Consider the following 56,054-nt stretch of genomic DNA (forward strand, 5'->3'; position numbering starts at 1 on the left):
TCCTTCCCGATTTATGTATATCCTTTCCCCATCCTTTTTGTTTTTTGAAACCCCAAGCTTGACAAAATTGCAATAAAAATTACTGATGTTAAACAATAATAACAGTATGAAAAACAATCAATAAGAAAAAATACCACACCCCTTTAAGAAAGCAAATTATTTAATGAATGCATCCAACAACCGTTCTTACCAATTATGTAACTAAGCATAACGTTGCAATTATTCTAGTCACTTTTATTTTGCATAAAAAGAAAATGCCTAAAAAATATGTGTGACACTGAAAAAAGGAAATTTTTTTTAGCTTTTTTATACAAGTGATATGTAGTTAATGTTAAAAAATAAATATTTAATTTTGTTCATTCTTATTTATCAAGACTGCATCTTAATTTTCAAGTTTAAGCATTTGTGATATTTTTGGCCTCCTTTTTCACATTATGTGTGTCTTGTGTGAGATGACGGCACTTATGCACGGGGAGATTGAGTCTGCATAATGGGTAGATTGGGGGTAGGGGTGTGGCTCTAACTATGCAGTAGGCCAGTGATGACTAACCTGTGATACTCCAGGTGTTGTGAATCCACAAGCCCCAGCATGCTTTGCCAGTAGATAACGAGCTGATAGCTGGCAAAGCATGCTGGGGCTTGTAGTTTCTCAACACCTGGACTGTCACAGGTTAGTCATCACTGCAGTAGGCACTAGCACAGCTCATAAAAAGACTGGTCGATTTGTAAGCTTGATATTTCAATTATGAAAAATTTCAGTTGACCTTGTGCGTGGTGGTGCAGGAAGACTTTTTTTTACCACCTATGGAGTGGAGCACCATTAGTAAATGGTCACTATCTGGTGATTCTTTATGGATCTTGTAGCTTCTATTTAATAAAAGAACGCATTTGTGTCACTCATTTACATTTTTTTTTCTCTGTCTCCATGCTCTAGTAATCACACATATGCATATATCATCTTCTATAGAACTGATCGTATATTATACACATAAAACTGTTCATCCCAGTCCAGTGTAATGTAGATTTCCTATTCTCTACAGAGAAGCAGATGGCAAAATAAATAGAAATGCAAATTAAATGGCTGTTGTCTATATCACACACATAGAAACACAGAGAGCTCTCTAATGTAATAGCCTGTGACTTCTTGTGTACAGGCAGCAGTCAGTTCCTTATCCATTAGCAAGAAAACCTGGCATGAAAGGTACATTGACCTTATGTCCTGTACACTGTGGGCCTGATTTATCATGGAACGTAAATGCCGATATTGTGCGTATAATCCGCAAATTTGTTTCTTCGGGGAAGTCCCTGGGGCAGGTGGGGGTGAGGCTCCGAAATTTGCATCATTTGGCACTGCCCCTAAGCTGTCATAATCAGTTTGGAATATACCAGCACGCGTGAGTCGCGTCACTAAGCCCCGCCCCTCTATTCAACTTATTTAACTGGCTGGGATCTGGGAGGTTGCCCTGCTCTCCCGGGAGTCTCCCGGATATTCCGGGAGAGTAGGCAACTATGATATCTTTTACTCCAACTATAGGACTAGTCTAAGTCCTGATTACTAGTGACGACAGTCGTGTATGCATGCTATAAAATGTCTTTGCAATCAGGAATAACTGTAAAACAGTATTTTCTGTTCAGTAGATATTAACATCCTATTAAATGTATTTCATGGGAAAAAATATATGTAAAAAAACAACACTTTTTTTTTTGTTTTATCACTAATGCCTATATTATTAACAGGCGACAGTAGTTTTTTTTTCTGTTCGTTCTTATGCAAATTTATATTACACATAGGTTTTGGACGTATCCTGCAGTGTCTTGTGTAGTAGAGCTGAACAGGCCTACACTCAAATTCATCAGTGTACGAATCTTCAGATTCGCTCCTTGTTGAATTCGGATGTACGTATGCCCAAATTCTATGTGTTTTTAAAACAAATGCAGGTTGCGCTCAGTAAATTTTTTTTTTTTTTTTTGAACGCAAGGAAAATATTGACTGCTTCTTCATGTAGCACACAAATACTTCATAGCTTTATTTTACAGTGAAATTTAAAGTTGATCTAGGACTTGCTCTATCCCAACTACAAATCTGTCCTCACATTTTAAATTTTCCTCCCCCCCCAATGCAACATGGTTTTGCAAAGGTGCTCTTTCTTTATGCTTTGCTCCCAACTCATTAGGCCCTATACGTGCCACACAAAAAGTCTCTGTTTTGCGCTAGTGAAGCTAGTTTATCTACTATCCATTCTTGGGAGACCAGTCGGCTTACAGGGCAAATATGGCTAAACATTACCCCTGTATCCTCACAACACCTGCATAAAATAGTAGTGCACCAAGGTGTGCACTGTGTGAAAATGTAACCATCAAAGATCCAATGTCATACCACATTAGAAACATCTTTTGATTAGATTGCAATTTTAATTTTTTTGTCCTAAAAGCTAGGTGCATCATTGCATATACGCTGTACTTTGCACGAACGCCCTTTGGCCCATGCAAAATTCTATTCCTCTGTCAGGGGAGGGCTGGGCCGCGGGGCAGGGGGGGCATATGACCCCGGACCGGACAATTGAAATCTATTCTGGGCCATCTGGCGGTGAGTGCGGTGCAGGCCGGACATAAACTACAAGCTGTAGTACAATATTCTATTAATGGAAGATTCGGCCATATTGAGTAATATGCAGTATTATGCACCTGACTGCATAGGCTGCCTGCACCACACCGATAACAATGCTAGGGCTCCTCTCCTAGACTATTGAAGCCCTGTAGCATCAAATTACAGTGCCTCATTCCCTCCTCCTTCCTCACTGTCGGGCTTGATGTCATCATCACGTCCCGATACTGTCAGTGAGGAGCTGCGTTAAGTGGAGCCACCGAAAACAAAAAAAAAAACACAGCAGAAAAGAAGACTATAAGATGGTAAGTAGAATAGAATTGTGTGATGCAGGGGCACAGTGTGATGCATGGGGACAGTGTGATAAAGGGACACAGTGTGATGAAGGAGGAGCTGTGATGAAGGGGGAACAGTGTGATGAACTGGGAACAGTGTGATAAGGGACACATTGTGTTGCAGGGGGATAGTGTAATGTCCCCCTGAAACACAATGTAGTGTGTTGCAAGGGGACATTACACCCCCATTATAATCAGTCAGGTATGTAAAAAAGGCACTGTAGGGAGAAGATATAAAAAATAAAATACAATATAAAGTGAGGTTTGTTTTTTCTTGCATTATTTATTGTTATTGTTTAAGATTTAGTAATTTTTTATAATAATAAAGTATAATGGGGTAAAGCAACACCTCTTTTATATTGATAAATATATATTGTACTGAAAACCACCCTTTAAGGATGGGACGCTACTTATGGGCCAGTGCTATGTGCTTTCCCCCAGGGATAAAGTCTGCCAGCCAGACCCTCTCCTCTGCAAACACTGCCACTTGCTGTAAAAACTAGTGCACTTGGGCAGAAATCACACTTTGGTACACTTGTACAGATCAAGGTTTACAGCACTACCTGCAAGGGTTTTGTGCTGTGTGGCCGGCTGTTTTTTTGCTTTGTAAATGCGGTCAAGTAATGCAAAAGACTGGATAATTTTTAAAATGCAATCTAGTATATTTTTTTGTTTCATTTGTACTCAGTGGTGGATCCAGGGGGGGGGGGGGGGGGGGGCGATCGGGGCGATCACCCCCCCCTAGCAGGGGCTTACTGCCGGCGGCTGCACACTGTGCAGGTCCGTTCAGCAGTGACAGTGTGCTGCCCGGCTGCTCTGATTGTGTTTTAAACACAATCAGAGCAGCGGGGCAGCACACTGTCACTGCCGAGCGGACCTGCACATACTGTGCAGCCGCCGGCAGCCTTAGAAATAAGAAAGGGGGCAGGGCCTAAATCGCCCCCCTCTAAAATCGCCCGGGGTATAGCAATAGTCTGGATCCGCCCCTGTTTGTACTATTATTACATTTGCAAATGTAAGATATCTTCATATACATTTGAATGTATATGAGAGCAAAATGCTGATTTTAAAATATGTTTGATATACTCTAACAATTACTCTAAATATAACAATAGTAATAATAATAAAAATACATACTGCATTTAACCTGCAGTGCATTAGTGACTAAGACATACCTCTAAAATACTTTACAGTCTTTAGTACTGGAGTTAATGCAGTTAAGTACGTGCAAAGCACACTCCATAATATTTCACAGTTGAGTATCCATCAGGTTCGATTGAGTCCCTTGGAGAACTCTCACTCTCACTAATGAGTTCTGTCTCTGTGAGTCTTAAAATGGGTCTGTTTTATAGTTGTGCTTTCAGAGTTAGTGCATGCTTTCTGTTCATATAAATCTAATACATGGAAGCACAAATTGGATCTTGATTACATTAGGTGGGTTTTCTCCTGCTGCCGCCCTTGTGAGATTTCATTATTGGGCCCTGCTAATGGGAAATATATGTACTTGTAAATGTAAAGTGATCTTATCAGTGTTATGACCTATAATATATTCAAAATATGTATGTACATATGTGTAGTTGTACATGTATAATATACATTAAGTTTACATAAGTAATATGGGAGAACACAGTCTACACATCACTATGGGTACCAGGGCTTACTGACATACAGAACAAAAAACATTTTGGTGAAAATAAAACACATACATTATCACCAAGTATCTCCTCCTACAGTCACTGTGAGGAGCACTGTTAAACGAGTTAATGAGAAGGATAATGCCAGGTGCAGTGTGAGGAAAGACGAGAGTATTTTATAAATGTAATTTAGTATAATCCATAATGCTCCAAATTAGGCTGGGTACACATTATAGAAATGTTCTCCCAGTGTGTTATCTATAACAATTTTACCAATGACTGATTAAAAAAAAGTCCCAATCAGCATGCAGATTCATGTGTACACACTATACAGGTTTTACAGGATTTACCTTCAGATTTGTGCTCTTCATCTGTCACAACCGCCGCCTGAAAAGATTGTGGCTCTAAACTCTATGGAGATCCTGATCGTGAGTACATACACAGTGCAGGTTTGGAACGACATCTTCATCATCATCACCATTTATTTATATAGCGCCACTGATTCCGCAGCGCTGTACAGAGAACTTATTCACATCAGTCCCTGCCCCATTGGTGCTTACAATCTAAATCTCCTAACATACACACACAGACACATTGTTCCATTGCTGAACGAGATTTTCAGTTCAATTTGAAAATGAAATGAAACAATACCGTGAGCTTTGAAACGACAATTGCTCATCATTGCAGTGTACACACTAATGCAGTATTGGACAGAACAATCATTTGTTGGGCGATTGGCCTGGTAAATGGCTGAAAACCCTGTAGTGTGTACCCAGCCTTACATAAAAAGCCATTTACAGAAAATCCTGATAAGCTTCTTTGAAAAGAGATTTCATGTCTGTATTTAAATTATTTTACATTATACATTTCCTGTTAATTTATAATGCATTGGGTGCCTTGAATTACAAAAGGAACCTAACACTGCTATGAATACACAATACAATATGACTATACAATACAATATGACTATACAATACAATTTGGATAATATATGCTTCACTTCCTTTTTGCTTATTTTTTATGTATTGTCAGGATCAGTATGTCAATACTGAATGATTGCAGGGAATCAATAGTCTCCTCCTTCTCATGGGAGGAGCTGGGTGTACATGCCTAACGGAGGCGATATGGCAGAGATCTCCTCCGCTTAGGCTAATACCGTGCAGCATCACAGTCCCCATAGATTAATATGGGGACTGCGATATTCTACAATGCATGAAGCTTTGATAAGCTTTAATTGTGAAAACAGGTAACGCCCATTCTCTTCTCCGAAATCGTAGCCTGTAGTAAGGATACTTTGATCTCGAAGTTGGAGCTCATACACTTGCATTCTTTGGTGTATTGTTCCTTTCTGGGCATGCGCAGTGCCATTTAACGGAAAAAATGACTAGTATTGGCATTTACGATCCTTAATGAATCTGGCCCTTAGAATGTTGTTGATGGTTTACTGAGTGTCCAATTAGATTTTTAAACGTCCACAGATATGCCAGACTGAGGCCATTACTATCAACATACAGATACACATTACATGGGAATGTACATAAGTGCACAAATACCAATTTAATTAATAAATGTACAATAGTGACACGAAAATAATATCCCAATGTTCCATTAATCTCATTATTTTAGTTTTAAATAAGGCTTTATTTAACAATATTTTTAAAGATAATGAAAAAAGTTGATAAAAGAAAACCTGTCCCCTCTTTGACAGATTATTTTTTGTTATATACATACTACTCAAAACCTTTTTCATAAAAAAAAGTCCTCTCCCCCACTCCTTTTTCCCTCAGAGAAGACAGATCAGAAGCTTACTCAGTATGCCAAGCAGAAATTTATCCACACCCGCCAGCTCCCTGCTTCTCATTAGTTTAAAAGTGGAGACCTGGAATGAAGGGACAACAGTGGTTGTGGGTAATATTTGGGCCAGGTTATTTAGCATGTTATACAGGTCAATTAGAGGGGTAAAATGCTTGATTAGCATGCTAATCACCGGGCCATGGAACCTCTCCTGGTCCAACAGGGGAAGGAGGGTGGTATATATTATTATTACTTTTATTATTAATAATAATCTTTATTTAGAGGGCACCACATGAGGTCCACAGTGCTGTACAGAGGGCAAACAACAAGACAGCACATAGTATAACAGTACAATACAGTAAGCAAATTACACTACAACTCTCAGCACAGCTACTGGAGGGCAAGGGGTATATTCAGCACAGGCTGAAACCTGTAACCATTAGTGTGACCGCAACTAACAGATTTAGATTCACTGAAAGAGGTGCAAAGACAATGGAGGAGTGAATTCTACGGGCAGAGAGCAAAAGAAGGAGGTGCACCGTGTAGCTGGTTAGCAAAGGTTATAGGAAAGGATAACAGGAAAGAAGAGGGCCCTGCTCACTAGAGCTTATAATCTAAAGGGAAAGGGGTTAGACAAACGGTTGACATATGTGGGTGAGCCAATGTAAAGGGATCCGAGGTCAAGAAACAAGAGTGAGAGAGATGGAGGATGAAAGAGGGTGAGGCATACTATATGGTAAAATGGTTAAGTGGAGGGCTGGTAGGATTTTCTAAACAGGTGGGTTTTCAATCACCATTTCAAGCTATACAGGCTAGGGCATAGTCTGATAGAACGAGGGAGAACTTCCAGTGATGTGGACTGCACAGGAGAAATCTTGGATAAGGGAGTGAGATATGGTTACTTGATTAGAGGAAGGAGAGAGGGTTGGAAGGAATATGTATGGAGCTATACGGAGCAGTGGAGTTGGAGAGGGCCTTGTATGGGAAGGAGAGCCAGTGTAAGGTTTGGGAGAATAGGGAGGCAGATGTGTAGCGATGAGAGAGGAATCTAAGTCTAGCTGCAGCATTAAGTATAGATCAAAGAAGAGCGAGATGGGAGCAGGGGAGCCAGTATGGAGAAGGTTGCAGTAGTCGAGACAAGAAATGATCAGTGAGTGGATAAGCATTTTGGTGGTATCCTGGGAGAGGAAGGGTGAGATGCAGGCGGTGTTGCAGAGCTGGAACCGACAGGATTGGGCAAGAGATTGAATGTGAACAGTTAGGGAACAGAGGAGATAGTGGTGTTGTCAACTGTGATAGAGAGGTTGGAAGGGGAGGGGAGGAGACTCTTGATGGACGGAAGACAATGAGTTGAGTTTTGGCCATCTTAAGTTTGAGAAGGCATAAGGACATCCAGGAGGAGTTGGCTGAGAGGCAACTGGACACCTGAGAGATGAGGGAAGGGGAAAGATCTGGAGATGAGAGGTAAAGTCGAGTTTCGTCTGCATAGAGGTGGTACTGGAGGCAAAAGGAACTGATGAGTTTATCCAGACAGGAGGTGTACAGAGAAAAAAAGCAGAGGACCAAGGACAGAACCCTGTCGGACTCCTACGGGAAGGATGGATGGGGGGGGGCAGAGGTAGATACAAAGAAGGAGCGGTTGGCATGGTAGGAGGTGAACCATGAAAGGATGGTGTGAGAAAGGCCATTGGTGTTAAGGGTGTGAAGTAGGAGATGGTGTCAAAAGCCTCAGAGACGTACAGGAGCGTAAGCAGGGTGAAATAGCTCCTGGATTTGGCTGAGAGAAGATCATTAGTTACTTTGGTCAAGGCAGCTTCTGTGGAAAGTATTTAAAGCCTGTATTTAATAAAAGAGGACCTGTTTGTCACAAACTGAAGCTTTGCTAGTGCTTAACACCTTATTAAGGAGCATGTGAGCTATAGTATCAAGGCCAGCTTCTTCAAACACCTGGCCAGTACATATGGTTCATATATATTTCAGGTGCTGGCCTCCAGACTGAGGTGCAGGGGGTTTGGTGTCACAGACAGGTTGCAGGACACAGATAAAGAACTTTTATTGACTAATGTATTGCGTGATCACTGGCACAGGGTTGCCAGATTATTGTGTCTCTGCACCAATGTCTTGCTCTTTACTGCACTCCTGACATCCAACTGTGTTCCGAACCTTTGGCTAGTTTCTGACCACGATTCCTGCTGCTCCCTAGTCTCTGCATGTATTTATTCCAGGGAGTACCTTACTGTACCAATTAACACATCTTGGCCATTCCTGTACACTGAATACCTACCTGGCTTTTACCCTACCTATTCCTGTTAACCATTCTCATGCTATTCTGTGTACTAAACAATTGGATTTGACTCTGACCACGGCTGCCAGTATCCCAGGACATCTGTAGTAACTGTAGGTTCTTGCCAGCTCTTAATAAACATCAGATTCTGGACAGTGATCCTGATTTTGTATCCTGACCTGCTATCATTGCCCAAAGTATGGGATACAACTATTGATATTCTCTAGGGTCTTGTATGCTCAATATTTCTATCTATAAAGTTGGACTTTTTCGTATTCAAGACTAGTTTTTACTGTCATGTGGCTAGCAGGCATTGGGGTCCATTACCAAATATACAAACTGCACAAGTAAGTTGCACATATCATTACACTGTCATTAACTGGGTGGCCCAAAATTGAGAGCAAGATAGACATTGAAGTGAAACTTTTACCTTTGCCAGCATTACCCCTATCCTGACCCAAAACCATTCAAATGGTCATGAAAAGCATCGGCATGAAGACACTTCCAAAATGTGTAAAAGGAGCCTGTACCTGTTTGTGTCTGCACTGGTCCAGCAGTCACATTTGTGCAAAAGTATGTGATGTGCATCTGCATATGTTCCGGTTCAGAGTTGACACTATATTATTACATCATTATTGAACATCTCAGTAACTAATTGGGATATCTGAGACATTGTCCTTTTTTTATATTAAATGTCTTGCAGTAAAACATCCATACCTATATAACATTTTGTTAATTAATTAAATATATTGAATTTGTAAAAACCATTCTATGACTTCAAAAATATATTTCCTTTCAAATAGGAAAAAACAGTTCTGTATTCACTCTTCCTTATTAATGTACTACCTTTCTATTGTACATCAGTCAATCAAAGGTTTCAATTAATTACATATAACTAAGATTAGAGTGCAGTTTCCTGTTAGTAAGAAATTACTAACACATGCAAAAATAACCCACAAGTGTTACTTTTCCACATATAATCTACATCAATACAGTGGCGCATGCAGGGGGGGTTTCTGAGTCTCCAGAACCCCCCCCTGCGCTAACTCAGTGCCCACCATAGCGGCACTGTCCTATACAGCAGCCGCGGCGCTGTCAAAGAAGCGTCCATGGCGGTGCTGTATTGTATTGGAAAAATTAGCCCACTTAAGGTCACGCCCTTAGGGTGACCCCTAATGATTACAAATAAAGAGAGAAGCTCCTAACCTATTGATCCAACTATGGGTGTGATTCTTTGGAATTCCATTCGTATTTATGGGATTAAGTGATTTGTGCAGATGGGTCAGACTATAAAAGTCATAAAATGAATTCAGAAGCATTACACTTTACAAATAACACATTTCATTTGTATGTTTATATAGTCAAATAAATCTTCTATATACCAATTCACTGTATATTTATGGGATATTTCACATAAATGTACAGAAACTAAAAATCACAGCAAATAAAAGAACTTTCCCCCCTTTTTCACTGTTATTGAAGAAAAGCGCTTGTCTGAAAGCAAATCTTTTTTTTTCTGGAAAGAGCATAGATACAAGAATCCTACTGCTAACAGGCTAAAGGCTAAGGGCTCGTTCAGACACGTGCTTTTTGCATGAACTCTGTTATTGTAGCACTTTTATATATGCATTTATAAATACATACAAAACCCCATTACTTTTTTCAAGGGACCAGGAAAAACTGGTGTAATCCAAGAAAGAGTAGAATGATAGAAAAGTATAAAGACACTGCAAAAAAAATTAGTTTTGTAACCCTAAATATGAACCTTTAATATGAAACATAAAACTAGATAAAGGGACATATATTTGAACTATGTTTTATTTTGAAAACATTTCAGATATGTCTTATTGTTGAGTAAAATGAAAGTGCCCATATGACTCACTATTGCTTAGTAAGGTTATGCAGGTATTTTACTTTTAGTCCATATTAATTTAGCCACTGGCTGACCCTATTTTATTGAAGTTAAACCATTTACATCTTTATAGATCAGAAGAAAAAAAAATATGCCAGTGATCTCCCATTCATAATTATAAATGTAGTTTTGCAGATAAATGAAGAATAACATCTGTCAATGGTTGAACATTGATAGAGAAATCTATCTTACTGTGAGCACAAAGCCTCTAGAGGAAATACATCCACTTAGTCTACATCATGGTACAGGAACTTTACCACCTATTGCTTCCAACTTCAGCACTGAACCTCTGCAACAATGAAGTACCGTTTTAATGGAAGCAACAACAAGAAGAGTATATAAGTTGCTTATTTACCAACTGTTTCTAATTTAAGGTATAGTTAAGGGAAGTTTTCAATATGTATCACTGCAATTTAATATTGTCCTTGAAATTATCCATTATTTTAAAAATGATCAATATGGACACTTGTTTTATATACTAGATGCAATTCTAAGGAGGAGATTAAATTTAGATCAATGTGCTGCAGAACATCCCCGCAATGCACAGTGTCACCTATTACAGTAAGGAATCTCACCTCATCTTTCTGTGCTCTTCTAGGGAGAGCGAGGAGATTCCTTGCTGGACACCACGTTGATGCATCTCTGCCGACTCCTCCGGTGGACCATCACACTGAACTGAACCTTCCCCTAAGTATCTGTTCTTATTCTGTACAGCATGTTTAGGGAACTTGTGGTGCACCAGTTACTGTGGAACTAGAAGCTAAAGGTTAACAGGGCCTGCTGGGACTTGTAGTTCCAGAACAGTAAGTGAGCCACACGTTTCCTGACACTGCATCAAGATAAACATGGAGGCTACATGCTTGTGTGCAAACCACATCTTTGGACCCCTGTTTTTAATGACAACTTGTGGGTTCAGTGATGGGGTCTGGACCTATTTTATTTGGTTCCTATCACCATAATTGTTGTAAGCAGCATTCATAGTCAGCAAGTCCTTATTTTTAAGGTCAGTTTCTGCTATATTATCATATTATGTCACTATGGGCTTTCTCAGAGGAAACTAGATCCATGTAGCTGCAATAGAGAACTAAATCAGACCCTCCCTTCAGGGCATTGCTAATAGATATATGATGATGCATCTAATACTCACTGCTATATTAGTTAGTATTAGATCAACTTCAGCATGCTTCTATCAGTGATGGAAGTACAGGGGGTAGTAGTCCAATTAAGTCATCGCTGGCTCATCAAGATCTCATTTGCTTATAATAAAGCTTGTAATATTTAAATAATAAGACAATGTTTATTTATGTATTACTATGTGTATAGTGATTATATAAGATAACCACAATATACATATTTCTGGCTCTAAAAATGCCAAAGTGCTTGAGTACAGTGCACATATTTTGTAATACTATACAAAGAACTAGGTGATTGCATGTTACATACAACATGCATAGTAGCCTATATTGCCTTTTTCAGTCCTATGGGGGTAAAATGAGCACCCCCAATCATTTTAAAAGGTTGGCTCCTATGACTACATGGGGTAATTTTCTGGGGCTGCACTAATTGTGTGAAAATAAATATGACAACAAAATAAAGCTTTTTGCTGTGGAAAAAAAAATATTACTTGCTTGAGTGGAGTAATAAAAAAGGTATTACTGGTGAAGCCAATTCATCATGAAAATGTACTAGTTGCAGTTATCTTATTATATCCAATAATAATGTTTAAAAACTGCACTATGATTATTGACTATAGATTGATCTACCTGTCTCTAGGCTAATTGTATTATAAAGTTGTCAGCTATGCAGTTCTGACCACCTTTATAAAAGATGCACATTACTAACCCGGAATAATTAGGATCACATGGTTTACTGCTACTGATGTGCAAGAAGGTGTGTGTAGGATTTAAAAACTATTATAAGTATACTACTAAATTGTTCCGCCACATATATTATACATTCCAAATCCCGGGAGTTGGATATATCCAAAGATACTGTATGAAATCATCTGCTACATTTCTAGACCTCTTTTCTATCTTTTGGTATATGTAATAAACACATTCTTTGGTATATTCACTCTGAATAGTACAGATATTCCCTTTGAACTCTCGTTTGTCCAGTCCTACTCTGCAGGCGCCTACAATACCTCTCCACTCGGACATTTCATTCCTCATCCAGAGTGCTGCAGTCACACGACTTATCCTACTTACCTCTCTACTGTTATACTCTGCGGAACGACTTACCTGGTACTGGACCACATACACCCTCCTCCCAGCCTTCCCCTTCCAGCTGCTGAATACCACATTATCACGCAAAGTTTAGCAGATATTGTGCGTTATCTACATTTACACCCTGTGTTCATCCCACCGCATCCAGCACAGTGCCCATCCATCACCTAGTGCTCCTTCATCCACCTGCGTCTTACCTGCTCTATAACCAGGGAAAACTTCCCTGCTCTTCCTCCTCACTCCTCCAGTACATCCATCACCCGAACGCCCCACAGCCAGACTATAGGACGCATCAGCAGCTGTCTGTACCATGGGGGATCTGACCTCCCTGCTTCTCCTGTCCGTGTTCATCCTGGCCGACTGTGAGTAACGCTTTTCCCATCAAACTTCATGCTCTATGAATATTATTTATTTTCATTAACGTCTTGATCAATGTGCAGAGATCAGTCGTAGAAGATATGCTGGAATGTAGCCTTCCCAGGCTGTAGACACACATACACCATCTCTGCCTATACAGCATACCCTTTATATTCTGTCCTCAACCTCTGTTCCTTTGTTATTATTTTATTAATACATTCAACATATGTGTTTTAACAAGGAGGAATATTTGTTTACTATTTAGGCACAGTTAGAAATATAAACACACTGAAATGCTGCATTTAAATAATTGTTTTCATGAAATATAAAAATAGGAGATTGACTGAAGTTCACTCATGCAGAAAATACATCCCAGGGCTGGTCTATGCTGCATTTATAGTTAGTAAGGATATGCCAGTACAGTGTGCCTTGTTAAAATAATTCAAAATGTCTAAAGTACATTACATTGTGCACTTACTCTGTGTATATTTAACTATAATAATTTACAACTGAAATGCACAATGAAACTAATAACTATAAATTGATTATAGGAAATTCACACTGTACATTTATGATTAGTATTTCTGTCCACCAATAGTGAAAATGATATACCATTAAGTTAATCTTTATCCATAAATCACACTGCTGTGGGACAAATGACTTTCAGACTGTGCAGCAATAAGTTAAAAGTTTAGATTTGCAGGATAGACTTCTCAAGTGAAATAATCTGTATATATATATGATGTCCTAAACTATATTAATTCCCACTACAAATATGAATATACATAATATTCAACCATCATTGTGTATAGAACAGTAGAATATTTCACTCTATATTTACATGATGTAGTTTCCCTATATACATTATATTGAAGCAGGTATCGTCTTATAGAAACTATTTGCTAAAATGTAAATACACAGACATTATACACTATACCAGCTATATGTATTGTACAGCAAATGTGTATTTACTGTGTATATCATTCCATTTTTGCCATTAACACATATGTACTATACATATATAATATTGAAGTATGTTCTATGTACAAGCTTATCTATTAATAGCATAAATACATTTATTTGAATGAATTATATATTCAACATATGTATACTGCAAAAAGAAATACATCTGAAGTGTATCATTATAGCAACATACAAAAAGGATAAGTTCATATACTTTTTATTGTACAATGTAGACAGGTCTAATAAAGTGGGTCATCATTGGAAATGTTTGTCAAGATGTCCTAACTTTAATTTCAAAACCACATGTATAGCCAATCCATGTCATGACTTCAATTACTCCTGTAAAAAACTTTACTAAGCAGTTAAACTAAGTAAAACCATTTTAGGAAGTTACCACAGTACAGTTTTGATGCTACTAATATGATACTGTGCAAAGGTAAATAATATAAAAGCATTATAATAAAATTCAGAAAATAAATGTGCAGATATTTAAACATGATTATGTAAACAAAGTTAAAATTCTGCATGAAATGTTTTTTTCTGAAATGATTTCAACTTTAAATACTAAGTGAATGCTATGAATATTTTGATTGTGAAGATCAGGTCACTGTAGACACAAGGAGATGTCTGACTCCTTGTATGATATCACAAGTGAGAAATCATTGACAACAGATGTGAATGTACAAAATCTGCCATGCTTTCAAAGATGGAAAATATATGCAGCTAAAAGGCAGCAACTAGTATCATTAATGTTATGTCTGAGAAAACAATGTATTTTTAACTTAATGGGTCTGGCCTTATCTGTGTGGGGTTTGTATGTTCTCCCCGTGTTTGCGTGGGTTTCCTCTGGGTGTTCCGTTTTCCTCCCACACTCCAAAAACATACTAGTAGGTTAATTGGCTACTATCAAAATTGACCCTAGTATCTCTCTCCCTCTGTGTGTCTGTGTGTGTGTGTTAGGGAATTTAGACTGTAAGCCCCAATGGGGCAGGGACTGATGTGAGTGAGTTCTCTGTACAGCGCTGCGGAATCAGTGGCACTATATAAATAAATGGTGAAGATGATGATGATGATGATTCATTAAGGAACTTAGGCAAGAAATTTAGTAAGTCTTCTTACTTACGTTTTCTGGACAAAACCATGTTGCAATGCAAGGGGTGTAAATTAATTTATTATTTTGCACATAAGTTAAATACTTTATGGTTTTTTTATGTGGCACACACATCCTCTAGCACATGCCTATAGAATACTCGCCTCAAAAACAATAGAAATATATATAACTGTAACACCCCTTGAGGCATGTGTGAGCGAATGTAAGGCACCTTGTAAAATGAGAGGTGTGTCCCAGCTTATGGGAAGGATTGAGGGTGGTTATGAGCCCCTTGTGTTTAAAAAGTGTGAAGTTAGGTAGCAAGAGAGCTAAGTTTTCTGAGTTTCGAATTTCGGTTTTAAAATTGAAATCAAAGCTGTAAACTTTCGGCTCTCATCTGACACAATACATTTAATAAAAGAAAGCGACACCTATCTGTAATAGCATAACAGCAAGCATTTTAAACAAGTGTTACAAGTTATAAGAAAATAATCTAATAATAAAGCAGGAAGGAGCTGGAGGTGGGATATTGAGGCTTGGGGGACGCCTCTTGTCCATCACTATGCTAGAGAGTCTCTGAGTTCTAAGAGGGAGGTTCCAAATTGGCATAGAGGCCTATGATGTTGCGGAAGTCCGAGAGTGATAAGACCAAGTGTACAGTCAAAGCAGAATGCTGCTCACCTGTCCTGCTGTCGAGTGGAGTGAACATGAGTGCTTGCTCTGAGAGACTCTAGCAGGCTGCAGACTGTATTTGGTAATACCCCAAATGTAGGCAAGGATGGAGTGAATAGAAACCAGTAGATAGAAGCATGTATTCTGGTATGACTGCACCTGCTTAGTGGCAGGGTAATGAGAGAGAAAAAGCAGCTAGCCACTATGCAAGTGCAACTCTTATGCCAACTAAAGCTGGGTACACACAGATGCAATTATCGTGCAGATCACACGATTCGCAAGCATTTGTTCAGATATTACAAGTGTGTGTACGCTCCCACGATCATTATGGTACCAAAGCACATCGTATCTCTTAGTTTGGTTTTTGAAACTTCCTAAAAATCACGATCAACGATGGATCAATGTCGGGCAAATGTGGAAAGACTGTCCATGACTTATGAACAGCAATGTAGGCTGATATCTGTAGAGGTTGTTCAGAATCACAATCTTTTCAGCAGATGGTTATGATAGATGAAAAGCACAGATATGCAGGTAAATTGTGTAGGTGTGTACACCTGAATCTTCATTATCATCAGGACTTTCAATCGTTGGTGAATTCATTACAGAAATTGCATCTGATGTAAGATTGCATAGTTGTGTACCCAGATTTAGATAACTGCCTATGTAAAATTGGAAGATATAAATGAAGATCTACTTTGGTTATTTTCATCAAATAACATGTCCTGGTGCCAGTTTATTTCAACACTAGTAACTGTACACTGCTGCTGTATCTGCCCTTTACATGCTTTACTGCAATTAAGCCTACATGTACAAGGACACCTGTTTGCTCTTTAGCCACAGGAGCCTAAGTTACAGTTGGGTGGTTAAACCAAGTGTACTGCAGAGTTATGTGCAATAGACAGATACACCACTGCTACCTACCAAACAAGGGCAAACAAGGGTTACACATACAATTCAAATATAACTGAAATCTTTTTAATTCAGCACAATTCCATAAGGCAATTATAATCTGCGTAGGGTTATAAAACAAGTGCAATGCTTTACTTACTTTTTATAGTTTGCTCATCATTATTTTCCTTCTCCCAGTATTGGATGAAGATATACTTTATAAAGGATGTTGAAGTATTGCAGCAATAGTGAGTGATACAGTATACATTACAGTTGTACAGCTCAATTTAAAAAAAATTGAAAAGTGAAATGTTAACTAAAATGCATAACAAGTGGTTTTGACTGGTTAGTAAATATTGAGTTTAAAAGCACATTTAAACAATGCTGACATCTAGTGGTATGTGAAATTAAATCAAAATATACAGTAACTAGTTAGTAAACTTAAAACAAAAATTGGCTTACACATACCTCCCAATAGTCCCAATTTCAGCCAAATTCAGTGCCCTGTCCCACCTGAGGACATATTTGTCCCACGGGTGGGAATGTTGGGGGAATGGAGATAGCAGATAATGGGCGGCCTAGTGCAATAAGCCCATCGGGGCGTAGCCACGCTCCCATCATGTTGTGGTCAAATTCCCTGTCCCACTGCTGGGGACTTGAATGTTGGGAGTATGCTTGCATAAATAAGAAAAATATCCATCCACAGTCACAACTGTATCTCAAATAGCTTTAGTTCTGTTAAGCCACTTTAACATTTGCATATACCGTATTTCCCCATGTATAAGGCGCTCCCATGTATAAGACGCACCTTACTTTTGGCCCCGAAATTTGGAAAAAAAATATTACGGTAGCAGTCCTTGCCTGCTGGATCCCCGCTGACACTCTGCCTTCTGCATCCCCGCTGCCTGTCCCCGCCTGCTGGATCGCGCTGACACTCTGCCTCCTTCTGCATCCCCGCTGCCTGTCCCCGCCTGCTGGATCGCGCTGACACTCTGCCTCCTTCTGCATCCCCGCTGACTGTCCCCACCTGCTGGATCGCGCTGACACTCTGCCTCCTTCTGCATCCCCGCTGCCTGTCCCCCGCCTACTGGATCGCGCTGACACTCTGCCTCCTTCTGCATCCCCGCTGCCTGTCCCCGCCTGCTGGATCGCGCTGACACTCTGCCTTCTGCATCCCCGCTGACTGTCCCCGCCTGCTGGATCGCGCTGACACGCTGCCTGTCCCCCTCCTACTGGATCACCTCCCCCCCCTCCGCTGAGCCTGTATCGCTACCCCTGTATAAGACGCACCCAGGTTTTGGACCCAAAATTTTTGGGAAAAAGGTGCGTCTTATACATGGGGAAATACGGTATACTTATATATATACTTTGTAGTTCTATTATACATACCAACTTGTGTTTGAGGTCAAATATGTAGAATGCCTGGACTGCTTTTAGGCAAACGATGACATAGGCATATTCCACTTGATATCCACTATTTCACCCCTGGCCCATCTGGGATGACAGCGAGCTCCAGGGTGCAGCTTTCTGTCATTTGCAAACTAAAATGTTTTTTTCCAAACCTTACCATAACCTTAAGTGAAGTTCTAACTACTATTTTATTTTTTTTATTTTTTTTAAAAACAGTTTGTTTACCATATATGCCTAAAAACAGTCCAGATATTCTATAAATTGTCTGCATTTTACAAATACTCATGGGCTGATATTGGAGCCTATTTATGACAGGGAGAAAACACATTTCTCAGACAAAAACAGGTGTTCTCCCTGTCTTTCAAGGGGGTTACCGCCAGTTATAGCTGATGAACACTTTCGCTAGGCTTCTGCAAAGCATGGGAAGCCTATTTAGGAAGGATCAAGGTGGTATGTGTACCCCCAAACTCTTATATCGCTATCACTATCTCAACCATAGAAAAATATATTTTCTAATAGAATCTACATTCTTAGTTTTATTTCTTTTTTTTTAAACATTTTTAAACACTTTTTTTCTCCATGAATGTGGAACTAAAAGCCCAAATCATCCCCTGTGCATGTTGGAACTGGCAAGGACTCCTCTTACTGCTGCCAGCCAGTATTGCAGGGGAGCTGAGTATCACTCTTGTGCTCTGGCAACACTTTATTGGTGAATTGTGGCGATACAATATTTTCTATGGCTGTGATAAGTGGTGATAGAAAGCCTTAGTTATTGCCACTTTATAGTAAATAGGGACCATAGTCCTAAACTAAATAAGAAAACTGAGATAATTTTGTGTCCTGCAAAAAAACACATTTTTAAAATATGTGTTATGGCATTGTGGGAGAATGCCATGTGTGTATGAAGGGTTTAGTTGTCCAGAAGCAGGAGACAGATTTCCCATCCTTACACTGGGCAGGATTATGCCCTTCATAAGGAAAAGCAAGCACAGTATGAGGGAGACTACCAAGGAGTGTAGTATATTAGCTCACTACCTGGTACTCTCTACCAGAGTAAATAGTTTTTCTTTTGTATGTAGCCCTTCACTTACATTCTTTACTCTTCTCAGTCTTTTCCTGAGTTGTTGTGTTTCTATACTTTGGTCAATAAAGCTTTTGTTGAATTTCATGCCTGTTTCTGGAGTCTGGGCTGAAGTCCTGTCCTTCACAAGTTGGTGTAAGAAGTGGTACTGAGCCAAGTCTTGACCTTTAGGACTCAAAAGAACCATCATGGAGGCCCCTGTCCAAAGGTTTCTTTTGTTCAGGAAAGAGTTACAAAATCAGAGTTTGTGACAACAGCAGGATATTCAGCAGGCACAGATGGAGGTCATGATCAAACAGATCGGGATCTGTGAACAATGTTTCAGCAGAAGAGGGCTGCTCATAGGGATAATGGGAAAAAGGAGATGTTTCTGGCAATCCTATCTTCCTGTCACGATATGGGAATCCGGCTACCTGTGGATATTGACACTGCAACACTAGGAGGCGCGGAGTCTAACACGCCGCTGGTCATCACCAGGGACTCCCGCAAGGGAGTTTGGATTTTTGCGGCAAACGATGTGCAGGTCGCGGCCCTCCCAGGAAGCTATCCACAAGGTGGCGATGAGAATTGTGGTCATACAGGCTGAGGTCAGGAACCGTACAGGCAAATAAGGTACAGAATCAGAAACCAAAGAGTAGTCAGCAAGCCAAGGGCCAATCCAGAGAGTGCGGTACAAGTCACAAGGAAACTTCAATACAAGGTCAATGGGAGCCGGGTCGGTACACAGGGAATCAGACAAAGTATTAGAGAACATAGGGAACGCTGGAGGCTAGATTAACTAGTTGCTCTGGCACCCTAATGGTGTCAGAGCTAGCTTAATATAGGAGGAGGAAGCAGCTCATTGGTGGGCAGTGGGGAGTGCCTCCTGTTGCCGTGGCAACGGGCGCGCATGCGCCTTGTGAGAGCCGGAAGAAGCATCCCAGTTGCCTAGCAACGGGGCACTTGACAAGTGGAAGATGTCCGTTCCCGGCCAGCGAGGAGGCGCGGGGACGGCTTTGACAATTCCTAGATGCCAGTGATAGCACTAATCCCAAAGAGAAAAGACTGATATAATCCTGAGGCCTGAGAGTGTGGCCTCGGTCCAGGCATGGCCTGAGAATTCCGGGGCAATCTTTCTTGCACCACTGTTAATAAGGGAAGCACACGTGACATGTGCGGCCTTCATGGCTGAAGGACTATCAAAATGTTAAAGAAGCTATTTTTTACCACCTCTCATCCTGGAAATCTATCAGTGATGGTTTAGAGCTCAATTCTTTTTGATACTGCCTGAGGCTTCGGGCCCTTGCAAAATATTTGTGCAATTATGCTAAAAGGGAGATACTGCCAGGGACTGACACCACCAGCCAGGTGGTAAAAAGAGTGGCACTGGGACAGTTTATTAATGAATTTCCTCAGTGCCTAGCTCAATGGTTTCTCTTCCATCAGGATTTGACCCTGTTATCCATCTGGTTGCGAATGCCCTAGCTGTAGATGGGATAGGGTGCAATCCCCAACTCCAGAATCCCGTATGGACTTGTTATGGTCCAGCTTAGAGAAAATTGCAATAGAAAGGAAGCAGAAAATAGGTCAGCTATCTGCTACTATGGCCCAAAACATATCTACAAGACCTAAGAGCCATGCCATTTCCTCAAACTTACCGGCCTGAAATGCACCACCGAGGAACAAGGCCCAAGGTTTTTTCCTTGCATTCCTGGCTCAACGGGAAGATTTTGGCTAAAATTGAAAATGGGGTTGTAGTGAATGTTCAATCAGATGTAGAAGAACCCAGGTATCTGTGCTTTGTTTTGCTAAATATTTTCTATAGAAGGACCAACATAAACAATGGGGGAATTCTCAGTAACTGGTCGTCCCTTACACTTAATACTTACATGCTTACCAGTACATTTGTCTGGTGTTGTTGGTTCATTATCTCAAACTTTTACATTATTATTTTAGGAAGAATATATAGATCCTATTAATTGTTAAGACGTTTTACTCATCTTTCTGTTTTTAACTTAATGGAAGGTTGTTTTATAATTTAGATATTGTGTGACACTCCAATGTATTATGTTATTTTATTGCAATGTATTAATTTATATAAACATTTAAATTTTGATAATTTATAGCATGCTACTAAATGTAAAGCGATTCTTATAATCTTTTAATATTTTTATATATTTTTTTATATACAAGCACTCGGGATATTAATTATATATATTAGCTTGGGAAATGATGTATACACATAATAAACAAAAACGAGTGTCTTATTATGGGAATATGAATTGAAATAATAAATAGCTGAAGCATAACATCAAAACAAACAATTCTATCCTTCCCAGTGAGAGAGTAGATTATTTTAATTACATTAACTGATCATATAGATCTATAAACCTCTGCATACATAAACTTTGAAAGACCATTTTATACCTCTATCTATAAATATAAATGACCCCCCCCCCCAACAGATGATTTGTTTATGATAGTCACATCATATTATATCATAATTTCAATACTTCAAAATGTAGACGTCAGGCTGAAGTATTTAAAAACAGTCCATTATTGAATAATCCGTAAAGTGGGATATAAAAGCACTGACCACTTTTCTATGTTTCAGACTGATTAGCTCTTAATCGTATAATTTATCAACTATGATAAAATGTAACATAATTTACAAATCAAATTTTGGATAATTAGAATTGTTATGCTCCAATATCTCCTGCTACTTGAAACAGGACTTCTGCACTAATTTGATAGGAGGTTTAGATATCAGATAAAAGAAACATATCGTGTGCACTAATCACATGAAAATATTTGTTTGCATTTAAAAAGAGATGATGCTCGTGGAATTCTCTGGGGGTGATGTTGGATCACTCTGGCCATTAAATAATTACCCAGATTGGACTTTTAAGAGTAGTTGGTGTGTACAGTGTACTAGTATGTGATGCTAATAATTGTTGATTTAGCGATCACATGAAATAATAAAAATTAATAATTTGAATTATAATGGAAATAGAAAAAGAAAATATGGTAAAATATCTCAAAAAGGAGATCAGGTAATAAATAAGTCCAGTATTGAATAGTCTCTAGTGGAGCAGTACATTATTAAAGTCTGGTGATTTAGTCAGGCTGATTGTTGATGTTATATCCTTGCAGATGTTCTAGATGCTTCATATGTGGGGGTCCTCTCTGTGGTTAGCCTGATTCTTTGGGGAGTGGACCCTGGATGTTTCTAAAGGGGAGAAGTAATTGTGTTAGGGGGAGATCTTAATAAATATTTATACTTACAGTACTTGGCTTTTTAAATACATATTTAGTACATAAGTACATTGTGTAGCTAGCGAAGCTCAACCACCTCACCAAGGATCCCCACATTTCTGGTGAGTCCCTGATCTCACACTAACACATATTTGCCTACTCTCCTGGAATGTCTAGGAGACTGTCGAATTCCGGGTATGTCTCCCAGACTCCCAGGAGAGCAGGTAAGTCTCCCGAATCCTCTCCCCCACGGGCTTCAATGATGCAATTTATGGCAAATCGCGTCATTTTGGCCCCACCAGCTTTTTGTCACAGGGGCAGAGCCAAAATGACGCGACTCGCCATTGCCCCGCGACCTTCCACCTTGCCACCTCACCCCTCTTCAGTAGGCAAAGTAGTATGTACTAACTTAGTACAAAAGTCAAGAATGCAGCTAAAATGACATAATGCGTTACTATAGTGATAAATATAATCCTTAATAGGAGAGACCAATGTACAGATATAAACACTGACATGCAACTATATTGAGGTGTTATATGTGCACATATTGTAGAACCCTCCCCCAGTTTTGAATGCACAAATAGCACAGATAAACTTATCATGAATTATGTGCTATTATTTTTCTTCAAGTAACTAATGTTTGTGGTGTGTCTTCCCATTATTATCTAGATAGCAAAGCAGCGGATTCAGAAGAGAGACTAATGGACACTCTTTTGAAGAAAGATAGATATAATAAACTCATTCGTCCAGCTTATAACAATACACAGCTGGTGTCCATCCAGCTCCAGTTGTCTCTGGCTCAACTCATCAGTGTGGTAAGATTATTTAGAACTGTTTTATTACTAGTCCATAAAGTTGCCAACATTTTGGTTCACCAATGATCAGATCAACCAATTTAGCTTTACATCTGTTTGCAAATTTGTAAGCCATATACGTACATACTTCAGGTACGTGGCCCAGTTCCTCACAGACATTCTGTTAGCAAAAGTAAAAACTTCACCTCAAACTGCCTATTATATTATTTTAAACAGACCCTTTATTACAACTTTGAATTTATTATGCTAAAATACTGTTCAATGGAGCCTCATTTATGCTGTAATTAAGCCATTGTAATGTGAGTTAACAATTTGTGAAGGCAGTAGGAAATGACATGATAGCACAGAAGAGAGTCATCACACAAAGGACGGGGTTGTTTAGAAGATTTATTTATCCCCTGCGATGTTTGCACTTTATACATATAAGATGCAAATAATAATACTAAGGGGCGTATTCAATTGTCGGCGGAAACGCAGAAAATCCCGCGATCCGCACACTATTACCGTTATTACGATAATAGTGCTCGGAAAAACCATTAATACGGTAATTTTCTTGCTGGATTTCAGCTCGCAGCTCCCTGAGCCGCGAGCTGAAATCCAGCCAATCCAGCCAACTGCTACCGTAATAACGGTAGTAGTTTTAACGCCGCAGGACTTTCGAACAATTGAATATGCCCCTAACAATAATAATGTGACACTTGTAACTTGTGATACTGAAAGTATTGTTACCTGGGAATGCTCATGAAGTGTATGATCTGATTTTGAGATGCTTTGGTAATAATGGCTTCTGGTACTGTTCCTCTCTGTGACAGATTAGATCTGTCTGCTGTCATATTTTGTGTTCTGTTGAACTTTGCCGTCCAACTGTCAGTGTTTATTTAATTATTGTCTCTGCTGGTTTTAAGGATCATTTGAGCATGAAGAAGTCTAGTCTTAGTGTGTCACAGAGCTGAAATACCTGAAGCTGCTTTATGCAGCATGGTGCAGCCACTTCTGCTAAGTAACAGTTTGTGACATGTTGTACCTAGTGTGACTTAGTAAATAACAGGGCCATGCTAAAGGGTGAAATGAAACTTTCAGAAGGCTTACATCATAGGTTCTCTGTCATTCCGATTTGTTTACTATCTTAAGCACAACTTGACCGTATGGTGCAGCGCCCATTTTCAGAAAAAGTAGATAATGTAAAAGCAACATAATACTGAATTATTTTTGTTTGGATTTGTCTATTTTAAGCATAGGGCACTTACAGGTTCTGGGAATCATCCTGTCCTGCTTTATAGTGGAATCAGTGTCGTCAGCAGTGATGGCACTTTAGATCAGCTCTGCGCCCTACCTCCCAATTAATCATTTTCCCACAAATGTTGAACAGTTAAAAATATGTGATGGCAGTGGCGAATTTAGTGGTAGCGCCGAGGATCTGTTGAATGCCATCTCATTTCATCTGCTGGACCCAGTGAGTCCAAGGGGTAAATGTATCCATCGCCGATTCTTAGCGGTTTGCAGACATTTTTTTAAACAGCAATTTTAAAAAAAGGCTAAACTCAATGGACTTTGCTGTTAATAAAATTGCCGTTTTAAATAATTAAACAAAAACACCAGGCTCACAGCTACAGCAAGCTGTGAGATTACCCCGAGAGTGTCTATGCAGCACGAAAGCAAACGCCATCTAGACCCAGAAGAGGGAGGAGGCTGAGTTAAGATAAATGGCAAAGAACAATTATGGTTGACAGCAACTGTTTTAAGATTTCTACAGTGACGGGATAATGCATCATGCCTCTGCCTTCCCTTGTCTCTCTTGTTGCAACCATGCAACACCACCATTATGCAAAGAGATACACAGTCCCCAATGACTGCTTTATTATTGGCGACTGATAATACTGCTGACTTAAAAACGTAACACATACGTTCTCTTCCAGCATCTGTAATTGTTATTCCGCTACTTTATGTATCAAGTGTTCCCCGCACCTCTTAGATTATAAGGTCATTTGGACAGGACTATCTTTACCTTCTGCTTCATGCCATTGTATGTAATTTCTTTGTATCATGATCCACTTAATGTACAGCCCAGCGTAATATGTCAGCACTTTCTAAATAAATGATAATAATAATAATACTACTACTACATTTTGAAAGTGGGTTTTCACTGGGAGGGGATCTTTGGAGAAGAGTTCTACCCCTAATTGTCATCCCCCACTCACACCCCTACATTTCTCCTTTCTTGCCTACTGCCAGGTAAGCATAATGTAATGTAGTAATTATTGCTATAATGCCACTTGTCCTGTGTTCCAGTGTAGCACTATAAAGAGTAAGCACTGTATTAGTATAATGTAGTGTTTTACAGGGTAGTTTGTAAATGCGACTACATAAAACAGTGACGTGCTTTCAAATGTAATTATGAGGTCTATTAGATTTAATATGCATTTCAGCTATTATTCAATTTAACCACAAGCTCTGTTTTCTGTCTCAGACAACTTACTATTGTGTAAATACATTTAGGTCACTGCTAAATGCTCAATGCTCAATATTTCTCTGCAACAACACACCCAGCTGGCAAGGACGTTTGGAAACAGAGGAAAATAAAGAAATTTCTTCTAAAACATTGCAGATAATTTTCAAATTGCAGAAGTGTAAAATAGCAGTTCAAATGCTCTTTTGTGGAGTAATATACTTACTTTTGCATAAATGCACCCAGTTTTATATGGATTATTCCGCATTAGAGGACTTGAATCCTCAGGCAACTCTTCCCTGTAGTTATGTTGGGATGCATTTTGCACCTTCCAGTTCTACTTCTGTGGGAAAACTATTTTTTAGTGTGACCAATGCAATGAAAGGCTTCAAACACAGAACACATAATAAATGCAATCCCAAATGTGACTCACTCTCCTTATTAATTCAAATGAGGCTACACTGAGCAGTATTGTAGGAGAACATTATAAATGTGTCACACACAATGATTAAAGTGGTTTAATTGGGCTTGAAAGGGTGTTACAGAAGACAATAATTTGTTTTATTCGGGTTTTTTTATTGTGTTCACATTTTTAGCTTATTTATAGTTTATCACATTTATTGTTATTTTGATTAATTTATTTTATTTTGGATACACTTTAAAGTGAGGATAGCATGTGAGGGATCACCCCTGCACACTAACACTCTTGGATCTAGCTAAATGAATCTGATCGAGAGGTTGCACCACACCTATTCCAAACTATACCCCACACCTAAGACAATCCAGGTGCTGTCCTAGTGATGTGACTAACAACCACCCAACACTTACATATTTTGAACACTGTGTTCATATTGCATTAAATCAATCGGTTCCTGCCTAGTCGTTGTGCTCTTGGAATTTGATTGACAGCCCAGGTCTACTAATGGCAGCAGACGCTTGCCAGTAAAGACCATTGCCTTTTAATGTAGACTGGGAGCAACACAAGCAAAGCAATAGGGTCCTAAATTGAGGTTGGACTTCGATGTGATGATTTCACTGTTTCCAACATGTGCAAAGTACAGATTTATTTAATGTTTGTTTGTTTTTTTCAAAAGACCTTGGAATGTACTAAGCAGACAAGTAGGTGACCTTGCACACATGAAGAAGCATGGCAGGTTTTACGAAACATAAATGACCCTAAGAAGACTTCACACTAGTGACTTGTATGAGCAGCTAATCATGTATGCAAGATCTCTGTGAACACTGAGGTTAGATCCACCATGACTGGCTTGTACCATCTGATTTAACGCAATACTAACTTGGCAGACTAAGGGGCCTATTTATAATTGGAAGATAACCCCTTTCTCTGGCAAAACAGGTATTTTCACAAGTTTGGGCTTCCTCCAATCATGGGGTTGCTGCTAGAAATAGCCCTGTTTAGCTTGGTTTCTCCAGGTGCCTATTTAAGAAGGATAGCAGAGGTACATGTATCACCAGAATCCTCTTAGCGCTATCGCCATCTCAGCATGTTGATGGATGTGGGAACCAAGGATAAATAGGTAGATATCATAGATATTTAGATATTAGATTGATATAATAGATATTTTCAGCAAAAAAACAAGACAAGATTAGCTTGGTTCCCTCTCAACCCTATAGTATTATAATGGAAGACGACAGAAATTCAGCTAACTGTATCTCTGCTACAAGACCGTAGATGGGCTGAACTGTCTTGCTGAAGACAGCAACTGACATTATCTCTTTCTCAGCTCAACTTTCTCAAACTGCCATAAACATTTGTATATGTGTACAAAAGACAAGATTGTGACTTTAATTACTGTTAGATTGACCAATAAGGTAGAAATCTCTACTTTAGTCTTTTGCATTCATAAAATGTCATTAATACCCTACATTTTGGTGTTTTCAAAAATATTGACGGCTGAGACAGCTACCTTGATTTGCATTGTTATAGGCTCCCACCTGATGAAAACACTACATTTATGAATCTCCATAGTAAATATTTAGACAAGGTTTGAAATGTGGTAAGCAGGGCCGTAACTAGGGCTGTGCGATAGGGGCGATCGCCCATAGCGCAATGCTGAAGGGGGGCACAGTTTATGAATATTTTAGTTTGGTTAAAATTTCAGGCTAAGGGGCGGCATTTTTCTTTCTCGCTACAGGCGTTTACATTTTAAGTTACGGCTCTGGTGGTAAGACGCACTGTAACATTACTGGGGTATCTGCAAAATGTCTAATTTTGCTACTGAAACAAGTGACTAATAATAGATTTTTTACAGCAAAAAATCATCTTGAACTTGAATTATTTAGTAACACAAATGGAAAAATTATATAAATAAGACTTTGCTATAAATACCTTGGCACACACAGAATGCACCCGGTACACACTGTCTTCAGGATTCTGACTAGGCAGGTACAATTATACACCAGCAACTACACAATAAGGATTCTAAATCAGTGTATTATGTGTGTATCACAAAGTCTGATTTATATATTGTTTTCATTTGTGATATTAAATGATGGTCAAATTGATGAATGTTTTAGTTTGTTGCAGTAAATAATTTCTGTTTAATTATCTGGAAATTCCATCATCCATAAGATGACTGAATCCTTTGACCCCAAACTCTTAAAAGCCTGCCATAAGAATCATTAGCAATACTACCTAGTTTTCTTTGAAGACACTGGTTGATTTTTATTTTTAAACAACCATACAATAAAAGTAAATCATAACAATATTATTTCATACTTGGCAACTTTGAAGATCTCCCACCCGGGAGATCTCCAAAGCAGCTGCATCCTGGGAGCATGGCCTCGCAGATCGGGTCATCCTAGCCACACCCTCTGTCAAAGTATATCAATTTTGGCCAATTACAGCAGGGGATGGGGCCAGGATCCTATGAATAGCTCCACCCAAATCCAAAATTCAGGAGCCTCCCGAACATTCCTGGAGAGTAGGTAACTATGTTATTTGTGTACACTGTGTGTATGTTTTCATGTTTGTATAATTACTAATATGTAATTCGCATTTTTTTTTATTTTTATGAAAAGTATAACAAAATATGTTAGATTTATTTATATATTCATATATGTATTCTTTTTATCTTAGAATGAACGGGAGCAAATTATGACAACTAATGTATGGCTTAATCAGGCAAGTACAATAGAGTTCAGTTTTATGACTCTAAAATGATCATGAGAAAATAAACAATAGCAAAAAAAAATTAATTTCTTGGATAAATATTAGTGAATCTTCCATGATTCTGTTCATGAAACTGTGATACTGATCGTGGGACAGTCGTTCTGCTGTTGACGATCAGAACTCACATTTTCTTTTTCTGGTTCAAACAAAAAGTCATTTCAAAAGACAGTTTGAAAATAAAAATGTAATTTATAATTAAGATTTTTTTTAACTTGTATGTTTTAAAACTTTTTTATGCAAAACATTTTAAAAGGTAAGTTTTAGCATTCACAACTATTGAATAATCACCTATGAGAGAAGTTCTTGAGCTTTAGTTTGCTCATTAATTTAAAACAATCAAAATGTCCACAATTGAGAAATTCATTCCAAACAGTTTACTTGTCTCTGCTCAGGACCATTAAAAAACACATAGCTGAATATTTTATGGTTTTATAGTAATTGTGGATTAATACATTATAAATATATTACCAGTGAGTTGTCTATCATGAGACAAGCTGAGTTTCTTGTCTCAGAGGGCACATTTGGACATGTTTGAATAGGTAAGAAAATAAATCGCTGCGTCCATCGCAACCTCTCGCTGCTGATTATGTCCCACAGTGCAGAAGACTTGCCATTAAGCAGCCTACTTCCTGGAGCATCACTTACAACCCATCCCTGGCACTTGGGTTTGGTTTAAGTGGTGGTCTGTCAGTGAGACTCCTGGAGGCAAGTAGTTACCGTTTAGTTACCAGGCCACTTTCTGGACCTTCACTGTCAATGAGGTTATGGGAGGTGACTCTCAAGTGAGTGCTGTCAACGTCCTGGAACCAGTGAGGCTCCAAGTAGTTGGCTGTTAGGGATATGAGGAGTAGGGAGTTGCAAAGACGTCTGCCTCAGCCAGAATCTTATATATAGATGCTCCTAAATATTACGCTGTAGAATATTTATGTTACAATGCAGATACTCAAGGCTTACAGCAATTCTAACATCATGGAACCTAATAATGAAGTATATTAATTATATTCTTTTAGGGCATATTCTAGTATCAATACTTGAATTATATGGACAAGGACAAATTAATAGAATATTAAAAACTTGTGCGACTATATGTGATATACTACTAATTTGGCTCCAGTTATAAAGAAACTAAGTTGTAACCTAAGAATTTTACTGTCTCCCATGTGTAGGAGTGGGTGGACTATCGATTGACCTGGAATCCAGCTGAGTATGACGATATAAGGAAACTTCGTATTCCATCTAAACAGATCTGGCTGCCGGACATTGTGCTCTACAATAAGTACTGGAAAATACTATTGCTTACACAGCTGCAATACCCTATTGAAGTTTTGGATTTTCAGCTAGCTGTAAATGTTGCAAAGCTAACAGCAACCAAGGCATAACTTTATACTTTAAACATAGCACAATAACATGAATATATTCTTTATATAGTGGTAAACCCTATCGATATTGTTTCTTTACAATATCTTCTTAATATTTTTTTCTGTATTCCTGAGAGAGTGGAGTTATTTTGCAAAGTAGGTAGGGTTGTTATTAGTAAGCAGTAATAAAATAACAGTATTAGTTTGATGGCAGGGAGTGACATGTAGCGGGTGGGAAAACTACTCAGTTGGACTGAGGGTGAAGAAAATGCTATAGGTTGAGCGTGATCAAACAATAGTCTAGAGGACAGCATGTAATCTTATAGCTTTCTTTTAGTGTTGCAGTAATTGCCTTAGGGGTTGCATTCAGACAGTAAGTCAATATTTATCACCTCCTCCCCAGTTCCATGACCGTGTCATTTGAAATTTAGGGGCATATTTAACAATAACTTTTTTTTTTTGCACAATCATTTTCATTCCTTATGGCAATGATAAGAAATGAAAGATCATGACCATTTATAAAAGTATTCTGCCATGACAGCAGTCCGGATAAACGACTGTCCCAGCGAACACCTATCTCCTATCACTGCTATTCTTTAGTTATAAATAGAGGGCATACTTAAATTTGCTGTGGTTCCTATTGGGGAATTAGGAGCTAGTTAAGTAGGCCCCTTGTAAGTAATAAACATGGGTGAGGGAAAAATTATTTAGCTTTGAAATGCAAACATATTTTCCGTCAATTTGTATTGTAGTCTTTTTAGTGTCTGGATTCATATTTTGCCATTTTGAAATTAGATTTTTCTAAACAATAGTCTCCTGTTAACTGTATGCATTGTGAGGTAAGATTGTATTTCATCCTATCCGCATCTTCTCTAATGTTTGCTCTTCACTTCACCAGTGCTGATGGTACATATGAGGTCTCCCTGTTCACCAACGCAATCGTGCAGTACAATGGAAGCATCGCTTGGCTACCTCCAGCTATTTACAAGAGTGCATGCAAAATAGAAGTCAAACATTTCCCCTTCGACCAGCAGAACTGCACTCTGAAGTTTCGTTCCTGGACTTATGATTACACAGAAATTGATCTTGTGCTTAGTACAGGCTCGGCCAGTATGGACGACTTCACACCAAGTGGAGAATGGGATATCATAAAACTTCCCGGAAGGAGAACTGTCAACCCACTCGATCCAACCTATGTTGATGTAACATATGATTTTATCATCAAAAGAAAACCTCTTTTCTATACGATCAATTTGATCATTCCTTGTATTCTTATTACCTCATTAGCGATATTGGTGTTTTACCTTCCTTCGGACTGTGGACAGAAGATGACCTTGTGTATATCTGTTCTCCTAGCGCTGACTGTATTTCTGCTTCTAATATCAAAAATCGTCCCACCAACTTCTCTTGACGTTCCACTCATTGGGAAGTACCTGATGTTCACTATGGTGCTGGTGACATTTTCCATTGTCACTAGTGTTTGCGTCCTTAATGTCCACCACAGGTCTCCTAGCACACACACAATGCCATCGTGGGTAAAGAGCTGTTTTTTGGATAGGCTTCCAGTGTTTCTGTTCATAAAAAGACCAGAGTATAACTCTTCCAGTCAGAAACGGCGCAGTTGCCAGCAGAACACACACCTGGACTCATGCAGGAACTCTGGCTGCTTTGCAAATGCTGCTAATCCAAAAACAAATGATCAGAGAGTTTATGAACAGGCTGAACATTCTAGAAACCAGGATGTCCGAAATAGACACTCCAGAAAGTTCTCTCCACAAGTTCAAGAAGCTATGGAGGGTGTGAGCTTTATAGCAGATCACATGAAAAGTGACGATGAAGACCAAAGTGTAAGAACCATCTTTGTACATATGAAATGCATTGTCACACAGATCCATTATATTGCAACATTAAGCACAACTCTTACTACATATTCCACTGACTCAAATAACATTTTTGGGTTTACTTTCTTTAGTAATGTGTAGGCTGTGATTGCAATGTTTGTGGCTCCCTCACTTACATATCGCATAACCCACTAAAGAGCGATTGAAGCAGATAATATTTAATGAGGTTTCCTTTGTTTTTTTTTACATATATTTTATAGACGTGTGATTTTTTTACATTCCGTGCAGATATTTATACTGTGTTCAGTGAAACAGCTTATTTGTCTGTCTAATTTGCTGATGCACTCGAATCTCATTCTAGTACTAATAATGCAAAGTCTAGTAGTAAAGTGATTGGTTTTGGCTTCTATTATGGGTTATCAATGAGTGGGATAAAGACTTAGCATGTCAAATCTAGCCTTTGCATGTTCCTATATCTTAACATGTTTTTTGCCCACCTTAAATTTTCCTATTGATACTATAGTGTTGGTTTAAAAGCAAAATTCCTGTAATTTAAGTCTGACACCCACTGGTGTTAGATACATGTGTTTCACTTTTACTGAATAAAATAAAATGCATGGATACTAGTCTAAAAAGAGAACATTGTGCCAGTAAAACTTCTAGTAACAAATACATACATTTTCACTCATATATGGGTCTATCTAATAATGACAAAAAAGTCCTAAACCTGGCAAAAACTGGGGTTTTGCTGAATTTAGGGATTCTCCCTATTCACCAAAGCCCCCTAGCTGGTGAAGACTGTGGGCTAGATTTACTAATCTGCGGGTTGTTGCCTATAGCAACCAATCAGATTCTAGCTTTGATTCATTAAGTACCTTCTACAACATGATAGCTAGAATCTGATTGGTTGCTATAGGCAACATCCCCACTTTTTCAAACCCGCAGCTTAGTAAATCTAGCCCTGTCACTGGGTATTGCTGGCGATAGCCTTAGGCGGGGGACACCTGGTGAATCCTCCCTGTGCTAAGCATGGAGAAGCCTGTTTAACAAGGACATTGGTGGTACTAGTACCGCCGCTGTCCTTCTATCACTAATGTTATCTCAGCATGGCAATAGCAAAGGTTCCTCACCTGAACAAAATGCTTTACTATTTAAATAAAGCATTTTCTCTTTAGTAAAACTAATTAGTATTTATTTTTCTATCTTTTTACTTGTTTGTAACTTTTTTTATTTTAATTTTGGCAAAGAACTCCTTTTAGGACTGTCAGCCAATATCCACGGCGGCTTAACATCGGTCAGCTGCCATGGCAAAATGTTATCGTTAAATAAATGCAATAACAAAGATAGAACATTTTCCATATCACTCAACCTTGTTAACTAGAGTCCTTGGTGGGTATAAGACCTAATTTAAAGACTGATTAAATAATGATTTTTTTTTTTATTGCTTGGCTAGTGTGATATTCTAAACCTAAACTTCCAACTTTTCTACTTGCCATAAATAACCTGTGTATTTAGAACTTTTGGAGTTGCCAAAAGAAAGACTTAATCTGACTTTGTCATATTTTGAGACGAGATACTGCTGTTACCGAATCTCCGCACATAACTTGTGATGGCAAGGATCGCCAACATCCATATGCTGGAGCATTAACAATAGACAAAATAATTTTCTACAACATTTGGTACATATATTGCAGCAGTGGCAGTTTAGAAATGGCTGCTCAATATGGTGACCATGGGCTGCTGGAAAAGGCTTGTCAATGAAGAGTCAGTGGGTTGCAGCCAATCCAAGTACAGAGCATTAATGGGAAGTGAACGTTTACATTTTCTATCATTGTTCCTGGGCCCTCATAAAACACATATGGTTTAGACATGTGAATTCCTTATTGTATTACATTAAGGAGTAACATTGTTACCCCTTTTCTTGTAAGAAGTAGTCAAATAAGTAGCCAAATAACTTTCTACTTTTGGACAAACCATTCTGTAACTAGATACATTATGGTCCTGATTCAGATTTTAGACATATGCCCATTTTCTTCGCATAGCTTTATGTTTTATCCCACTGCACCTGCTCAGAAAGTGAACGTACGCAACTGTGGCTATTCAGAGCTGTATCTTGTTGGCACTTAGGACTCCTTACATCTGAAAACTTGTGATGGAGGGAAGTGGTATTATAATATAGGCAATGTGTAGTAAGGATGTGTTCGAGCCATTGGGTATGGATTCAGACTGGGACATAAAGGTACGCCGGACAAAAATAGTTAGGGGCAGGTGTAAGTAGCAGATGATGATGAACAACCGAACTAGCAAACAACTTGTAATTAGAGGTTTGCAAATGATTGTCAGACGCTCATTGGGACTTCAGTAGTCATACTGCTATAGAGTAGAATCTGCCAAGAGTGTTTTATTACAGATTTTTTTTTTTTTATATGTTTGTCAGGAACTTGTTCCTGCTGTATTAGCTAGGTTATCAAAGTTATTCATAGCAATTGCGTTTGTAACATTTAAAAAAAAAAGATTTTAATTTCACAAGCTGAGCATAATTGTTTGACAGTTGTGTATGTTGTCAAGCGGAGGCATCTGCTACACATTCAGGCTGGGACTCATCTTCAACTCTGAATATGGCGTATGGCATAAGACTTTTTCAGTGGCAAGTTATGCTTACACTTGCTGTCTACTCTGAATCAGGTCTTATATGTAACACAGGCTCCTCCCACTAGGACTGGCGCAGTTACCTGAAGGGCTAGTTTGATGTGTCTGGCAACATGAAAAGGAGACACCTGTCTGTGCTGATGGATTGGATGTGTCCTAACAGCAAGATTTGGCTGAATCAAGCAAGAATCAAACAGCAAGAACTGTATTGTACAGTATATAGCAGTTGATTGGTTTGGCCACAATTCCTGTCCAATCAAGCAGAGCACTTGCTGCACCTCTTAAATCCAAGCAGTATATTAGCTGCCTGGGCATCATCCTGGACTCATTCCTGTCCTCCACATCCCCCTCCCCCTCATCCAATCCTTCGCATAATCCTCTAGGTTCCATCATCACTAGGATCAGACCGTCTCTTTAACTCCACCAAAACTATCATCCACTCTCTAATCCAATCCTTTATATAATCCTCTAGCTTCCATTATCACTAGGATCAGACCCTCTCCCTTAACTCCACCAAAACTCTCATCCACTCTCTAATCATCTCTCACCTCAATTAATGCAACCTCCTCTTAACTGGGCTCCTCTTCACCTGCCGTCCCCTCCTCATCAAACTATAATTAACACTTCTGCAAGATTGATCTTCCCTATTGCTGCTTCACTGCTGTATCTCCTCCAAACCCTACACTGCCTTCCTTTTCCATATAGAATCCAATGTAAACCCCCCCCCCCTCACCTACAAAGCCTGCAGCCATTCCTCCCCTCCCTACATCTCCAATCTCATCTCCCTACATATTCCCTAAAGCACCCTCTGATTGGCCAATGACCACCACCTCCCCTCCCCTCTGGTAACAACGTCTCAGTTCCCCCATGTTTCTCACCATCTCTGGAACACTCTCTCCTGTACTATCAGACTCTTCCTCAGCTTGCAAAGCTTCAAAGTTCCATTAAGACCCACTTGTTCATGAAAGCCTACTAATCCACCACCTACGCCCTCCCATATCCCTTTTATACCTCTGTTCTCCATGTTACCCTCACTTGTTTCATTCTCTCATTATATTGTAAGCTCTCATGAGCAGGACCCTCCCATTCCATGTCCACCCCCCCCTCTCTTCTCTTGTACATGTGCCTTACGTCCCACAATTTCAGGGGCTGGCTGGACTGGGGGGTAGGGGGACATTTGTTCCCCGGGCCGGTCCCATAGTGGGGCTAACTTGGGCTGGGGCACTGGTCATACTTGCATCTTTTTTCCCTTTAAAATCTTCCTAATAGGCTGCTGAATCGAGTCTCGACCCTCTGGCTAAAGTTTGCCAGCCAGCTCCTGCACAATATAGTTTTTACCTACATCCCATGCACGGTATTTTACTCCGTCCCTCAAGCTTGTTTTCTGTCTATCCTGTGCATGTTTGCATTCTGCCATGTAACCTATTCTCTGTTACCCCTGTATCTTTTACTTGTTATATTATGTCATGCCAATTACATCATACTGTATTTTCCATGTTATCAGATTTCATATTATGTTATGTCATTCCCCTTGTTTTGCTTACCTATTTTGTCCTACCTACTGTAAAGCACTGCAGAACTATTGTGGCATCATACAAATAAAAAAATAAAATAATAATAATAATAATAATAATAACAATAATAATATCAATCAAAATCCAATTTGTCAGGTGCAGCAGACTTGTTATTTAGTATAGGTAGTATAGGAAACAGAAGGGATCAGAAATTTCTGGGGTTGAAATAATTATATAAAAGTTCCTTTTGTAATCATTTCGGAAATGGGTATTTTTTATTTTTGTCTGTTTTCCCTGTATAACAAACTTAAAGGCACTGAAACATACTTATGTCCATATGCTGCTAAAACAACAACAACATGACATTCACATAATAACTCAAGTACTTAAAAAGTAATTCAGCCTGTAACATCTGATTAAACAGGCCACATCATTCACATGCCTAGCTTGTGTTTGTGGCATGAGAATGAATGATCTAATTCTGCTGTCTGCTTAGAGGCTATTCTGACACAGAGTGTACCAAAGTGTTCACTCTCTGAATATGTCTTAATTAGTATCCTAGAGTAAATATTATGTGGGAAGAACAGAAAGTATAATATATAACACCCTAATTAAATTCATAGCACAAATGTACGAGGCCCAGGACTAGTGCTACCATTAGGCATACCTTGGCAGTTGCCCAGAGCTCCAATGGTTAGGGCACACCTCATTCACTGGATAAGATTAGCTTATTTAGCTTATGAGTCACTTTTACCTTTGCAGTCTGGCTGGGCCGACTGCAAATGTTGACTTAACCTCATGTGTCAAACTCCCATTGTCCAATAGATTGAAAGCTTGCAAGCAGGGCCTTCTCACCTCTTTGTCTGTTTTACCCAGTTTGTTTATTAGTTTACTATGTTTGTCCCCAATTGTAAAGCGCTACGGAATATGTTGGCGCTATATAAATAAATGATGATGATGATGATGAAGTGACATAATGCCACTCATCCATTGTTTTTAATACCCCTAGTGCCCCAACACTGAGCACCAGCTACTGACACAAATGAAAGCAGCCAGCAGCTACTTACATCTGTAACCGCTGGCTGCTGCTCCTTCATGTCAGTGTTACACTGGGAGTGTAGAGCTTAGCTATGATGTCACAGACAAACACCACACAACGAGCAACGCGATTGGGGAGGGTTCTTACTTGCTAACAATACACACTATTTACACATCTTTCCTACTGTAAATCTACTTACTAAATTGTAACAATTAGCACCAAAAATAGTATAAATAAACGAGCCCTGGACAAATCTCATATTTACTGGAAAATACTTGCAATGAAACTGAGAATTTCCATAATCTAAATAAATATTATATTAAAAATATAATTAAATCACCACATACATGTGAACAGTCGTATAGTAAAAACATTTATTATGTGTATAGAATTTTGCACACATATCACATATGTTACTATATGGCTGAAATTAATTACATTTCTAAGATATACAAAGCTGTCAATTTTTATTGGGTGAGATGTCAATAACTTTAGAACTCATTTTCATTCAGCAAATGTTCTGTGTTCTATTGATTCCCTCCAGTTTATGGAAATTCAAGCTTTAGTAAATATTGCTGAAAGTGTATTTGTGTCAAAAACAATCATATTCACTGACATGTACATCACCTTTAATTTGTTATTAAAGGAAGCAGGCCTATCAACATTACATTCTGAATATTAACGAAACCTAACAAAAGATATCTACTGTTTTTTTTTCTAAACACAACATGTAAAATATCAGCTACTTCAACTAAAAAAAAGAACTATGGTTTCTATCAGTCAGGCACACAAAAATATTTACATAACACACCACCAGCTGCTGTACATATGATTGATCTCACTATAAAAATGACTTCCTGTTAAGGTTACTCAACACCTAGATTTAGGGGTACAGTGGAGCTCTTGATATTAACACATATATTCATGTCTCTTCTAGATAATCGAAGACTGGAAGTATGTTGCCATGGTCGTGGATAGACTGTTTCTATGGATTTTTATCATTGTTTGCGTTGCAGGAACTGTTGGACTTTTCATGCAGCCTCTTCTGCAAAACCAGGCACCATCTGGAAGTCATTAGTGGGCAGAAATCTAAAGAACATTACTGTAATAACAACAATGCTTCCTAATTTATATCCTTGCTGGAGTCCAAAGGATAATTGACAATTTTCTTTTTTATGAATACATCCATGGAGATCTTAGGAAACTCCTTTTTGGTATAGCTTATTCTGGAATGTTTGGACTTGATTTGCCTTTTTAGCCAACTTTTCTATGATAAAGAAGTTTGATGAATCAAATACAATAAAACAGTTCAATGCCACATTTTAGTGTAATGTACAGTAGTTACATTAAAGGCGAACAATGAGAAAATAAAAAAGCAAACAGGATTTTTTTAATACATTCAATTAAGTAGCAAGAGAGAGCTGTCAACCTCTGACCTAGATAAACCACCAGTAATTTCGTCCGCTATGGTAGTCATGACTTACCATGACTACCATATAACTAGAAGCTCTGCCTCAACATGGCCAACATACAGGGAAGTTATTTAAAAATATGATTTTCCTGGTTGAAAAATCCATTCTTGCTCCTGACTGCAAGACACTGAAGCAGGAAATGCCCATGGGGTCTATTTACCAAGACCCCTCCGCTAAGAAGATTTTCTGTTGCTGCTTATCGTCCCCAGCACATTGTACCATCACTGTCCTTGTTAAATAAGGTTCATGTGGCCCCTGGCAAAGGATACCATCAGCAATAGTTTCACCAGTCACAGGGCTTTTATAATGAGTAAAAATACCTAAATAGAGGTTTTCTTCTATTGATAAATAGACCCCGTATCTTAGGTGGATGGCCTGATATTTAATTACTTGTCACACGCTTTGTACTGGAATGTTTGCCGCTTCAGCCTTCCCCGGCCAATAGCGTTAAATAGAACAATCAGCTGTTTGTTCCACGGTATAACTACAACTGCTTTAAAAATGTTTTGTGCAGAATAAGAATATTACACAACTTGCATTTTACTTCTTTATAGAAGAGTGCTACATTCACTAATGTTTTATGCTGCTTTCTCCTCTGCAAGACTTTAATGGATTGTGGCAACATATTTAGCCTGCAGAGATTAATGTTACAAATGCTGTATATAGGAAGCGTTTGACCAACAGTAAAACCTTGCAATATAGAAACTGTGAAAAAGCTAAAATAAAAGCAAAAAAACAAAAAAGTACATTACACATTTTTCAATTACTTGTAAATGACACACTACACAGCAATGATATTGCCATTGTTTTAATCAACATGAATAAACCTACAACATGTGAATTCTGCAAAACAGTGATACAACCCGTTTACTTCTGATATAAACATATTTCCTAACACTTGCTTTATACAAGACTACATACAGGCAGAGCGTGTTTATATGAGGCAAACTATGTGACTGGCAACTTTAATGATTGCTTCACTAACACCTTATACTATGCATGTCATACCATTTCTCTGAAATAAACATACAGCATCTCAATCCTCAGTCGTTCATAAACGAGAGACCTTTTGAAGTGAGCAGTTCTGTGTCAGGGTGTTAAAGACACTGGATTGGTTGGCTGTTGCTGCTGTCCAGCTAATCATATTGCAAGATATTGACAAGGTGTGCAATGTAAAAGCATAAGAAACAGACTTCTTATTGGTTGTGGAAGGGTAATGTAAATGTGGGCCTGTATTGTTGTGGTATAAAGTGAAACAATAGAGAACAAGTAAACATACATAAAACATTAGTAACATTAAATGAAACCACTGATTTTAATAGATAGTCTGGAATACTTTTTCCAAGAAAAATAAAAAAGGAAAACTGATCTTGAAATTCTTGTACTGTTTTCAAAAGACAAGCTGTATTATACACATAAAATATAATAAACTAATACAATATGATAACGACAACTATTTCTTCATACCTTAATCATTTTAAGGTGTGTTTAATTAGGGTTACAGTACCTATTTGTTTTCAATCTTCATCTCTTACTGCTCCAGATATGACCAGTTTATAAGTATGTGTAACAACCTGTAGCCAATCAGATCATTGGATAATTCACTGAAGCACAGGGGGCCTGATTCATTAAGGAAAGTAAAGCAAAAAAAAAGGAGTAACTTTACACCTTGGCAAAAGCATATTGCATTGGAGAGGGAGGTAAAGTTAAAATGTGGGGACAGATTTAAAGGTGGGGTAGAGCCTGTCCTAGATCAACTTTAAAGTTCAGTGCAAAAATAAAGCTATCAGGTATTTGTGTGCTACATGAAAAAACAGCCAATATTTAACTTATGTGCAAAATAATAAACTGGTAAACTGTACCCCTTTATTTCAATATGGTTTGTCCAGGAGAAAATTTACTCATTTATCATAGATTATGATAATGTATATAAATTATTTATATACATTATCATAATATATGAGAATTACACAGCAAGACTGGTGGCAGGGCTACCATTTTAATCACTTATCTTCTTTATTCACTTTATATCACATTTACTATCTTGGTTTTTATATTTTGCTAATAGGCTCAGGAAATGATGGGAATCCTCTCCTTTTTTCATTTTTAAGAATGTACAAATAAAGAATATTGCGTTTATATTTAATATTATGGGATCATAGAGTGTCCCAATGTGTCATGTGTTCCTCTTTCTAGCCATGTGGGGAGCAGTAAAACACTCATGTGTTCAGTAATAGAAGCAAGATGCATGTGAGTGGTAGAATCCTGATGTAAGAATTGAGGCAATCGGGAAGCCTCAGTTTAAGCATTAGAGAGTGAAATGATGAGGGAATAGCACCAAAAGTAGTGATGTGAGGCGACCATTAAACTACAAGAAGATTGTAGTGTCAAACAAACATTTATATGAAATTAATTTCATGCATCCCCTTAGTTGTTTTCATGATTCATCTCCTGCATGTCTGTGCATTGCCAATTGGGTAAGCATAGAAAAATAACTATAACTAATGAATCCTTACAACATCACTGCATAGTTCAGGGGGTGAGTGCTGACTTTGTGGGAGATAGTGGCCTGTCCAATTGTGACCATTTTTGTCAGGGTAGACTATATATTAATGGGACAATGTCATTTATGTAAGGAGAAGAATAGTAGAGCACAGAGTAATGATGTGAGGCTCCTGACAAACTGATGCAGGGACATTGTTGCATCAAATACCCTGGTATATGAAATGAACTTCATACATTTAATTTGTTATATAGTGCCAACATATTTAGTACAGCTGTACAATGAAGGAATAATATTCAGGTACACCAGTCTTTTTCCTAGTGGAGCTTTAGCCTGAATATCCCAACTACAGAAATCAATCAGATTAATTCAGAAGCCAATTAAACAACCAGTATATTTTTGGACTATTTGTGGACGCTAGAGCACCAGAGGAAATTCACACAATCATAGAAAGAACATGAAGTCTCCACTCAGATAGCAAGCACCCCAAATCAAAATGAAACACAAAGCCATAGTATTATCAGAACAATGAACATGATTATGCACTGTCCCATACCACAGTTATTTTGTTGAGGTCACATTAATCAGATGCCCCTCTCCCCTTGTATTTGCTCCTCACTAGGACCTGTCGACTCATGCACTACTTGATAGAGGCACCTTTCAGACCTATACTACAATGAAAGAGCAACAGGTTAACTTGCACTTGTCCAGTCCTTGTGTCTATACCAGTTACTTTTATTATGAAAACATAAATGCTGAGTTGGGGATGGAGAGGTCATCCTATTATATATTACCAACTTTCCAATCAGTAAAGTCTCTACTAAATCATCATCATCATCATCATCATTTATTTATATAGCGCCACTAATTCCGCAGCGCTGTACAGAGAACTCATTCACATCAGTCCCTGCCCCATTGGAGCTTACAGTCTAAATTCCCTAATATATACACACACTCACACAAAGACAGACAGAGAGGGAGACAGACAGAGACTAGGGTCAATTTTTGATTGCAGCCAATTAACCTACCAGTATGTTTTTGGAGTGTGGGAGGAAACCGGAGCACCTGGAGGAAACCCACGCAAACACAGGGAGAACATACAAACTCCACACAGATAAGGCCATGGTCGGGAATCGAACTCATGACCCCAGTGCTGTGAGGCAGACGTGCTAACCACTAGGCCACTGTGCTGCCCTACTAAATGAACATAATTGTTCAGATGCTGTATTCTGATGTTTTATTCAGATGCTTTCCTGGTTTCAAGTGCTGCCACTAATGTTATAGAACAGACGTGGGTACTATAATTTAAATTCTAAAATATTTGTTCATTACTACCATTGATGGATCAATTTGTATATGTTTTAACAGCTCCTTTTCATTTGCAAATATGAGTTCTCCATACTGAGTAAATTGCCTTTTAGAAATTCTTAAAATCTGTTCTTCTTGAGTTTCCATGGGCCTCAGGAACATCTTACTATCACTGAATAGAAGTCCACTGAAATTTTTTCCTCTCCTCGTGTCCGGCTAGAGGCAATTGACAATTAGTTGTGCATGAATGCTCCTTGGATACACTAATTGAACTTCTACCCTGACAGACCTATCCCCATCTACCCTCCTGGTTTCCCTGTAAAATAACCATTGTGCCAGGCCATCCTTTATACCTCCACGTGTGAAATGTCACTGAAAATTTTGAACCTTATGCCTTCCAGAGATGGATTAGAGAGCCGAGTTTCCCTGAATTCTCTCATGTGGCTCTCTCTCTCTACTAGGTTGGGACACTTTACAGGTGGGTCTCATTAGGGCTACTAGGGGCAGTCAGGATGTGGTCAGTTATCGGGAGGTCATGGTGGTCATCACTATATACCACTGAAGCTGGCATTCTATTAGGGACAGAAGCATTACTGGGCAACCCCACAGTGTCAGTTTGACTGGAAACAACATCCTCTGCATTGATGGAATATGTTGGCTCTCCAGAGGCAAAAGGCTGGCTGGGTAGCCTTGATGATCTAGTAGCTTGAGCCTTTTCCTCTGAGCTGGGTGATGCTGTTGCAGCTCTTGAGTTCTGTTGTCTGGCAGCTTGATTTCAGGTGATGGGGCTAACAAACTCCAATATCATTCAAATCATCTTATAGAATTTCCAAATTTTCCTTTTTAAATATTTCGCTGTTTCAAATAAATATGGGGATGAACTATGATCATTTCCCATTCTTAATGTATATCAATAAAGCATAATGCATATTTTATTTAATAAAGAACTGGTAGTTGCTCAAATCAATTTATAGGCTATAACAGGTGCATGAAAGGGTGGGGTTATCCTAAAAGGAAAAAACAGAGACAAATGCCCCCAGCACACTGCTATAGCCAGCAACAGATCTGCCATTTCTACTGTAGATAAAAATGCAAAAGTCTCAGTTGCACACATTTGCAAATGTATGTTGAAGCCACCCACCACGCCAAGGTGCTTTTGCTAATAGGGTGGTCCTTCAGAAACAGGGCTTCAGATTTTGTTATATTGATTTTATACCCGGACAGACCCCCGTATCTCGCGAGGAGGCAGAACAGGTTGGGCAAAGATGTTCTCGGCTGCTGAAGCGTGAGGAGTATATCATCAGCAAACAGAGAGAGCTTGCTACATTGTTATGTTATCAGGATAAAATAGGTGGCTATATGTGCTTTAACTATAGGATAAGTGTAATATAATACAAGTGGCTGTGCTTGGTTATTTTAATTTTGACCTGTAAGCTAGACAGCTCTATCATCTGTAAATCACAGACCCTCTATGTATGAAACACATATGTAGCTTGAGGTCTCAACACTGTCATTCAATCTTTCTTATAAATAAATATTCCTCTTGTTTGAATTGTTTTTATGTACGTTTCTCTACTCGATCTAAACTAAATAGATACATCTTTTATTTCTGATATGTTATAATAACATTGAGCTTTTTAACAGAAATGTATGTTTATGATATATGGCAGTGGTTCCCAAACTTTTGCAGTTCGCGGCACCCTTAGAGTCTCCAAAATTTTTTCAAGGCACCCCTCCAAAATAATTGCCGAGCAGTCCCGTTTTATAAGTAGTCAAAAAGACGTAATAAATATTTAGGTCAGAACAGAAATACTTATGTGCCCCCTGCATCCACACACACCGTGCCCCCTGCATCCACACACTCAGTGCCCCCTGCATCCACACACTCAGTGCCCCCTGCATCCACACACTCAGTGCCCCCTGCATCCACACACACCGTGCCCCCCTGCATCCACACACACCGTGCTCCCTGCATCCACACACCGTGCCCCCTGCATCCATACACTCAGTGCCCCCTGCATCCACACACACCGCGCCCCCTGCATCCACACACACCGTGCCCCCCTGCATCCACACACACCGTGCTCCCTGCATCCACACACCGTGCCCCCTGCATCCACACACTCAGTGCCCCCTGCATTCACACATACCGTGCACTCTGCATCCACACACACCATGCCCCCTGCATCCACACACTCAGTGCCCCCTGCATCCACACACACCGTGCTCCCTGCATCCACACACCGTGCCCCCTGCATCCACACACACCGTGCCCCCTGCATCCACACACCGTGCTCCCTGCATCCACACACCGTGCCCCCTGCATCCACACACTCAGTGCCCCTTGCATCCACACACCTTGCTCCCTGCATCCACACACCGTGCCCCCTGCATCCACACACTCAGTGCCCCCTGCATCCACACACACTGTGCCCTCTGCATCCACACACACCGTGCCCCCTGCATCCACACACCGTGCCCCCTGCATCCAAACACTCAGTGTCCCCTGCATCCACACACTCATCCACACACTCAGTGCCCCCTACATCCACACACACACTGTGCCCCCTCAGCCTCTGCCCGCTCCGTCCCCTCAGCCTCTGCCCCCTCAGCCTCTGTCCCCTCAGCCTCTGCCCCCTCAGCCTCTGCCCACTCTGTCCCCTCAGCATCTGCCCGCTCTGTCCCCCCAGCCTCTGCCCGCTCAGCCTCTGCCCGCTCTGTCCCCTCAGCCTCTGCCCCTCGCTGTGCCCTCAGCCTCTGCCCGCTCTGTCCCCTCATCCTCTGCCCCTCACTGTGCCCTCAGCCTCTGCCCCTTGCTGTGCCCTCAGCCTCTGCCCACTTTGTCCCCTCAGCCTCTGCCCGCTCTGCCCCCTCAGCCTCTGCCCCTTGATGTGCCCTCAGCCTCTGCCCGCTCTGTCCCCTCAGCCTCTGCCCGCTCTGTCCCCTCAGCATCTGCCCCTCACTGTGCCCCTGCCGTGGACAGGAAGAAAAAAACAACTACTTACCAATCTGGCGTTGCCCAGGACCCAGCATCCTCCTCCTTCCTCGTTTCTCACTGAATGCCGGGCGTGACGTCACGCCCAGCATTCAGTGAGAAACAAGGAAGGAGGAGGATGCTGGGTCCCGGGCGCCGCCGGATTGGTAAGTAGTTGTTTTTCTTTTTCCTTCCTTTTCTTCCTGTCCACGGCACCCCTGTGACAGCGCCGCGGCAACCCTGGGAGCCGCGGCGCACAGTTTGGGAACCTAGGATATATGGGCTCTCAATAATTTTGGACATATTAGGAGCCGCTAAACACATAAACTTGTACTAAACATTTTGTATACATTCTTGAACATCTAACTTAAGCTGGGTACACACTGAAGAATTTTTCTGACCGATGTGCTATCTCAAACGATTATACCTACGACTGAAGATCTGATCAGTCTGGATATTCATGCATACACACTGACACGATTTACCTTCAGATCTGTGTTATTCATCTGGTCCTTTATCTTGTCCTCTAGTCCAGAGAATGACAGCACAATATTCATTCATTCACTACTGTTATATTGTCAAACTGATTAAAACTGCCTTGTTATAGCTATCCACATGTCCTAACGAATTTCGTTAACATCTGTGACTCTGAAACAAAATATTCTGTCTCAGAACGAACAAATGAATTATTCTTTCTACAGCACTCTCTACATTTATTCACTCTGACATTCAGTGCTAACATCAGCTGAAAACAGCCCGATCCTGTAAACTTTATAGAGATCGTCAGCATGAGTGCATACACACTACATGATCGATAGGTGATTGATCGGAAAATATTAAACAGTACAACCAACCAAATGAAACGATGATCGGCACTTTGGGACGACTTTAGATCATCGTGTCACTATACACACTCACACAATATCTGACCAAACTGTAGGATGTCGGCTGATTTGTCAAATTATTGGATGAAAATCCTGTGGTGTGTACCCAGCTTTAAGCTGTAGTGGGTGTATAATTGAACACTCTACATAAAGTTGTTTTTGGTTTCATTTGAACACTCAGATGTTTACAAGGAAGTGTGTCAACAAACATTCACAAGTCAGACTCATTAATTTAATTGTGAAAAAAAAAGTTGTAAATGCTAAGATCTAAAGTGTTACTTATACATCTATATAGCTTATCATATATTTTTTGTATCTTCACTATATCACATATTTTTATGTGTATATGGGGGAGTTTCAACTTGGCGCCAAGTGTCTCCAGAACATTCCACACAAACACCTTGCGCCACTGTTATGGCTGGAATATCCACTAATTTTTCCTTGCACCCCATGAAAGTGCTGAGAAAAATGAGCAGAGATTCCTGCCATAATTACCGGCAATGTGTGCAGTGTGATGTGCGTGCACCACATTGTCTGCAATTAGATCTTCCCCTATGTGGTCTTTTCCCATGTGTTGCCTGACGAACGCTGATGACACAGTAAGCATCTAATCAATACAGCAAATAGATTGGATATTTGACACTTACATACCACAATCAAAAGAATTAAAACGTATTATTCTGATGAAAGTGCTTTGCAGTCAAATGCGTCAGTAACCTTAATCCCTGCCACAAATAGATAACATTTGGACAGCTAGCAACATCACTGGGACATTTGTGAAGCTAAATATTTTGGTGAACTTTGCAAGTTTTTATCCCAGAGATCCTGTGGTGTTGGATACTAACATTGTTGGAGTGGGGAGATTATACATACCCAGCTATTACCATCAAACTGGAGGGACTAGACTGTCCCAATGTTGCTCATTCTGGGATAAACAGAAATAAAATAACACAGACTTTGCAGATGAAATTCTATACATTCCTAACCCCAAATAAGCAATGACACATCTTTTCCACCTTAACATAATCTGGTTTGATAACAGATAGAAACCCTGGACAAATAAGTTCCTTTATATTTATTTCCCAGGACATGTCCATTTTGGAGTAGACATTTCCTTGCATCTGAGACACCAAGTTTTTCAAAAACAGGAGTAACGATGCTCTAAAGCCTTCCTAACATATTCCACTTTAATATCATAAAGCTGATTTGCTGCTATTGAGTATGATGTGATTAGTTGGAAATCCCATACCTGGCATCTGTTGCATACATTCCATAACGTAAATCTACATTTCTCTCCTTTAGTAGTGAATAGGGAATTTCAAACTGGGGAGGAGAGTGCTCCATAAACAGGTAAGAGATGCCCTCAATAAAACAATTAGGGTATGCAAACCTGAAAGTATATTTGTGGATTAGAAATGGCTGTGAGGACACAGAGGTTGTAACTGTAGTTCTGTAGGTACCCGGCCCTCTAAGTTCACAGATCACACAAGTAAGAAGGCAAAAAAGAGATAATAACCTCTTTATTTATCAAATGTGTACATACAAATTAGATGAAACAGTATTCCCCCACCAAATATAAAAAGTTTCAGCAGAAACCCCAACAAAGTCCCCAGCCGGTTAACTCACAGCCGAGTGCCAACAGTCACAAACTCCCGGAACAAAGTCCCTAGTTGAACAATCAAGGTGGGCTAGTGGACCAGGGGTTCCGATCCAGTTGGTGGACCTGTGTACTTGCTGATGCCAGCCGAACTCTTTGGCAGCTTGGTGGAACTCTGGGTATCAGTTTACCTAAGGATGTAGGTTCGCCAATTCCCAATAATCTATGAGTATCTCCCGATGGAGTAGTGACAAATCAGTCCCAAAGATACAGCACCCGATCTGACTGAGCAGGTTCCTGGTTCAAGCAATCGCCTCTGGCACTGATAGAGTACGGCTATTCAACATCACTCTAAGTCCTTCTCCTTCCTGTTCTTAACCCCTTCCACTACTTTGTGACATGTCATGGTCCACAGCTGTTCCTTACTTCCTGTTGGCAGTCTTCCTCTTCCTCTTTGGTCACAACATGCTGGATCTGGCCACCTAGTAACATTAAATAAACTAGGTGGGCCAATGTAGCCCAATTGGCCCACTGATTGACAAACCGGATTGGCTCAATATTCCCATTGTGGTGCTCAGTCTTGTCACAATGGCTATGTGCAATTAATGCCACTAAAAATGCAACTTTATCTCATTTCAATCATAATGGTTACAGCATTGCTCTAGAAAATGAGACATATTCTTTCAAACTTTTCAAGGAATACTCCTCTCATTGATGGAGAAAATGTTACGGACTGCTAACTAATATAAATGTGACAACCCAGATTGCTAAGGACCTCATTATAAAGCACACTCTATGCACTCCACGAATTAAATAAATGGGTTTGCATCAACAAACCTATATGGTTCACACACTTCAAGGTGCACATCGACTTTCCAGTTTTTAGAGACAACTTTGCAAACTAGAAATGCTCCTAGGCATGGAGAGTGAAGGAAAATCATTTAAAAATAAATAAGAATAAATAAATAATATTAACAATTTTAATTTTGCTGCTTGTCCCATTCATTCATATGTATTGATATAAAATCTGTAGATCATTTATACTGTTTTATAATGCTTATATGTTTGTTTTTTTGTTTTTTTTTAAATCTGTTTTATTCGTTTTTCTTACATTTTTGAACAAAGAAGAACAAAAAATGACAAGTACATTGTATGAAAAATTGGTTACATACTCTGATGAGTTCAAATACAGTTAGGATTTTTAGAACCATTTGGCATCAGGTTTCAACCTCAAACATAAACATAGACCAAGTAATTGTACTGTTATGATTATATGGAAGCATTGTAAATATCCTTATAGGTATTCACCTGTGCATGTAACTGTTTGATAAGGACCATTATCAGCTGAAGAACAAAGCTGAAAAAAACACAATTTTAAGGAAACATAGAAACATGGGAAGGGAAGGGATGAAGGGGAAGGGGGCAAAGTAGTTGTCTTTTAGTTAATAAAAATAAAATAAAGGATATAGATCAAACCTTTATCTATCTATCAATAAACTGTTGTTAAGGGATTATCCTCCTGACATTTCAAAAGTCAAACAAATTAAATTGAAATTTAAATTTTAGATTCCGGAATTTTAGGTTTTGTTTTTCAACCAGTTTGGAACTGTCACATTTATTAGTCTAAATTTTTAACTTAGTTGTCTAAGTAAGTACCAGGTAGTATATTCAAATAGTTTAAAGATGTTTTGTTGAACAAAAGGCTCCAGCGATTCAATATATATGCCCCATTTTTTCTGGTACCTCAACTCACCTTTTTCTCTATCTGAGAGAATGGCTCTCCTGTCCAAATATACAATATCCAAAATTTCATTTTTGAGCATTCCTAGAGTCGGGACACAGGTGATGTCCAGTATTGCAAAATCAGCTTCTTTGCTACCATAACTATTACCGTCAGAGCAGCTAAAACATCAGAGGACGGTAAGAAATCTTTCCAATTACTAAAATCAGCCAACAAAAGAGGTTCTGCGGCTAATGTAACCCCTATCTTAAAAGTGAAATTAATAAAGTTAACAACCTTATACCAGTATTTCTTAACCTTCCTGCAGCCCCAAAAATTATGTAACCAGTCCACTCTTTGAGATTTTGCATTTTGGACAGAGACCTGTCTCCCCTTCAACCATAAAACATCGTCTTGTCTGTGGTATATATGCGCTATGAATCACCTTTAAATGTACTTCCTGGAGATGAGCAGTAGATAGTGATTTCCAAATGGATTCCAAATGGCAAGTTAAAGTAATTGGATCACTTATACTGATAATATCTTTTTGCCAAGCTTCCACTGTCCGTTTCCAGGGGATTGTAAGTTGTGTAGATACCAGATCTGCATATATAAATCTAATTTTAAACTTAATGGTTTTCAAAAAGGAAAGCAGACTTTCCAAACCATCTGGGTTCTATGCAGAGTTTCTCGGATCTAAGTTTGAATTTTCGTAATGCCTAAGTTGGAGATACATAAGAAAGAGTTTGGTATTCCTAGTTTTTCCCTTAATTGATCAAAAGTATAAATCCTGCCACCCGGATCAAATATGTCCTTTATTGCCATTATCCCCCTGACACGCCATGCCAGAAAATTGATATTTTCCAAACTGGGCTGAAACGCAGGATTACCCCAGATTGGAAGGAATCTGGTAGCTCTGAAATCTCTACTGTATTTCTTATTAATATGAATCCATGCCTTATGTGTATCTCTGAAAATGATGTTTTTATCAAGCTGTGGTAGTATCAAGGATTTAGGCATATGCAATAGTGCAGCCGGGGAGTATGGGTAAAACAGCGCATTTTCCAAATTTTTGTCGGTGTAACAGCTACGTTGAAAAAGCCAGTCAGTGATATACTGAAATAAAGCTGCCGGCGTGAATGAATTTATATCTGGTAAGCAGATTCCTCCCTGTGCTTTTCCAAGAATCAATTTGCTTCTTGCTATGCAAGGTTTTTTAGAATGTTAGATACATTTGGAAAACAATTTTGTACATACACGTGTTTCTAGCTTATTTAATCCTATAGGAAGCATTTGAATTGGATAAGACAGCTTTGGGAAAATGACACTTTTAGTAATCACATTGCATCCTAGAAGGGAGAGTGGAAGATCGTGCCATTTGGTTAAGAGTGTTGAAATTTGTTTAATAACAGCTGGGTAGTAGGCTCCGTATAGATTTTGAAGGTTAGCTGGAATATAAAATCCTAAATATTTAATTCTAGCATGGCTCAGCGTGAACTGAGACGTAAGGCATGCATTATTCATTATAGCCTGAGCGCCTGCCAGTGGAAGCATTTCTGATTTAACAAAGTTTATTTTATATCCTGCGAAAGAACTAAATTCCTGTATTACGTTCAGAATAGCAGGGATTGAATTCGTTGGATTAGACACCATCAATAGCATGTGATCTCCAAAAAGAGCTAACTTAGCTTGATTCCTCACTTTTATGCCCGTATAATCGGTATTTTTTCTTAGTTCCACTGCAAGAGGTTCTAATGCCAACGCAAATAATAACGGGGATACGCTTATATGTTTTAATTATACAATTATGCATATATATGTATTTTTAAATTTGCAATGCAGTAATAATGGCATTACCATATTGAGTGTGATATTATTGCTTCCTGGTATGCAATCTTTTCAATATTGTTGCAGTTCATGCTCACAAAGTGACACAAGGCAAAATATTTATCTAAATACAATGATTTATTAAACCTACCTTTAAGATCTCTGATTATAATAAATTATATTTTGTTATTACATATTATCACTCCAATCCAACTTCAAGGCTGCAGTGACCAGGCAAGGATGCATGTTTATCACTGTATATCAGTTTGGATCTACCTTTTTCACAGGCACTTCATAACATTTTGTGTGTATAACTTCCTCTGTCTACCCCATACTTGCCAACTTATGGCAAGTACGATCCAGGAGCTGCAAAGGGAAGGTGGGCGTGCAGGGGGCGGGGCTCTAAAAATCGCGCCATTTTGGCCCCACCCCCGTGATGTAATGATGCAAAACGCGGCATTTTACAGTGGGGGCATGGCCAAATGCGATTCCCAGTGAATCGCGGCGATTTGAAGCAAATTCTGCCCGATGCAGTCGATAGCCATACTCTCCCGGGAGTCCGTGAGACTCACTCGAAATGCGGGAGTCTCCCGGACATTCCGGCAGAGTTGGCAAGTATGGTCTACTTTAGGTGTCTTTCCATTTAAAACGTGGGCAGTTATAGAACACAAACTGACAAAAATACCGGCATGGACAAGCTTTACAATTCTGTTTAAATCAGAGAACAAAATTTAGAATAAGATATAGGGCCTGATTCTTGTTAGGACGTAAGCCAATTCACCTGCCCTATCTTGCGTGAAATAACTGTGCATGCTCTGAAATGGACCTTAAGCCAATGAATGTGATTGTGGTTGTTTCAAGTCCTGGGTTTTTCTTAAGTATGATTGGTTTCAGATGTAACATGTAACATTTTCACCAGCTACAGGGCAGGTGTAAGTGCAGACTGATAGTGGTGACTGACATGGCATATTCTTTGGAAAACTACATGTGCATATGACTGCCACTAGCTAGCACAGAACATGTGTATGTAAGTAAGTTAGACCATAAAAACACATTGTACGTAGAGTACGCATGAAGAACATTTTGATTTATGTATTTAATGGGGAAAAAAAGATAAAATATAAATATATTTTTTAAACCAAATATATTTTTATTAATGATTCTACTGTTTAGAGTTGTTCATTTATTTTATAATATAATTTTTTGTATGCGTTCTGATGTGACCTTATTGCACATATGCTTGTACGCATACTACACTCAGTTCTGTTTGTTAACATACAACAAGTACTGTTTAGGCAGAGCATACTTACACCCTGATTCAAATTGAAATGCATCTTGAGGTTCGCTTGGATTTCAATACGATCGGAACTTTCAAGTTTAATAGGATCGGAACTTTCAAGTTCAAGTTCTGCGCTCTGTTCTTGCAGTATGGAAAATGTAAGTGAATAGAGTTTGATAGTTTTAAACTAAAAGCAGTAGGAGAAGTGGCAGTATGGCATACTACCATATACCTGCCCAATTTGACCAGTGGTCAGTTCCATAATGTTTATCCATGGACCAAAGAAATTGCTTCTGGATCAGTATAAGTTGTGTAGCCCCAGTTGACACAAAAGAAAAAATATAATTATTTTCTGCCAGCATCATTTGTTTTGTGTTATATTTTTATCCCTGCCATGTATATTACTATGTTACGTTAGCATTTTCTCCAATCAGACTAGCAACTAGTTAAATTGTGTATAGTGTCCATATGTTGTTAATGAGTTGAAATAAAGGTTCGTGTCTTGGAACAGCTGGGGTTGAAATACATAAGGACATTTTTAGTGAGCATGGAGCCTGTAATTGAACAGCCCCTATGGGAGACATTTCATCTGCTACTTTAAGACACACAACTTAGACTATAATGATAGACACTGTACAATTCAGAGCATGAATCTGTTAAGCAAACTCTCCTTCTGGATTAACAGAATTTCATATAGATAAGTAAATATAATCCAGAGGCCAAGAAACAAATATTTGCTCAAACAACCAATATCATATTATTATAAAAATTAGTATTTTAATATTTTAAAATGACGGATGCTTTTACTTAGGAGACACATTGAGGTAAAAAAAGATGCCGTTTCCCATACGAAAACCTACAATGAAAGTGGTTGCAGCCACCACTCTATTTCATATTTGCCAACCTTTGAAGATTGACCTCGGGGAGTCTCAGTGTGGAGGTAGGTGTGAGGGGGCAGGGCTTAGCAATTTGCTCCATTTTGGCTCTGCCCCTTGTGACATAATGACGCAAATGCGTCCTTTTACCACAGGGGCGATCCAAAATTATGCTATTCTCTGGGAATGGAGACGTGAAATCTGCCCATTTCACTAGGAAGTGGGCAGATGTGGGAGAATTGCCAGCTCTCCTGGGAGTCAGGGAGACCTTTCCGGAATTCGGGAGTCTCCTGGACATTCCGGGAGAGTTGACAAGTATGCTCTATTCTTAATGATATATGTTGTACCGTTGTTATAAAACAGTTTGTAAACATATCAAAGATAAAACATTACAATTTCACTCTCCATCAATACAACCAATAGTGGGAGTACTGTGGGTGCAGCTGCAACAGGGCCTGGAGGTGAAGGGGACACACCCGGGTCCCCCACTCATGCCCTGAGGCTGATCTGCGATTAGCACTTTTGCCTCACAGCACTGGGGTCATGAGTTTGATTCCTGAACAGAGCCTTATTTGTGTGGAGTTTGTATGTTCTCCCCGTGTTTTCCTGGGTTTGCTCCAGTTTCTTTTCACACTCCAAAAACATACTAGTAAATTAATTGGCTGCAGACAAAATTAACCCTAGTCTAGGTATATGTGTGTGTGTGTGTGTGTGTTAGAGAATTTAGGCTGTAAGCTTCAATAGGGCAGGGACTGATGTGAATGATAAATATTCTCTGTACAGCGCTACGGAATTGGTAGCACTAAATAGATGATGGTGAATGGTGCATGTGCAGAGGCCACATACACCGGACACGCTTAAGGGCTTAAAATGCTAGGGAAATAAAAATATTTTATGTATTATGAGCTACATGTTGCTTGCAAATTGGTAGATGTAATTTTAAGATGAGACCAACAGATATGTTTGAGAATGTGATCTAATCCCATTAGCCTACTAATGCCTTTGGATAAGTCAGGAAGGACCTATGGGAAGTACGCCATTTTCTTAAACTATATTTGTGGTTTTTATTTTTACATATAGTAGCAGAAGCATAATTAGATACACTCTCTGTGATTTACATGAGTTCTATCTGCAGTTATTTCAGTTTATGGCAGGTGGGGGGTTTGTGGTTAGGAGCTGTAAAATCAATATCAAAGCTTATGGAGATTTAGCTTTCTTAGGCACTCAATAGCCATGTCCAAACATTTTAGAAGCGCAAATATACCCAATTTGTAATAGACCTTTTTCCATTAGTTACATCTTGTTAATGTGCATAACAGCTTCCTGCCCAAAGAGCTGTTATTTTTCTTCCTAGCTTTGAAAATTGTAACATTCTAACAGCTATTACAGAATAAATTACTTCCTGACTATATGAAGCCTCAGTAAGAGACATGGTCTAGATGTCTGGTTTAATTTGAACAATTTAGCACTTTGCTCACACCCGATCATGCTTTCTATTTATCCTATCAACACCTATTAATGACTGACCAACATTATAGATGTGTTCTAAATGGTTTCTTATAATTTGAGAACTTGGATTGTAATCCATTATGATTTTCCTTTAATTTAGAAAGTGCCAGCATTTTATGTAAAATTATACAGTAGGGAACATATAACAGATTTTTAACAGACAGTATTGGAATAAAAATGTGTATAAATTCCTGCTTAAATGTGTTTAAAGTTAGATCTCAGATGGAACAGGGAAACATTAAGAACTATGGCAATGGGGAACTGACCAGTATTTTCATTTTATCAAAGATAGAATTGAAAGTTGCTTTTGATATTTGCAATTTTGCATGTTCTGAAGTTTAATCATTTTGGTAGAGTTGCTGCGTTTGGATAAATGATGCTGATCTACATGAAAGAAAGTCCTGTGAATTCTTATCGCGTTTCACATGGGCAATCCAAATTCTAATAAAGAGTTCATCTGATGGAAAAAAATTGGTAAAGTTTCCCTGCAGCAAAAATGTATTATTTTTACAGCCTTGGCAAGCTTACAAATCACATGTTCTTTATTACTCTTAGAAAAGGAAAGGCCAAAATAATTGTGTAGCCATCAAAAGTGAATATGGTCATTATGCCAAAATGAATGTTTTAGTTTTTCTGTGCATTGTTATTGGCAATATGTCAGTATGGAATATGCCAGTATGTTTCAAATGTTGTTCCATACTTTACTTGTCCCATTTCTGGTTTATATATTCACTGCTGTCTTTTTAAAGCGTATGTATTTATATTTC

The 56,054-nt window shown here is 39.1% G+C and overlaps 1 protein-coding gene across 1 annotated transcript; it reads left to right on the top strand.

Annotated features, from left to right (window-relative positions):
* Positions 1 to 12,768: 12,768 nt before the first annotated feature.
* Positions 12,769 to 40,175, top strand: CHRNB4 (cholinergic receptor nicotinic beta 4 subunit). Its single transcript, XM_075208437.1, has 6 exons — positions 12,769 to 13,151; positions 23,154 to 23,299; positions 28,846 to 28,890; positions 30,105 to 30,214; positions 31,195 to 32,143; positions 38,277 to 40,175. Exons 1-6 carry the CDS (start codon positions 13,100 to 13,102, stop codon positions 38,415 to 38,417), a joined length of 1,443 nt encoding a protein of 480 aa, XP_075064538.1. The 5' UTR covers positions 12,769 to 13,099; the 3' UTR covers positions 38,418 to 40,175.
* The last annotated feature ends 15,879 nt before the right edge of the window (positions 40,176 to 56,054 follow it).

Source organism: Mixophyes fleayi, chromosome 4 (genome assembly GCF_038048845.1).
Source record: "Mixophyes fleayi isolate aMixFle1 chromosome 4, aMixFle1.hap1, whole genome shotgun sequence".
Classification (NCBI taxonomy): Eukaryota; Metazoa; Chordata; class Amphibia; order Anura; family Limnodynastidae; genus Mixophyes; species Mixophyes fleayi.

Bases quoted from the DNA above. Each gene is read 5' to 3' on its own strand.
- CHRNB4 (XM_075208437.1), top strand. From the start codon at position 13,100: ATGGGGGATCTGACCTCCCTGCTTCTCCTGTCCGTGTTCATCCTGGCC. The intron at 23,300-28,845 runs GTAAGATTATTT...TTTTTATCTTAG, and splicing joins TGGCTCAACTCATCAGTGTG to AATGAACGGGAGCAAATTAT. The intron at 28,891-30,104 runs GCAAGTACAATA...TCCCATGTGTAG, and splicing joins CTAATGTATGGCTTAATCAG to GAGTGGGTGGACTATCGATT.